Raw genomic sequence first — 72,089 nt, 5'->3', positions numbered from 1 at the left:
CAGGATACGGTGCTGGCCAAAGCTTTCTGAAAGGCAGTGGAGCAGTCTGTGTATATGAAAGCTCAGTCTGAGGAAGACCAGGAGGAGCAGCTGCCGGAGAGCTGGACCCCGTGGAGGGGTGGAAAGATGTGGATGGTTCCCCAACCAGCAGAGGCCGGAGAAAGCGGAAGTTGTTGCTGCCCTGTGGGCTGGGAACTGCTTGCTGAGGCAGCCCGGATGCAGGACTTTTATTCTCAGGAGGAAACGCTTGCTGAGTCCTCCGTGGGAGATGAGGGTGAGGTCAAGGTCATCCCTCACCCCCAGGACAGCCCTGGCGAATGACTATGGACTATAAGGAATTGCTTTCTATCCCTGATTTAATGGACGCTTGACTGTTTGGGAACATACTACCATGTAGTGGGACTAGCAGATGTTTGCTTTTGTGTCTTGACTGGCCGCCATTGATTATATGTAAGCACCTTGATGTGAGCCGCTGTTGTTCCAGCACAGTACCCCGAGAGGCCCAGAGAGAGAGTGGCAGTGCCCTGAGAGGCCCTGGCTGTGTCCAGGAAGTCTGGCTGTGTCCAGAGAGAGTGGCAGTGCCCTGAGAGGCTTTGGCTGTGTCCAGGAAGTCTGGCTGTGTCCAGAGAGAGAGTGGCAGTGCCCTGAGAAGCCCTGCCTGAGTCCAGGAAGTCTGGCTGTGTCCAGAGAGAGTGGCAGTGCCCTGAGAGGCCCTGGCTGAGTGCAGGAAGTCTGGCTGTGTCCAGAGAGAGTGGCAGTGCCCTGAGAGGCTTTGGTTGTGTCCAGGAAGTCTGGCTGTGTCCAGAGAGAGTGGCAGTGCCCTGAGAAACTCTGGCTGTGCCGGGGGAGACAGATGGTACCCTAAGAAGCCCAGGAAGTCTGGCTGTGCCCAGAAGTACTGGTGGTGCCCTGAGAAACCTTGGCTGTGCCCGGAGGGATTGGTGGTACCCTAAGAAGCCCAGGAAGTCTGGCTGTGCCCAGAAGTACTGGGGTGGTGCCCTGAGAAACCCTGCCTGTACTCAGAGCCTGGCTGTGTCCAGGATATTGCATTCACCTCCAGGCTTCTCGCACAGGGACCCTCGCGGAAGACACTTGTCGCGTAGATTGTGAGGCGAGACCCTGTAGGGGTGGAATGTGGGGACAAAGCCCCAAAAAACAGTTTCCAGGCTCTCAGCCTCACATAGAAAGGTGCTGGGTCAGGTAGTAAATGGCCATCAACTGTGATCAGATGGCCAGCAGCTGTGGCTAGTTGGCCGTCAGCTGTAACCTGTAAGCCATTGGCCACTAATATAACGGCTGTGGCTACGCCAGCAGAAAGAGTAGGGGCTAGCAAGAAGATGGTGGCTGGCAAGCGCGGACAGGTGTTAGGCAGATTATGTAGATCTTGCTTCTTGTGTCTCCAGCCCAGCCGCCCGCGAGAATATATTGGATTGACTCCCGTACCTATGCCTCCGTGTGTGTTTCTTTTTGGCCTCACTGTGTCCTGCGTTCTTATGTGGGGAGCGGGAGCAGAGACCCAGCCGGACACCCCGCACGACAACCTCCCAGGGCCAAGTCCATTGCTGTCATTCCCCTGCTTTCAAGCATGTAAGTGCTGGCAGCAAAATGTTTCCATTTCTGCCATAGCCTGGTTTTAACAGTCTCACTGATGGTAACTTGTAATTGAAAATTGAATGGGAGCAGCAGATCGATGTAGCAGAGCTTCTACTGGTGCAGGCCCTACCTTCCGTGGTATCTCATTCGGGACTCTCAGGACGCTCCATAAATGCGAGGCCCAGTCACACATTGTGGTAGGGTGTTTTGACACCTGGAGACCTTGCTTCAAAAGGCTGTTATATAGAGACGAAAAAAAAATGGCGGCGTGAGGTGAGGCTCTGTAACGCTCCCCTGGAATTTACAACGAATCGGACAACAATAACTCCACAAAGGACTCCTTGCACAGCAGACAGGCAAGACGAAGAGGCCGACTACTGAATTCACCTCCAGGTGGGTGAATCGCGCGAGCGGGGGAGGAGGGAGAGGAGAAGTGCGGAGACGGAGCTGCGCGAGCGCAGGACACAGACCTAGCTCAGTGCTCGGAGCCCGCTGCGCCCGGATCTTCCGCAACTGCGGGAGAGGGAAGGACTCGGACTGCTAGGGCTCCGCTTACGGCCCACAGGGCTGAGGGGGCAGCATACAAAACCGCTGAACCCAACGCTCGCTCACGGCAGACCTCGGAGCAAAGACTGAGGGAAGAGGGCTGAAATCGGTGGTTTAAGCCCTCACTGCTGAGCGGAGAACGGAAGCCTTAGGCACGGAGACTAGCCGCCCCCTTCCTACCCTCCCAGAGCTTGCCCCGCCCCCACCTGCCCGGTGCTAGAAGCGATAAATTAGCAGTGTCGGATCAAAGGACAGAATATTTGCTGCTCTGAGAACTGTGGACCGCAGACACAGATTCGCAGCTCAACTAGTTCCGGCAAAGGGGAGGGAGCTGTGGAAGCAGGACTGGCTGTGGTGGTGGTCGCCGCCATTGCTCTGGGCCACCTCTCACAACTCACCCCGCCCCTGGCCCCACCTATCTGGGCGGATCCCTGCAGGAGTAAACAGAACTGCTGAAACAAACGGGCTCTGAATCTGGTGCAGAAAGAGCTTTGGAACTCCAAAAGCTCTTCGCATACCTATTAACCTGTTGCAGAAGACACTCCTGTAGATGTCTAGGAAGAGAAATAGTAAATCAGCGATTGCCATGAATAACCAAGGCAACAAGATAGCTCAGAAAGAAAGTGAAAAGTCTCCAGAAAAGGAACTTAGAGATATGGACTTTTGTGATTTAAATGACAGAGAATTCAAGATCGCAATTCTGAAAAAACTGAACGAGATGCAAGAAAACACAGAAAGGCAGTTTAATGAACTCAGAAACACAATCAAAGAACACCATGAGCATTTTACAAAAGAGATTGAAATCTTGAAAAAGAACCAAATAGAATTTCTGGAGATTAAGAACTCAATAGAAGACATTAACAATAAAATATCCAGCTTAGGTAGTAGAGTTGACCAGATGGAGGAAAGAATCAGTGACATCGAAGATAGGAACCTGGAATTTACACAGAGGGAAGAAGAAAGAGACTTGAGACTTAAAAGAAATGAAAGAACTCTACAAGAACTTTCTGACTCCATCAGAAAGAGCAATATAAGAATAATGGGTATACCAGAAGGAGAAGAAAGAGGGAAGGGAACAGACAATATATTCAAACAAATTGTCGATGAGAACTTCCCAAACTTGTGGACAGAACTGGATCCTCGAATTCAAGAAGCAAATAGAACACCTAATTACCTCAATCCAACAGGCCTTCACCAAGGCACATTGTATTGAAGCTGTCTAAAATCAATGATAAAGAAAGAATCCTCAAGGCAGCCAGGGAAAAGAAGACGGTAACTTACAAAGGAAAGCCCATTAGATTATCATCAGATTTTTCAGCAGAAACTCTACAAGCTAGGAGGGAATGGAACCAAATATTCAAACTATTGAAAGAGAGAAATCATGAGCCAAGAATAATATATCCAGCAAAGATCTCCTTTAGATATGAAGGAGGAATAAAGACCTTTCCAGACATCCAGAAGCTGAGGGAATTTTCTAATATACGACCTGCACTACAAGAAATACTAAAGGAGGCTATTAGACCACCATCAACAGGGACAACTTGTGGCAACCGAAACATAAAAAGGGGGAGCGTAAAGGCCTGAACTGGAATATGGGAATAGAGAAAGTAAGCGTACTGAAGAAACTGGAATACTCTAAATATCAAACTTTCTTTTACATAAACTCAAGGGTAACCACTCAAAAAACATCCAAATCTGAAATATATACTGTCATAAAAGAAGAAACAGAGGGAAACATCATAGAATACTACCACACAGAAATAACAGACAACAACAAAAAGGCAAAGAAACAATGGAGACACAGCCTTACCAGAAAACTAAAGACAGAATGACAGGAAATCCTCACATATCAATAATCACCCTGAATGTAAATGGACTGAACTCACCAATAAAGAGACACAGAGTAGCAGACTGGATCAAAAAACTAAACCCAACCATATGCTGCCTACAAGAGACACATCTCAGCTACAAGGACAAGCATAGACTCAAAGTGAAAGGGTGGAAATTGACACTTCAAGCAAATGGTACCCAGAAAAAATCAGGTGTAGCCATAATGATTTCCGATGAAACAGACTTCAGGGTGAAAAAGATAACAAGAGACAAAGATGGACATTTCATAATGGTAAAGGGGACTATACAACAAGAAGACATAACAGTCATCAATATTTATGCCCCCAATCAGGGAACACCGAAATATACCAAGCAACTACTAACAGAACTAAAGGGAGAAATTGACCAAAACACAATTATACTAGGGGACTTAAATACATCATTGACAGCTATGGATAGATCATCCAAACAGAAGATAAATAACGAAATCGCAGCCCTAAATGACACATTAGATGAATTGGACATAATTGACATATATAGAGCACTTCATCCTAAAACATCAGACTATACATTCTTTTCTAGTGTACATGGAACATTCTCAAGGATAGACCATATATTGGGACACAAAATCAGCCTCAGCAAATTTAATAAGATTGAAATCATACCAAGCATATTCTCTGATCACAAAGCTTTGAAATTGGATATCCACTGCAAAAAGAAAGCAGGAAAAAACACAAATACATGGAGATTAAACAACATACTTTTAAAGAACGACTGGGTCAAAGAAGAAATTAGAGGAGAGCTCAAAAGATACATAGAAACAAATGACAATGAAATTACATCCTACCAAAATTTTTGGGATGCCGCAAAAGCAGTTTTAAGAGGGAAATTTATATCATTACAGGCCCATCTCAAGAAACAAGAAAAATCCCAAATAAATAACCTCATGTTACACCTTAAAAAACTAGAAAAAGAAGAACAAGCGAAACCCAAGGTCAGCAGAAGAAAGGAAATAACAAAAATCAGAGCAGAACTAAATGAAATAGAGAACAAAAAGACAATAGAAAAAATTAATGTGACAAAAAGCTGGTTCTTTGAAAAGATTAACAAAATCTACAAACCCTTGGCTAGACTCACTAAGATAAAAAGAGAGAAGACACTAATTAACAAAATCAGAAATGAAAAAGGGGAAGTTATCACGGACACCACAGAAATACAAAGGATTATCCAAGAATACTATGAAGGACTATATGCCACCAAATTTAATAACTTAGAAGAAATGGACAAGTTCTTAGAAACATATAGCCTTCCAAGGCTGAATCATGAAGAACTGGAAAATCTTAACAGGCCGATCACCAGTAAGGAAATTGAATCAGTCATCAAAAACCTTCCCAAAATCAAAAGTCCTGGACCAGATGGCTTCACCAGTGAATTCTACCAAACCTTCAAAGAGGATCTAATACCAATTCTGCTGAAACTCTTCCAAAAAATTGAAGAACAGTCAGTACTCCCTAACTCATTTTATGAGGCCAACATTACCCTGATACCAAAACCTGGTAAGGACAACACAAAAAAAGAAAACTACAGACCTATATCTCTGATGAATACAGATGCTAAAATCCTAAACAAAATTCTAGCAAATCGAATACAACAATGCATTAAAAAGATTATTCATCACGACCAAGTGGGGTTCATCCCCGGGGCACAAGGATGGTTCAACATTCGCAAATCCATCAATGTGATACATCACGTAAACAAAATAAAGGACAAAAATCATATGATTCTATCAATTGATGCAGAAAAAGCATTTGATAAGATACAACATCCATTTATGATTAAAACACTTACTAAAATTGGTATAGAAGGAAAATACCTCAACATAATAAAGGCCATATACGACAAGCCATCAGCTAACCTCATAATTAATGGTGAAAATCTGAAGCCCTTTGCTCTACGTTCAGGAACACGACAAGGTTGTCCCCTATCACCTCTGCTTTTCAACATAGTGTTGGAAGTCCTCGCCAGAGCTATCAGGCAAGAGAAAGAAATAAAAGGCATCCAAATTGGGAATGAAGAAGTTAAATTGTCACTCTTTGCAGATGACATGATGCTATACATAGAAAACCCTAAAGACTCCACCAAAAAGCTATTAGAAACAATCAATGAATATAGTAAAGTTGCTGGCTACAAAATCAACGTACAAAAGTCCATTGCTTTCCTATATACCAACAATGAAATCTCAGAAAAAGAAATAGAAAAAACAATTCCTTTTGCAATTGCAGCAAAAAGAATAAAATACCTAGGAATAAACTTAACCAAGGATGTGAAGGATTTATATGCTGAAAACTATAAGATATTTTTGAAAGAAATTGAAGAAGACACAAAGAAATGGAAAGACATTCCGTGCTCATGGATTGGAAGAATCAACATAGTTAAAATGGCCATATTACCCAAAGCCATATACAGATTTAATGCAATCCCCATTAAAATCCCAATGGCATTTTTTAAAGAAATAGAACAAAAAATCATCAGATTTGTTTGGAACCACAAAAGACCCCGAATAGCCAAAGCAATATTAAAAAAAAAGAACAATACTGGAGGTATCACACTCCCTGATTTTTCCTTGTACTACAGGGCTACAATAATCAAAACAGCTTGGTATTGGCGGAAAAACAGACACATAGACCAATGGAATAGAATTGAGAACCCAGAAATAAAACCACATAAATATGGACAGATAATTTTTGACAAAGAAGCTAAAAACATACAATGGAGGAAAGACAGCCTCTTCAATAAATGGTGCTGGCAGAATTGGATAGCTACGTGCAAAAGAATGAAACTGGACTGCTATCTGTCACCATGTACCAAAATTAATTCAAAATGGATCAAAGACTTAAGCATAAGACCTGACACAATAAACTGCATTGAAGAAAACATAGGTACTAAACTTATGGACCTTGGGTTCAAAGAGCATTTTATGAATTTGACTCCAAAGGCAATGGAAGTAAAAACTAAAATAAACAAATGGGATTATATGAAACTGAAAAGCTTCTGCACAGCAAAAGAAACTATTGACAAAATAATGAGGCAACCAACTGAATGGGAGAAGATTTTCGCAAACAGTTCCTCTGATAAGGGGCTAATATCCAAAATATACAAGGAACTCATGAAACTCAACAACAAAAAAACAAACAACCCAATTGAAAAATGGACAGAGGACCTGAAGAGACATTTCTCCAAAGAGGATATACAAATGGCAAATAGACATATGAAAAAATGCTCAACATCGCTAATCATCAGAGAAATGCAAATGAAAACCACAATGAGATATCACCTCACCCCAGTCAGAATGGCTTTCATCAACAAAACAAATAGTAACAAGTGTTGGAGAGGCTGTGGAGAAAAAGGAACTCTCATACACTGTTGGTGGGAATGCAGACTGGTGCAGCCGCTATTGAAGGCAGTGTGGAGGTTCCTCAAGAATTTACGAATAGAATTACCATATGACCCAGCAATCGCTCTCCTGGGTATCTACCCCAAAAATATAAAAGCATTCCTCTATAGAGACACATGTACGCCAATGTTCATTGCAGCTTTGTTTACGGTGGCCAAGACATGGAAACAACCAAAATGTCCTTCGATTGATGAATGGATAAAGAAGATGTGGTACATATACACAATGGAATACTATTCGGCGTTAAGGAAAGATGATATAGGAACATTTGTGACAACATGGATGGATCTCGAGAGAATAATGCTAAGTGAAACAAGTCAGACAGAAAAAGCAGAGAACCCTATGATTTCACTGATATGTGGTATATAAACCAAAAAGAACAAGACAAACAAATGAGAAACAAAAACTCATAGACACAGACAATAATTTAGTGGTTACCAGAGGGTAAGGGGGTGGGGGGTGGGTGATGAGGGTAAAGGGGATCAAATATATGGTGATGGAAGGAGAACTGACTCTGGGTGGTGAACACACAATGGGATTTATAGACGATGTAATACAGAATTGGACACCTGAAATCTATGTAAATTTACTAACAATTGTCACCCCAATAAAATTAATTTAAAAAAAAAAAAAAAAGGCTGTTATAGCGTTCAATCATGCCAGCTGCTTCTGGGTTATACGGAGCATGATGAAACAACCATTGCATGTCCATCCTGGCAGCCCAGCGCTGCACTTCTTGCCCCGTAAAATGGATACCCCTGTCACTTTCAATGACTTGGGGGCAACCATAGGGAGCGCACAGCCATGTAAGAGTGACCACTGTATGCCACTGATTCACAGCCGGACACGGCCAAGCAAACATCAACCCTGTAGCAGTGTCCACTGCAATAAATGCATATATCGCATTGCAGGCCTTAGGCAGGGGTCCAACGTAATCCACTTGCCAGTGAGGGGCACCCTCCCTTGAGTAATCTGCTGTATCTCCCAGGGAAGCCTCCGCCTTTGGGGGCTGTCCTGGGCACAGATGGCACAGTCATAGCAGGCATCTGCTATCTCCTGCCATTTCAAAGGCAGACCCCAGCGTCTGCTCACCTGCCACATGGTTCGGTTTTCAGCATGATGCAATTTCCTATGCAGCCAATGGCCCACGTCAGTGGCAGGAGCCCGTTCTAACCATCAGATCCGTGCTAGGGCATCTGCTTCATCATTACCTGAGGACACTAAGGGGGAGTGACCTGTGACATGCATTAGGGTCACCTCCTTTCTCTGCCCTAGGTCCCAGAGGTCCCGCCACATGGCCTGACCCCACAGTGAACGGCGTCCTACCAACCAGTTTTGGTGTTTCCACGTAGGGAGCCACAATGTTAGGACCTGGAACACCGCCCAGCTGTCAGTACAAATAACTAGGGGCCCGGGCTCATGGCTGATTACCATCCACACAGCACGTAATTCAGCCCACTGGCTACTCTAACCCTTCCCAGTATCAAACCAAATGGTGTCTCTTTTGGGCTGCACACCAATAGCCGTCCAAACAGCTGCAGCCCTCAGCTAGAACCATTGGTAAAACATGCATCCTCAGGTACTGGGGACTGTCCTTCTTTGTAGGGCAAGGGCTCCCCTCTAGGCAGAGCACTCGGCTCAGCCTGGGCTACAAGTTCCACAGGGCACAGGACCTGTTGTAGCTCTGTGCTAAAAGGGCTTGAACTAAGGATTTTACGTTGCTCCAAGTAGGCAACCCACTTGGCGAGGGTAGTGATCTGTGCTACCCCCGTTTTTGGTCATTGGGTCCACGTACAGACCCACCCCTGGACAGGATAGGTTGTTTGAACCAACACCCGTGCCATTCCTGTGATGGCTTCTGTGGCAACTAGGGCTGCATACATAGCGGCCAGCTGTTTCTCTATTAGAGAGTCACGGACCTCCGCTCCTTTCTGTAATTGGGACCAAAATCCCACTGGCAACCTGAGATGCTCCTGCCGTTGCCAGAGGCCCCATTCGTACCCCTCTTGGGTTACATGAACATCAAGTTCAAATGGGCAGCCGATGTCTACTACTTGCCGAGCCTGTGCCTGTTGCACTTCCCATTTTGTGTCAACGAAGGCTTGCTCTATAGCCTCTGTCCAATCCCATGAGGCCCCCTTTTTTTTATCATATTGTACAAGGGCCTTGCCATTTGTGCCAAATGGGGTACAAATGCCCACCAATATCCTAGCAGTCCCAAATATGTCTGCAGTTGGGAGACCTTGGTCAGATGGGAAAAGGCTTCTATCTTATCAGTAATTGCCTCAGATATAATCTTTATCTTACCCAACTACACAACACCCTATGCCAGGGCCTTGGACCTTTTCCTCATTCACCACCCAGCCTCGTGACTTTAGGTGTCAGAGAAGAGAGGGAGCTGCTTGCTCTAAATCAAAAAAAGAATCTGATGTTAATAGAATATCATCGACATAATGAAACAAGGCCACAAAGGATCGGCCATCCCACTGTGCCAATTCCTGGGCCACGAGCCCGTGGCAGATAGTGGGGCTGTGCAAGTATCCTTGTGGAAGGACTTGAAAAGTCCACTGCCGCCCATCCCAAGTAAAAGCAAACTGCTCTTGACACTCGGGTGCAATGTGAATGGAGAAAAAAGCATTGGCCAAGTCCACTACATAGTGATACGTTCCCAGGCAGACAGATGATCCATCAAATCGTGCATTGAAGGCACTGCAGCGTGCAATGGCGGTGTCACTTTATTTAACTCCCTATAGTCCACAGTCATTTGCCAGATCCCATCTGGCTTCTTGACAGGCCATACTGGCAAGTTAAAGGGACTGTGCATTGGCCTCACAATATGTGCTTTCTCCAATTCCAATATTGTATGACCTATCTTCTCCTGCCCTCCTGGCAGGCGATACTGTTGCACTGTAACCACGTGCTGGGGCTGTGCAACACTTGAGGAGGGTGGTGAGCATGCCCGCATGTCACCACTTTCACCACCCGGATCCGGAGATGGAACTCTCCTACCGACGTCTGTAAGCTGAGGCCATGTAGCACATCCACCCCTAGAATATACTCCAGAACGGGGGAGACATAAACCTTGTAGGTACGAGGGGGAAGTCTTCCTATACCCAGTGGTAAGGAACCAGCTTTTACAGTCAGTCTTTCCCCCATAGCCATCAATACAGATTGCTGATCTGGGGAATAGTTCTGGGTTCCCATAAACAAGACCGCAGTCTGCGCCAGTGTCAACTAGGGCCAAAACCCTCTGCACATTAGGAGGGGACCAATGTATGGACAGTTACACGTGGGGCTTCCGGTCCCTGCTCGTCCTCTCTGACCGGGTACCTTGGCCCCACCCCTAATCAAGCTGGAAGGAGTCGGCCTCAAACAACTACATGAAGTCCTGTACGGACATGGGTCGCTCTTTCCCAGACTTCTTCTTTAGGCTTCTCTGGAATTGCTGTTCTAGACACAACTGTTTCCAAACTTCCATCAGGAGTGCATTGGGTTGTCGGTCTATTTTCTTCCGATCGACCCCTGCTGCCAGGAGATCACGCCACATCTGTGCGCGTGTTACTCTCTGAGGCCCGCGACCTTGCCCCTTTACTTTTGATTTGGGCTTCCAGGTCTCAACTGTGCGGACCTCCTGTCTTAACTTCCTTTGCCTCCGGCTTTCAACATCCCCTAGGTTCGCCATAGCAGTTGTAACTTCATGGATCCGTCGCCCCCACATAGGGTGTAAGAATGGCAACCAAGGATCCAAAAGCACTTGCAGGTGCAGTATCCAAAACCAGATCTTCATGCTGGCTGTAAAAAGCTCGTCATCCGGCCCCTGCATGTTAAGGTTGAAAATAGCATGTGTCGTACCCATTTCACGGATGATTTGAGTAAGTTCGGTACTGCCATTTGAGTAAGTATGACTGCCATTGACTCAGTGTCTGGCAGCTCGCCAGCCTGTACCAATACTGTGTGTACCGCAGCAGTGAGCCACTCCATTAGAGAATGTTTGCCCTGGTTTTGGGCCAACCTATGGCAGTTCTGTAACCTTTGTCGCAGGGACGGATGCAATGTCATGAAGGCTAGCTTTTCCATCTCGCCTGGGGAGCAGAGAATGTTGTCTGCTCCCTCATCCCATAAACGTAGTAGCCAAGCCGAGACTGGCTCTCCAGGGCGCTGTCGGTACCGCCTCCCCAGCTGCTGCAACTCAGTGGGAGTGTGAGGGGTGTAGGTTGTGAACTCAGTCACAGCTCCGTCTCTGGCAGCAATGCCCCCGGGGCCGAAATGTTGCTCTTGTTTTACCCTTTGCTTCAAGATTGGCTGGGCTTGGGGGTTGGGAGCTACATTGTCTCCACTTGCTTCCTCCACCTCTGCCTCAGATTCTCCATCCTGGGGCCCCCCTTCTAACAGGCGGACCCGAGCTTCCAGCGCTTCCAACCGGGACATCTGGTCTGGCACCTGCGCCATTTCATTAAGTGCATTTTCTGTGTTGAGACTCAAGGCCGTGAGGAATATCCAGCCCACACGGCCGGCTGTAGCCTTCTCCTTCTCAAGCAACCGCTCAGTCAGAGCCTGCAGGGCCTTCTCCATGCTGGCCGGAGAGCTGTCCATGTCCTCCCACCCCTCCTCATCCAACTCCTGAGAACAGTGGCCACTGGACACCACACACTGTGTGAGGGCCACACGTCCTCCTGCCCAAAGTGGGACTCCATTCCTACCTGGTCGGAATCTTGTTCCCTTGCCAAGTGTCTGAGTGGGTGAAGGCCTCCGTGTAAGATGTCCACAATCCTCGAAGTCTAAGGCCGCAGCAGATCACCCAAATGAAGGCAACTCCTTCCATGGTTAAGAGGGTGGTGTGCCAGCTGGAGGCTTGAGTCTCCCAGGCAGACCATGCCTCCCGTTCCCTGTGTCGCTCCTCATGGGCCTCCTGAAGCTGAGCTCTCACATTCACAAACCGCTCCACCATGCTTCGGTAGGTTTTGGCCGGCACCGTACCCTGCTTATGAAACTGAGCTTTTATAAGTATAAACTGCTTCAGTACATTCCAGAGAGTTTCGGCCAACACGACACCCTGCTCGCTGCACCATTTGTCATGCAGGGTGTCCTGCGGGGTCTCTGCTCCCACTCCCCACATAAGAATGCAGGATGTGACTAGGTCAAAAAGGAACACCCACGGAGCCATAGGTAGGGGAGTCATACCACTATAGTCTCACTGGAGGCTGGATTCACATGACGTGCGACCTGCTGTTCACTTTTCTGCCTACCAACCGACTCTCCTTGACTCCACTCCCCAGCCCAGCCACAGCAGTTATATTAGTGGCCAATGGCTCAAGGGCTACAGCTGACGGCCAACCAGTCACAGCTGACAGCCATCTACTACCCGAGCCAGCACCTTTCCACGTGAGGCCGAGAGCCTGGAAACTGCTCTCTGGGGCTCTGTCCCCACAGTTCCTTTTTGGCCTCACCATGTCCTGCATTCTGATGTGGGGAGTGGGACTAGAGACCCCGCGTGAGTCCTTGCATGACACTAATACACAGTAGGTGCTCAGTAAATGCTTACTGAATGAGTGGACAAATGATTCTGAAGACTCATGACAAGTGTGTACCTGCTGTATTATTCCATGAATTTTCTGTCTCCCAACCAATGTTCAGAGTTCAGCTTCAATTAAGTCTGCCAACTCTTCATTCTCTCTCCATGTTGTTGCAGCTCCAAAATATGGATCAGCTGGTCCTTTTATTACAAAAAATTTCAGTTGCTCCTTTTATTCCCCCTTAAGTGATCTCTTAAGATCAAGAGACGGCAATTATAGAGAACCAACACAAGACTTGAGGATAACATACAGGAATTTTAATTTGGAAAAGACAAAATTAAAACTGGCTATCACATTATCACTGAAGATCCCATCCCTTCTCCTTGTAGGGAATCCATAGCGGCTCTCTGTTTTTATAAATGGCTTGCCACAGTATTACTAGGAGGTCAGAATATCCTCCCTCTCCCATCTCCTCACCCACACCTATTTTATTGGCTTCCCCTACCATGCAGAAAAAACAAGCAAACACACAAACAAAACATAATATTATAACAATTTCTTGTCTCAAAGAAGACACTCATACAGTAAGTCCTCACATCATTGACAGATTCCATAACTTTAAGCAAAACCATGTATAACACACCAAATTTTACCCTAAACTAACTGATATAAACAAGAGTTAAAGTTTCTACTACATCTCATCAACGTTATAACAAAACAATGTTGAATGAAATGACATTATTTGAGGACCTTCTGTACTTTATTACAAAAAGCAGCTGAGCTCCTCTGGCCCCAACTCTGGTCTCCGGAATATGCCTAGCCTTTGCATAATTGATAGCCCCGGAACTGTTGCCTTCCAAAAGTGAAGCAACACGTTCTCCAAAGCTGAATTCAGTTGCCAACCTTAGGATATGGAGAGCAAACAGCTCTGCAAAAAGGTAACTTATTTTTATCCCTGCCAGAAGTACTGTTGAGAACGAGGGATGAGAAGTAATTTGCCAGACAAAAAAGAAATATAAAGGCCTTACAAGAAAACACCCTCAGGCATGAAAGGGCCCAGTGTGTTCTGGGAGCGTGAGAAGTTCATTTTGCCTGGACTTTAGATTGATAGGGGTAAAATGCTGGGAGATGAGATGGAAGGACAAGGCAGGGCCAGAGTTTAAAGGGTCTTTTATGCCTCATTAAAAGTCTAGCTTTAGGCAACAGCAGATTTTGGCAATTGGCAAGACATGTGCTGACTTGTTTGCAGATGGTTCACTTGAGCAACAGTAAAGAGAACAAACTGGAATGGAGACTGGTGAGATGGTATAGGCAAGGGTAGTAGGGGAAAAGCAATAGACAATGAAACTGTTGTAACTTCATTGCACAAACTTTCCCTGCCTTGAATGCATTTCCTTTCATCTATGATTCTCAAATTTAGTTTAGAAAATTTCCTGTGGAGCTTGTTAAAAATATGTTTTCCTAGAGCCCAAACTACCAATTCTTGCTCAGTAAGAAGTGAGGAGACAGTTTCAGGAATCTGGATTTTAAACAAGTACCCTTGGAGAGTGGCTTTCATGCAAGTGACAAGTTAAGACATACTGGTACACATTACCCAGATCCTAACCCCCTTTCAAGCACCTCTGTTGTTCTCTATAAAGCCTTTCTTTACAACTCCAGTCTGCAACAACCTCACTCAGAGCTAGCTGGTGCTCACTGTTTAGATGAGAATTTCTTAACCTTTAATGCACAGATCTTGTTAAAATGCAGATTGCATATCTAGCAAATCCTCAAAGAATGCTGATGCTGCTGGTCCACGTTTCCCAATTGGAAGACTAAGGTCACTATATAATGTGTAATGCCACATTACACTGATGATCTCTTGGTTGTTTAATGTACGTGTCTTGCTTCCCAACTTTAGTATAAATTCCCAAATAGAGACCAAGTTTTAAATGCCTTTTGGAACTCTTCACATCACTAAGGAATGGATATACAGCTGGTGCTTTCTAAACATAAGTTGAATTGAATAACTCAAAGTAAAAAAGCAATAAACTTCTAGATTTCAGGTTGAGAATAAAGAATAAATGAAGAACTCCAGAGTTAATTCTTAATTATTATTGTTCCTATCACTCACTTCATAAAGCCACAGAGAGTAGCCAGAAAAAAAGCATGCTCTGTGGAACATTCAAGACCAAAAACCTTAGATGTCTACATTAGGAATGTAGTCTGAAGAAAGTAGAGCTTTAATACCTTAAAGGGAGATGTACTTTCTAAAAAATTTTCTGGAGCATGTTCTCCAAAATTTTATTAGTTCTGTAATTATTGCCTACAATTTTGAGGCCCATTGCAATATAGACAAATTACTGGGTTCAGTGACACAAATCGTGTCCTAGACTCAGAATAAGTTTTTTGTGACTTTTTTTCCTTTTAGAATCAGGGAATTATATAGATTCAAATGGGAATAGCAGAATTTCATGTGTGGCTATGTGCTGATTAAATGATACACATACCTGAACCTGCTTTACAATGCTGTTTTTTAAATATTTTTATTCAGACACAAGTATAGAACTGAATACTAGATCAATGTGAGGTAAATTGGGTAAAGCTGCTGAAGCCAAAGCAACAAAGAACCAGAAGGACTTTATAAACAAGAAAGTATGTGAGACAGCTTCCTGAACAGAAGGAAAATATGTAGACAGGTAAGACAGAGGAGACACATTTTCACCATCCAAGAGTGCTCTGGCATCCTATCCAAACACAGTACATGATTTATTGTCCCAAATTATATTCTGAAACCATAGAGCAGAGAGCATCAGCCAAGGCCATTTTGAGTCGTCTAACTTATACCAAACTTGGGACTCTTGCTAAGACGATATTGTAGACATCACAGAAGAAAATCAGAATATAATAACACGTTCCACCCCCTGAAGACCACATACAAAATGTGACCAAACAATACAATAAATGTTTCAACAAAAAAATTTTTTACAGTAAAAGACACATTGCCATTAATCCCCCTCAAAATACTCCCCCTCACTTTGAACACACTTATCCCACGGTTCTTGCGACTTTCTAAATCAGTTCTGGAAGGCCTCTTTCCCGAGTGTCTTTAGTTGTACTGTCCTGGCTGCCTTGATGTCCTGAATCAATTCATTTACCTTTCATGGTCATTTTGACTTTGGGGAAGAGCCAGAAGTCACATGGTGCCAGATCTGGTGAATAAGGTGGACGAGGACACACCGTAATGTTTTTATTTGACAGAAATTGCCATATACCAGAAGCGATGTGTGACATGGAGCTTTTCATTGTGAGAAGAACAGACAGTGAATGCTGCTGCCGAATGCCATCCAACGGAAAGGCAGGGATCTTCAATATGGGAAGTGGCATGTCAACCCTTAGTACCAGTGTGGACAACTTGTTCAGAACAGTTAGTTGGGTGTGAGCTAAATTTGAAAGATGGTGTGTTTTAAAGTGTGCGGTAAATAATCCTCCATTACGGCAATGTTTTGTGTCATACATTGCTTCTAGTACATGGCAATTTCTGTCAAATAAAAACATTACAATGTGTCCTCATCCACCTTATTCACTGGATCTGGCACCGTGCGACTTCTGGCTCTTTCCCAAAGTTAAAATGATTCAGGACATCGAGGCAACCACGACAGCACAACCAAAGACATTCACAAAAGAGGACTTCCAGAACTGCTTCAGAAAGTGGCAGGAACAATGAGATAAGTGTGTTTAAAGCGAAGGGGAGTATTTTGAGGGGGATTAATGGCAAAGTGTCTTTTGCTGTAATTTTTTTTTTTAGACATTCACTGTATTGTTTGATCACACCTCGTATGTCAAAATTCTGAAAGCAAGGAGAAGAGCTATATTTTGCTGTAATTTTTTTCATTGCTACCTATATATGAAAAAAAATTCAAATATCTAGGAAACTATGACAGACTACATACTCAAATATAACAAAATATTTTAGGCATGATATTTAAAACCATTGTTAATAGTGAAAGGATGATTTCATTTTAGAAACTGTTTATATGATGTGAGGAAATTAATCTATTATTATGTCATAAAATATCTTAGTAACCCTTCCAGCAGAACATTAAAAGATTATAATGTATGTGTGCAATTATATGCTAGTATGTGTGAGTGAAAGAGACTAATTCATTAATGATGCTAAGCCCATTAGGTTAGCTTGAGAAGCTTGGGGGTTAGGTGATTTATCATGAAAGGGCCATGTCTAGCACAGTGGGTAGAGGATAGTAGGGAGGAAAGCAAAACTTGAATGAGCTAGAATCTTTTTTCTGCTTTTTATTTTAGAAATTTGAATGGACAGTATCACAATCAATATGAACTTGTTACTCTAAGAAAGTGGCTTAGTTTGGAAAATCCAGTTATGGTTGTACAACTTGTAGTTTTGCAGATATCTGGCTGCACTTTCATCAGTGTGGCATGCAGAAAGACAATATGATAGAGAATGGAGGGGCGGTCAATTACCAGTCTCTCATAACAACCCCATGCTCATGCCCTGCTGATGGGATGGGAAGCTAATGGCAAACAATGTTTTTTTCACAAATATTGCTAACAAATTCTAACATACTCATAAAAACAAGGTTCAGGGTCTGCCTAGGCAAAGTTACATATCTAAAGTTAACATTTTTTCCATCTAATCCAGAAATCTTGCAATTTTATTATTATTAACATTTGTTTTAAAGGTAGCTATAGAGAGATATTTGTGATGGCTAGTGTTTAGAGAAAGAAGAATTTCTTGGAAGTTCTAGTTATATCAGTTGAGTAAATATAGTCACATACATTGCTAAACAGAAGCCAATCTTGTATATGGCACTTTGAATGAGTGTGGTTTGCCCAGGATTTAATGTTTTTAGGTCATTAGAAGACTCCCATCCATCCTAATCAACTTTGTATAAACATGATTCAACATCCAGTGTTGGCTCTGATCAGCACAAGTGTCAGTCGCTGAGCAAATTCTTGCCCATAGCCCTCTGTCCTCATTTTCTCATGGCAGAACGTATGTGTTTCTTTCAGGACAATTCCATTTCACCTGCATTCCAGTCATGCCTGGCTATGGCACTGACCATATGGCTAGGCTCAACTTCACCCTCTCTCTTAATAATTCCATCTTCCTTGCTGTCCAACTCATCCTGTATTCACAGAGGGCATTTATTTATAGACTTTCCCTCAAACTATCTATTTTTGCAAATATATCCCTGATTCCAGTTACATGAGAAGTCTCTTTTCATTCATATACCTACTGGGATGTATCTTGCTGACCATGGCTTATGTAGTTTATTTCTGAAGAGAATTAATTCAAGACTTACGTAAACACTATTTCCTTTAATGGCCTAGCTTAAATTCCATTAGTTCCTTATATTGTGGAATATAATTGTTTTGCACTGCTAATTGTCTAATGCTATTGATTTTGATTCTGGCATATGTTAAAATAAATTGGGTCTTTTCTCAATATCTTATTTTAAATGAATTTTAAATATTATTTTAAACATTTCCTTTTACTTGATATCTATCCCAATAGAAATATAAATATACATTACAATATTTGAGGAAATCCAAGACTGTGAAAGGCTTCAGGAAACCCTGAAATAAAGTAATTTTTAACATTATACACTAACCACACCTCAAGATTTCCCAAATTTACTTTTTAATAGAACTTTTTTTATCCAAGCTACTATCTTAGTCTGTTTGGATTGCTATAACAAAATACCACAAACTGGGTAGCTTATAAACAACAGATGTATTTCTCACCGTTGGGGAGGCTGGGAAGTCCAAAATCAAGGCATCAGCATGGTCAAGTTCTTCCTGGTTCATTGCTGGTTCCTTCCCCCTGTGTCCTCACATGGAAGATTCTCTGAAGCCTCTTTTACATAAGCACTAATCCCATTCATAAGGGCTCTACCCTTATGACCTAAGTACCTCCCAAAGGCTCCACCTCCTAATACCATCACATTGGGCATTAAGATTTCACATATGAATTTAGGGGAACACAATCATAACTTCTATTAAGAAATGCACTGTTCTAGGAGCACTAATCCATCAACGAAAAGCTAAAAAAACTGTTTTCAAATACTCTACTAGTGGGAAAAAACTTCTCAAACTCTGCCGGACTCTTAACTCACTTCTAGAATGATCTTCTTCTGGAATGATCTGGTCTAATACCAGCAGCCAGTGACATTACTGCAGTTGGAATGAAATAACTACTAGCATGAGAAACCAAACCCCATGAGCCTGTGCTTTATTCTCTGGATCTCCAGTTCTGGAGAGGCAAAGTTTGCTTGAATCACAGCATAGATGACACATGTATGATGTGTTAACATGCAATGCCGTGAGAAGAAAAAGATAGACAGTTCCATTTGTATGTTCCTTACATATCCCATTTCCTGCATGTTCTCCCTGGAAGTTCAAGTATTTTGGCTAGATTATAATTATTTTTTTTGGATTCGCCTCAACATATTACTGAAGTAACAAGCAAATCAATTTTTTGAGAACAGAATATCCCTATGGTCACTGTGCTCCTTCTCGATGGTCTTTTTCATATCTACAGCATGCCAAGCTCTTTCCTACCTCAGAGACTTCACATATGTTGTTCCCACAGCTTAGAACACCCTTCTCTGTGTTTCATTGCTGGTTCCTTCCAGTTTAGATGTCAGCCCCACTAAGAGGCTTTCCTTGATCATCCCACGCTTTCCTATTATTCCCTGTGTCTTGCTCTTTTCTTTCATAACATTTATCTCAAATTACAATTATATGTTGATTTGTCTTCTTGTTCATTGCTTGTCACCAAGCTTAGACTCCAAGCTCCACAGGGCAAGGGCCACATATCTCTGTTATCCACCAGTGTATACCCAGCCTAGTATAATACCTCACCCAAAGGAGGCACTTTAAAAATAACAGTTGGAAAAATCAGGGAGTGTGATACGTCCAGTATTGTTCCTTTTTTTTAATATTGCTTTGGCTATTCGGGGTGGAAGGCAGTGTGGAGGTTCCTCAAGAAATTACAAATAGAATTACCATATGACCCAGCAATCGCTCTCCTGGGTATCTACCCCAAAAATATATAAGCATTTCTCTATAGAGACACGTGTACGCCAATGTTCATTGCAGCTTTGTTTACGGTGGCCAAGACATGGAAACAACCAAAATGTCCTATGATAGATGAATGGATAAAGAAGTTGTGGTACATATACACAATGGAATACTATTCGGCGTTAAGGAAAGATGATATAGGAGCATTTGTGACAACATGGATGGATCTTGAGAGTATAATGCTAAGTGAAATAAGTCAGACAGAAAAAGCAGAGAACCCTATGATTTCACTGATATGTGGTATATAAACCAAAAAGAACAAGACAAACAAATGAGAAACAAAAACTCACAGACACAGACAATAATTTAGTGGTTGCCAGAGGGTATGGGGGTGGGTGGTGGATGATGAGGGTAAAGGGGATCAAATATATGGTGATGGAAGGAGAACTGACTCTGGGTGGTGAACACACAATGGGATTTATAGACGATGTAATACAGAATTGTACACCTGAAATCTATGTAAATTTACTAACAATTGTCACCCCAATAAATTTAATTAAAAAAAAAACTTTTAATGCAAAAAAAAAAAATAAAAAAATAACAGTTGGACAAATGAATGAAAAGCCTGATTCTTTGGGAAGAGCAGGAGTGCCATTTCTCATCTTTGTTTTGGAGCCTCTCAGATCCCTTATGAAATCATCAATTCATCAGAGGAACCCTTTTCCTGCTAATCCTAGTTAGACCCTTCCAGAAACATACTCTCTAGGCTACCTCCCATCAGGGGGGTAATAAATTTGGGGGCTTCACAGCCAGCTTATCACATTGATGTTCATTACACAATGAGTGCTGGCTAAACACGCAGGCTGAGAATTCTCAGCAGTCTACATTTTTTAAAATTCAGGAATGTTCCCTGTAATCCCATGCCATTTCCCTCATGTACAAGTCATTTAGCTCTAATTCATGTAGCACACAGTTTGTTGTGTGAAAGCAAGAAGAAGCAGACAAGACTATATGGAGCTCATTTTCTGTATAAGGAATTAAGCTGTGTGACGAGTCTATGTTGTCTCGTTTAATTCTCATAAAACCCTATGATTTGGGTAGTATCCCATTTTATGGATGGAAAGACTGAGGCTCATTGAGAGAACAAATACATCAATAGAAAGAGCTCATGTTCTTTCTGCTACACCACAGTGTGTGAAACAGAATGGACAACGGCACATCAAATACTTTGTGAGAGAAACAAGGACAAAGTTTTCAGTTAGGCTCAATTCCTTTGGATACTGTTCTGAAAGAACAATGAAGCGTTTTTTAACAGGAACATCTCAGACTTGAAAAATCACATTTACATGATTCTAAGATAGATTTTTTTTTGATTAGTTTCAGATGTACAAAGCAACGTAATAGTTAGACATTTAAACCCCTCATAAAGGGGTTTTAAAAAAAGCTTACTACCCCAGCCTACTACCCCTCTGACATCTTATATAGCTGTTACAATACTATCAACTATCTTCCCTATGTTGTATTCCACATCACGTGACTATATATACCTATATATTTAGTTATACTTGACATTCAATATTATTGTACTTCAGCTCTTCAGGTGTATAGTTCATTGGTCATCTACACAGTCTATGATTTGATCCCCCTGATAAGTCCAGTGCCCATCTGGAACCTTACGTGATCTTTACAACATTGTTGATTATATTCCCCATATTGTATGACTATCAATTTATATTTCTTAATGCTTTCATCTTTTCCACGCTGACCCCAACCCCATTCCCATCTATCATCCTGATAGAGCTAGTACCAATCTGGCACCATACCTAGTTATTACAATATTGTTGACTATATTCCCTATATTATAACCTACATCCCTATGAATACTGTATAACACCCAATTTGTTATTCTTAATCCCTTCCCCTTTCATCCGTCCTTAACCCCCCTCCCATCTTAAAGAAGTCCCTCTAAGAGTCCTTGCAATACTGGTTTGGTGGTGATGAACTCCTTCAGCTTTTTCTTGTCTGGGAAGCTCCTTATCTGTCCTTCAATTCTAAATGACAGCCTTGCCAGGTAGAGCAATCTTGGTGGTATGTCATTGCTTTTCATCACTGTCGTGCGGGGTGGACTGTGGAGTCTCTGCTCCTGCTCCCCACATAAGAATACAGGATGTGGCTAGGCCAAAAAAACACACTCACAGAGCCGTAGGTAGGGGAGTCATACGACTATAGTCTCACTGAAGGCTGGAGTCACCTGACATGTGACCTCTGTCCGCTTTTCTGCCAACCGACAGACTCCCCTTCCCCAGAGCAGCCACAGCAGTTATATCAGTGGCCAATTGGCTAACCAGCTACACCTGACGGCCAACTACCCACAGCTGATGGCCATCTACTACCCAAGCCACCCCTCCAACGTGAGGCCGAGAGCCTGGAAACTGCTCTCTGGGGCTTTGTCCCGACAATCACTTAGAATATTTCCTGCCACTCTCTTCTTGCCTGCAAAGTTTCTGTTGAGAAATCAGCTGACAGTCTTATGGGGGCTCCCTTGTAGGTAACTAACTACTTTTCTATGGCTGATTTTAAGATTCTCTCTTTGTATTTAACCTTTGGTATTTTAATTATGATGTGTCTTGGTGTTGGCCTCTTTGGGTTTATGTTGTTTGGGACTCTCTGTGCTTCCTGGGCTTGTATGTCCATTTCCTTCACCAGGTTAAAGAAGTTTTCTATCATTATTTCTTCAAACAGGTTTTCAATTCCTTGCTCTCTCTCTTCTACTTCTGGTACCACTGCAATGCGAATGTTGGTATGCTTGAGATTGTTCCAGAATCCCCTTAAATTTTCCTCAATTTTTTGGATTCTTTTTTTCTTTTTCATGTTAGGGCTGGGTGTTTTCTGCTACCTTTTCTTCTACATTGCTGGTTGGATCCTCTGCTTCATCTAATCTGCTGTTGATTCCCTGTAATACATTCTTTGTTTCCATTATGGTATTGTTATTTCTGATGAGTTCTTCTTATGGTTTTCATCTCCACTTTTATGAGATCATTGAGTGCTTCATTTATTTATTTATTTATTTATTTATTTATTTATAATTTATTGGGGTGACAATTGTTAGTGAAATTAGATAGATTTCAGGTGTACAATTCTGTATTACATCATCTATAAATCCCATTGTGTGTTCACCACCCAGAGTCAGTGCTCCTTCCATCACCATATATTTGATCAACCTTACACTCATCTCCCTCCCCCCACACCCCTTACCCTCTGGTAACCACTAAACTATTGTCTGTTTCTATGCGTTTTTGTTTCTCATTTGTTTGTCTTGTTCTTTTGTTGTTTTTGGTTTACATACCACATATCAGTGAAATCATATGGTTCTCTGCTTTTTCTGTCTGACTTATTTCGCTTAGCATTATAATCTCAAGAGCCATCCATGTTGTCACAAATGTTCCTATATCATCTTTTCTTACCACCGAATAGTATTCCATTGTGTATACATACCACAACTTCTTTATCCATTCATCTATCGAAGGACATTTTGGTTGTTTCCATGTCTTGGCCACCGTAAACAAAGCTGCAATGAAAATTGGAGCACACGTGACTTTATGGATAAATGTTTTCAAATTTGGGGGGTAGATACACAGGAGAGGGATTCCTGGGTCACATGGTAATTCTATTCGTAATTTTTTGAGGAACCTCCACACTGCCTTCCATAACTGCTGCACTAGTCTGCATTCCCACCAACAGTGTATGAGGGTTCCTTTTTCTCCACAGCCTCTCCAACACTTGTTGCTATTTGTCTTGTTGATGATAGCCATTCTGACTAGGGTGAGGTGATATCTCACTGTGGTTTTTATTTGCATTTCACTGATGATTCGTGATGTTGAGCATTTTTTTATATGTCTATTTGCCATTTTTATGTCCTCTTTGGAGAAATGTCTCTTCAGGTCCTTTGCCCATTTCTCAATTGAGTTGTTTGTTTTTTTGTTGTTGAGTTTCATGAGTTCCTTGTATATTTTGGATATTAGACCCTTATCAGAGGAACTGTTTGCAAAAATCTTCTCCCATTCAGTCGGTTGCCTCTTTATTTTGTCGATAGTTTCTTTTGCTGTGCAGAAGCTTTTAAGTTTCACATAGTCCCATTCGTTTATTTAGCTTTTACTTCAATTGCATTTGGAGTCAAATTCATAAAATGCTCTTTGAACCCAAGGTCCATAATTTTAGTACCTATGTTTTCTTATATGCAGTTTATTGTGTCAGGTCTTATGCTTAAGTCTCTGATCAATTTTGAATTAATTTTGGTACATGGTGAAAGATAGCAGTCCAGTTTCATTCTTTTGCATATGCAATTCTCCCAGCACCATTTATTGAAGAGGCTGTCTTTCCTCCATTGTATGTTTTTAGCTTCTTTGTCAAAAATTATCTGTCCATATTTATGTACCTTTATTTCTGGGTTATCAATTCTATTTAATTGGTCGATGTGTCTGTATTTCTGCCAATACCATGCTGTTTTGATTATTGTAGCCAAGTAGTACAAGCTAAAATCAGGGAGTACAATACCTCCAGTACTGTTCTTTTTTCCTAAGATTGCTTTGGGTATTCGGGGTCTTTTGTGGTTCTAAACAAATCTCATAATTTTTTGTTCTATTTCTTTAAAGAATGCCATTGGGATTTTGAGGGGATTGCATTAAATCTGTATATTGCTTTTAGTAATATGGCCATTTTAACTATCTTGATTCTTCCAATCCATGAGACTGGAATTTCTTTCCATTTCTTTGTGTCATCTGCAAAGACAAGTACCATATGATCTCACTTATATATGGAAACTAAAGAAAAGACTATGTGAATGAACTAATCAGAGTCAGTTTTGGGGACGCAGAGAAAAAACCGAGAGTGGTTAGATGGGTGTGTGGGAGGGGGTTGGGGATAAGGGGAAAGGTGAAGGGATTTGGAAGCAGCTGGTAACCACAAGATGGCCTCAGGGTTTTTCTTTTGAAAATTAATTTGGGGAAGGTATTCTATAATGTTGTAAAGATTTTGTTGGGTATCCGATGGACATGCGTCCTATTTGGGAGACCACCTCAGGGATACTGTGGATACCTGATCATGGCATTGTACATCAGAAGCTAAACATTAATGAATGCCAACTATAATTTTATATATATAATGTGATGGTTCAGTGTGAGGTCGGAGGGATAGTGGATGGGGGGAGGGGGGTTCACAGTATGAGGGATATAAATGATGAACGTCTAAGTATTACCTTGTTTTGTACACCTGAAACTAATAAATAAATTAATTAATAAAAAAAAATGGCTTATAGTTTTCAGCATATAGGTGCTGCACATTTTTGGTTAAGTTGATTTCAAGGTATTTTATTCTTTTTGTTGCTATTGCAAAGGGAATTCTTTTTGTATTTCTTTTTCTGAGAGTCCATTGTTAGTATATAGGAATGCAATGGAGTTTTGTACATTGATTTTGTAGCCAGCAAATTTACTGTATTCGTTGATTGCTTCTAATAGCTTTTTGGTTGAGTCTTGAGGGTTTTCTATATATAGCATCATGTCATCTGCAAAGAGTGATAATTTAACTTCTTCATTTCCAATGTGGATGTGTTTTATTTCTTTCTCTTCCCTGATTGCTCTGGTAAGGACTTCTAACACTATGTTGAAAAGCAGAGGTGATAAGGGACAGCCCTGTCGTGTTCCTGAAGGTAGAGTAAAGGGCTTCAGTTTTTCATCATTAATTATGAGATTAGCTGAGGGTTTGTCATAGATGGCCTTTATTATGTTAAGGTATTTTCCTTCTATACTTATTCTATTGTTTTAATAATAAATGGACGCTGTATCTTGTCAAATGCTTTTTCTGCATGAATTGATATAATCATATGATTTTTGTTCTTTATTTTGTTAATCTGATGTATCAAGTTGATGGATTTGGGGATGTTGAACCACCCTTGTGCCCTGGGGATGAACCCACTTGCTCCTGGGTGAATAATCTTTTGAATGCATTGTTGTATTCAATTTGCTAGAATTTTGTTTAGGATTTTTGCATCTGTATTCATCAGTGATATTGGTCTGTAGTTTTCTTTTTTTGTGTTGTCCTTACCAAGATTTGGTATCAGGGTAATGTTGGCCTCATAAAATGAGTTAAAGAGTACTGTCTCTTCTTCAATTTTTTGGAAGAGTTTGAACAGGATTGGTATTAGATCCTCTTTGAACGTTTGGTAGAATTCACTAGTGAAGCCATCTGGTCCAGGACTTTTGGTTTTGGGAAGGTTTTGGATGTCTGATTCAATTTCTTTACTGGTGATCGTTCTGTTTAGATATTCAAGTTCTTCATGCTTCAGCCTTGGAAGGCTATATGTTTCTAAGAACTTGTCCATTTCTTCTAGGTTATTAAATTTTGTGGCATACAGTCCTTCATAGTATTCTTGCATGATCCTTTGTATTTCTATGGTGTCTGTGATAACCTCCCTCTTTTCATTTCTGATTTTGTTAATTAGTGTCTTCTCTCTTCTTAGTGAGTCTAGCCAAGGGTTTGTCAATTTTGTTAATCTTTTCAAAGAACCAGCTATTTATCACATAAATTTTTTCTATTGTCTTTTTGTTCTCTATTTCATTTAGTTCTGATCTGATTTGTTATTTCCTTTCTTCTGCTGACCTTGGATTTCACTTGTTCTTCTTTTTCTATTTATTTAAGGTGTAACATGAGATTATTTATTTGGGATTTTTCTTGTTTCTTGAGGTAGGCCTGTAATGATATAAATTTCCCTCTTAAAACTGCTTTCGTTGCATCCCAAAAATTTTGATAAGATGTATTTTTATTGTCATTTGTTTCTATGTATCTTTTGATCTGTCCTCTGATTTCTTCTGTGACCCGGTCGTTCTTTAAAAGTATGCTGTTTAATCTCCATGTATTTGTGTTTTTTCCTGCTTTCTTTTTGCAGTTGATATCCAATTTCAAAGCTTTGTGATCAGAGAATATGCTTGGTATTATTTCAATCTTCTTAAATTTGCTGAGGCTGATTTTGTGTCCCAAAATATGGTCTATTTTTGAGAATGTTCCATGTACACTCGAAAAGAATGTATAGTCTGATGTTTTAGGATGAAGTGCTAGATATATGTCAATGATGTCCATTTCATCTAATGTGTCATTTAGGACTCCTGTTTTGTTATTTATTTTCTGTTTGGATGATCTATCCATAGCGGCCAATGAGGTATTTATGTCCCCTAATATAATTGTGTTTCGGTAAATTTCTCCCTTTTGTTCTGTTAGTAGTTGTGTGGTATATTTTGGTACTCCCTGATTGGGGGCATAAATATTGATAAGTATTATGTCTTCTTGTTGTATAGTGCCCTTTACCATTATGAAATGTCCATTTTTGTCTCTCGTTACCTTTTTCAAACTGAAGTCTCTTTCATCTGATAACATTAAGGCTAACCCTGATTTTCTCTGGGTACCATTTGCTTGGAGTGTCAATTTCCACCCTTTCACTTTGAGTCTTTGCTTGTCCTTGTAGGTGAGATGTGTCTTTTGGAGACAGCATATGGTTGGGTTTTGCTTTTTGATCCAATCTTCTACTCTGTGTCTCTTTATTGGTGAGTTCAGTCCCTTTACATTTAGGTGATTATTGATATGTGAGGTTTTCCTGTCATTGTATCTTTAGTTTTATGGTAAGGCTGTGTCTCCATTGTTTCTTTGCCCTTTTATTGTTGTCTATTATTTCTTTGCAGTGGTATTCTATGATGTTTCCCTCTGTTTCTTCTTTTATTACAGTACATATTTTAGTTCTGGTTTTTTTGTTTGTTTGTTTGTTGTTTTTTTTTTGAGTGGTTACCCTTAAGTTTATGTAAAAGAAAGTTTGATATTTAGAGTATTCCATTTTCTTCAGCACGCTTACTTTCTCCATTCCCATATTCCGGTTCAGGCATTTACTCTCCTCCTTTTTATGTTGCCACAAATTGTCCCTGTTGATGGTGGTCAAATAGCCTCCTTTAGTATTTCTCGTAGTGCAGGTCGTGTATTAGAAAATTCCCTCAGCTTCTGTATGTCTGCAAAGGTCTTTATTCCTCCTTCATATATAAAGGATATCTTTGCTGGGTATATTATTCTTGGCTCATAATTTCTGTCTTTCAATAGTTTGAGTATTTGGTTCCACTCCCTCCTGGCTTGTAGAGTTTTTGCTGAAAAATCTTATGATAATCTAATGGGCTTTCCTTTGTAGGTCACTGTCTTCTTTTCCCTGGCTGCCTTGAGGATTCTTTCTTTGGTGTTGATTTTAGACAGCTCCAATGCAATGTGTCTTGGAGAAGGCCTGTTTGGATTGAGGTAATTAGCTGTTCTATTTGCTTCTTGGATTCGAGGATCCAGTTATCTCCACAAGTTTGGGAAGTTCTCATCAACAATTTGTTTGAATGTGTTTTCTGTTCCCTTCTCTCTTTCTTCTCCTTCTAGTATGCCCATTATTCTTATGTTGCTCTTTCTGATAGAGTTAGAAAGTTCTTATAGAGTTCTTTCATTTCTTTTAAGTCTCAAGTCTCTGTTTTCTTCCATCTGTGTAATTTCCAGGTTTCTATCTTCGATGTTTCTGATTCTTTCCTCCATCTTGTCAAGTCTACTACCTAAGTTGTTTATTTCATTCTAAATTTGTTCCATTGAGTTCTTAATCTCCAGAAATTCCATTTGGTTCTTTTTTAAAATTTCAGTCTCTTTCGTAAAATGCTCATGTTGTTCTTTGATTATTTAAACTGTCTTTTTGTGTTTTCTTGCATCTCGTTAAGTTTTTTCAGAACTGTAATTTTGAATTCTCTGTCATTTAAGTCACATATTTTCATATCTTTAAGTTCCTTTTCTGGAGACTTTTCACTTCCTTTCTGAGCTGTCTTGTTGCCTTGGTTATTCATGGCAATTATTGATGTATTATTTCTCTTCCTAGATATTTACAGGAGTGGCTTCTGCAATAGGTTGATAGGAAGAGGTCTTTCTTTTGTTTTCCAGTACTTGCTGGTAGAATATTTTATTTTCTCTCCGACTGTAGCCTTTTTTTTCCTCTGTCACAGAGTAGTGCTATGTTATCTCTGCACTACTCTAGCTTCTCACACAATGGAGTATTCCCTGGGAGACAGGCTTCTCCTCTGTTAACAGTTCGCCTGGGTCATAGGGCGCCATGTCCCTGTGGGGATGCGGAGAGCTTTTGAAGTTCCAAAGCTCTCTCTGCACCAGATTCAGAGCCGGTATGTTTCAGGAGTTCTGTTTACTCTTGCAGGGATCTTCCCCGATAGGTGGGGCCAGGGAAGGGGTGAGGTTTGAGAGGTGGCCCAGCGCAATGGCAGTGACCACCACCACAGCCAGTCCTGCTTCCACAGCTCCCTCCCCTTTGCGGGAACTAGTTGGGCTGCGAATCTGTGTCTGCGGTCCACAGTTCTCAGAACAGCAAATGTTCTGTTCTTTTGATCTGACACTGCTACTGTTCCGCTTCTAGCACCGGGCAGGTGGGGGTGTGGTGAGCTCATGGAGGATAGGGATGGGGTGGCTAGTTTCAGTGCTAAGGCTTCCGTTCTCTGCTCGGCAGTGAAGGCTTAAACCACTGTTTTCAGCCTTCTTCCCTCAGTCTTTTCTCCGAGGTCTCTGCTTTTAGCATTGGATTTAGCAATGTTTTATGCTGCCCCCTCTGCCCTGTGGGCCATAAGCGGAGCCCTAGCAGTCCGAGTTCTTCCCTCTCCCGCAGCTGCGGTAGTTTCGGGATGCAGCGAGCTTGGAGCACTGAGCTAGGTTTTCGTCCTGCACCCGCGCAGCTCCTCTCCACACTTCTCTCTTCCCTCCTCCCCTGCTCACGCGATTCTCCCACCTTTTGGTGAATTCAGTAGTGGGCCTCTTCGTCTTGCCTGTCTGCTGTGCAGGGAGTCCTTCTGGGACTTATTGTTGTTTGATTAGTTGTAAATTCTGGTGGATCTTTACAGAGGTTCACCTCATGCTGCCATTTTGATGATGTCTGAGTGTTCTTATAACCAGTGTTTGGAACTCTGCTTTTGATAGATCGCTTATCTCCGTTTCGCTTAGTACTTTTTCTGGAGCTTTGTTCTGTTCTTTCATTTGGGACATATTTCTTTTTCTCGCTATTTTGACTGCCTTCCTTTGTTTGTTTCTATGTATTCAGTAGGGCTGCTATGTCTTCCAGTCTTAGTAAAGTGGCCTTATGTATTAGGTGTGCTGTGGGGTTCAGTGGCACAGTTTTTCTAGTTACCTGAGCCACACACTGCAGGTGCATCACCCACATGGGTTGTGTATGCCCTCTTGTAGTTGAGTCTTGGTTGATAATTGCACATCAACGTGAGGGACTGACCTTTGGGCTCACTTGATGTGAGGACTGGCCTTGATTACAGTGGAAGAGTTGTTGTGCAGTGGCTGATCCTACAGAGCAGGGTCTGCCTCAGCAATACTCTGGTATTGAGACCTGCCCAATCAGTCTCTTGGGTGTGTCATATTTGGAGATGGCGAGGTGATGCTCCAGCTCATTTTGAAGCTGGCCACTGGGTGCACCAGCCCCAGGATCACCTTGGAGGGGATCCGCTGTAGGTCTATTTCAGCCATAGCCTGTGCCCCACCTGGGGCCACATAGCGGGAGTCAGAAAAAAATCCACAGATGTTTGCCACCTTTGCTGTGCTTGGAAGAGCTTTGAGAGGCCAAGCACAAACTAAGGCCAGCTGCCACTAGTGCCAGCTTAGGTCTGCTTAGACAGAGGTACAGGACACTCTCAAGCCAGATGCTCCTTGTCTGAGTTTTGCGAACCTTTGAGAGACCCTAGGAAAAGTGCAGCTTGAACCAAGGCAGGAGGTCTGCATGGAAAATCCACTGAAAGCAGCCTGGGTGTTCCCCAAAGTTGGGCGGGTCCAGGTCTCAAATTGCCAGGGTGTGGCAAACGAATGGTGGAGACTCTGATCCAGCAGTAGCCTGTGTCCACATGCTGGGAAGTGGGAGGGCTCAACAAAGAAATGATGGCCTCTGCCAGCTCCTCCATCCAGGATAAAGCCACCTCTCTAGCCCTGTCCCAAGCCAGACAACTCAATTCCCCACCATTTGTCGCTGCCACCTTTCCAGCTGCTGCCCTAGCACTGGATCTCAGAGCAAGTGATTCCACTGGTGGGTAAATCCGCATGAAGTCCCTTTAAGAAGAGCACCTGTGAGTGTATCTGCAGTGTCTCACTCAGTCACAATCTCCACTGTTTTTCAAAAATTATGGGGACTTCTCTCCCTGGCACTGGAACCCTGGGCTGGTGTGGGGCTGGTATCTCTCACTCCTTTAGGGGATGGAAGGACCCCCACAGCCAAAATAGACCTCCCGATCTTTAATGGTCACATGTGGGTGTAGGACCAGCCCATTTTGCGTCTCTGCCCTTCCTACCAGTATGGAGGTGGCTTCTTTTGCAAGTCCTCAGTTCAGCTTGATTTTAGGTGATTCTCAATAATGGTTGTTTTGTAGATTAATTGTAAGTTTGATGTGGTTGTGAGAGAAAGTAAACACAGCATTTACTTATTGCTCCATCTTGGTTGTTTAAGATAGAATTTTTTTCATGGCTTTATACTCAGAATCAAAATGTGCTTTATAAGTGTTTCAATGTGTTGGTGTTTCTTTGTCTCCCCAAAAGTTATTATAAATTTGATGATGTTACAATTAAGGGTGACTTGGAATCAAAGAAGTGTGGTTTAACTGCTTCTGTGACATTGCCAGGCAAAAGAGACCCACAATTTTTTTCCCATCTGATGCGAATCATATTTAAAGCAAAATGATTACCAATAGAGTATTTACTACATATCCAGATATTGTACTATTTTTAAAAAATCATCATATTTAATTATCATCACAGTAATACTACAAAGTGGATTATACTAGTCCTTATTTTATAAATGGGGACATTCAAAGAGATTAATTAACAAACTCAAAGTCACACAGGTGAGATTCAAATACAGGTCTACTTAATGGTGAGATCATGTTCTTAATCACAATGATACACTGGTTCCTAGTCTAGCAATACAGTGTTTGAGGCCTTCCACATTTACAGCAAGACACGAAGCAATGGTGGTTAAGTTTTTGTCTAGCAAGGTATCCATTAACATGACGACCACTATGGCTCGAAGCAAAAAAAAAATGCATGAAGAGGTAGCACACCCTTGAATGTAGCAGAATTACTCTCTAATCAGCAGTGCCAGGGTCAGTGCCAGCACCAGCATTACCAGCAAACTTCATGGTGGAGATGGTCAAATTGTCACTCCACAAAACACCAACAGCCACTGATAATACACTATTAGAGCCCCACAAGGACTGCTTCAATTTTCCCCATTGTTTAATTGTAGATGGCTATGAAGAAAGCAGCTGGAGACTCAGCTAATGTCTTTGTTTATTTGTTGCCAAAGTCCTCAGGGCTTATGCAGAATCTAATTTACTAAAGGAGGCATATCTACTGATATTTTTCACATTTAACATAGGATTCTCTAATAGTTATTATTCTTAATATTCATTTCACTCTTCACAAATTCCCCTCCTTAGGAGATTGCCTGATATGTCATGGAGCTACTACTACTGATTCCTCCTTCCTGACCAACAGGAGGACAGCGCAGGTGGTACTTAAGAAAGTGGACTTTTTACTCAGACTTCTGGTTTTGAATTCGTAGGTATGCTACTTGCCAGCCGTGTGATGTGGGCAACTACTAATGCCATCAGTTCCTCAGTTTCTTTATCTATGAAATGTTGGTTAATATTGGATCCTGTCCAATATTAATATTATCAGTTATCACAATATCACAGGGCTATTATGAAGAATTAATGAGATAATGATGTGTGTGCTTAGTACAATATCAGGCATAGAGCAATGTTAGCTATTATTGATAAATAAATATTCAAGTGAACTATCTACCTATTCCATTCTATGTTTACCATTCTCCATTTACATTCAAGAATACAGCTGTCCTTACGAAGTCCTAAATTAAAAGAACCCTCTCAGATGTTTAGGAGAGATAGATGAACTGGATAGACCTAAATAGCATTTAGTTACTTTTCTGGAACCCAGATTGGGTAGACCAAGTAAGTAACCCTCCTCCTAGAATCTTCTTCCAATTCTAAAATTTTGAATGATATTTATTTGGTATTTATCTAGAGTAGAGGTCACAAAATAATAAAGCTACAGTAATGCAAATGAGTCAAGTAAAATAAAAACATAAGAAAGATAATATAGTGTAAGAAAAAACAAAACAATATAAAACAAATAATAAAGTGAATGCCAAGAACAGTGGAAAATACACTAATCCTCAGATCTGAAGGACAATAGAAAGTATGCCATCCAGGACTAGATGGAACTGGGGAGCCCTGTCTCTGTCTAAGGGGCTAGTGTTAGGAATTGCAGGTCCAGAATTTCCTATTATTTAAGTGAAAGCAGAAATCTTGATATTCATATGAAATCTACTGATTTATAAATATCAGCAATAAAATTCAAATTATTTTTAAAATATCTCTAGGCTAAACAAAATAAGATCAAGGAATACCTATATGCTTCTGGTTTGCAAATCCCACACGTGACCCAATGAACTTCTGATCTGCCCACAATTTTTTTATTGACTCTGAATGTTGACTTCTTTGTTCACAAAGACTGTACTTGAGGCACTCTTTACTTCTATTATTCTTTGATTGTCTCATTGGTTTGCACATTCCTTCTATGGCTCTGCACAATCTAGAAAAGAAAGTGATTTTGAATTTGGGAATTCCTCATGTTTTTAAGACAAAACTGAGGGCAAAAGCAACTTGCCCAAAGGAACCCGTGACATCATGATGCCCACACTGCACATGAAAACAAACCAAGGATGTCATCATACCCCTGGAGCAGTCACTTCAGATGTGTACTAAGGGGGGAAATTTTTCTTTCTTTTCTCCAAATAACCAAGAAGGTATGGGGAAGACATGAAACTTCTAGAAGGCTTCCTATGGTAAAAGTGTAGTATTGCCTCTGGAATGAAGGTAGGAAGAACATGGGAAGGGTAGAGATGGGTTTCTAGACTCTGGTAGATATCTTTATGGTGTGGTTTCTCCAATTAGTTAGTGTTAAACATCTCCACCTGAACCAATATGGGTATCAAATAGGTTCTAAATCTGAGGCAGAATAGAACCTAGGAAATTGACAACTCCCTCCAGAGTACAACTTGAGGTGCCTCACTGGTTACACAGTAACAAGTGACTATATTCAGTACCTACAGCTGGAGAAAAACAAAAACTAGTTTCTTCCAGCTATGCTGATCCTTATGACTGGGACCTGACCTTTAGCTAATTATAATTTCATTATAATCTCATTTACATTGCGGTTATTACTATTCCCATCATTCATCTGATGCCCTAACAGTTCCAGAGGAACCAAATAAGGAACAAAGAGTGGGAAACAGAGGGTCCCGCCCAAGGGGAAGGGATTGATGAACCATTGGTGGTCAATGGGATGCCATCAATTCTCACCTGAGAAGAATAAGTACCCCTGATCATGACTTCTTGGTGCAACTCATTCTCTGAGTTCTCAAGTGTGTAACTACATTTTCAATAAATCACTGCATCTGTCTTGCTCTTAATTTCTTTCTTGTGCAGAGACAAGAACCCAGTCACTGCTGCTCCAGATTGAGTCTTCTCTGGATATCCCTGTGAGCCTCCGGTGACAAATCTAAATCTAAATGACTATTTATCCACGTGTTGAACTAATTACGACATTGCTCCATTCCATTAGCAGTGAGTTTTGATCTTCCAAAGTATAGCTTGCTTTCAACTTTACTACCAGCATCCATTGGATTTAAGAGCCTGTTTTGTTGACATCTGGGAGAGTCGCTATTGACAGCAGATAATCTACCTAATTATTCCCGTGTTTATTAACTCTATCCCTTTGTATGGGTAAATCATTTGAAACATAAACTCTTCATCAGCTCTTGGCCAAAATGATTAAAAGAGAGAGAAAAAAATCATTCATCATTTTAAGAGAACCTGGAGGCAGGTTCTGGATTCAGACATATAGTCAAAATTCTCTCACTAGATGTATGAGTTACTTAACCCCTCTTGTGCAAAGGAGATAAAAATGGTACTCACCTAGTAGGGAGGTTAAGTGGATAGAATAATCTAATATTCAAAGAAACATCAGTGGCAGTAGCGTAGTACTAAATCACACATGTATGTTAATTATTGAGAGCTTCCTAAGTAACAATCAGCTTGTAAACATTTTACATGTGTTATATCATTTAATCTTCACAACAACCCTATAAATTAGGGATTACTGATTCCTAACTTAAGGAAAAGAGTTGAGGCTTGGAGAAATTTTCATTTTAAGTAGGGGAACCTGAGCCTTAGCAAATTCAAGTGATTTGCATTGATATTACACACCTAATAAATAGGAAAGTCAGCATTTGAACCCAGACAGCCTGATTCCAGAGTTCATGCATGTCCATATGGCAGGTACATTCAATGAAGGTCATGGTAGACAGAAAGATGTAATTTTAGTTGGGAGGGGCAGTGCAAAAGGACCAGTTTTTTTGTTTTGTTTTGTTTTTATCTTTTTTTTTTTTTTAAAGATTTTATTGGGGAAGGGGAACAGCACTTTATTGGGGAACAGTGTGTACTTCCAGGACTTTTTTCCAAGTCAAGTTGTTGTCCTTTCAATTTTAGTTGTGGAGGGTGCCATTCAGCTTCAAGTTGTTGTCCTTTCAGTCTTAGTTGTGGAGCGTGCAGCTCAGCCCCAATTCCAGTTGCCATTGCTAGTTGCAGGGGGCACAGCCCACCATCCCTTGAGGGAGTCGAAACCGGCAACCTTGTGGTTGAGAGGACGTGCTCCAACCAACTGAGCCATCTGGGAGCTCAGCAGCAGCTCAGCTCAAGGTGCCCTGTTTAATTTTAGTTGCAGGGGGTGCTGCCCACAATCTCTTGCAGGACTTGAGGAATTGAACTGGCAACCTTGTGGTGGAGAGCCCACTTGCCCCTGTGGGAATCGAACCGGCAGCCTTCAGAGTTAGGAGCACAGAGCTCTAACAACCTGAACCACCGGACTGGCCCCAGGAGCACTTTTAAATATTGAACTATGCAGTGTGTTGGAAGTGAAAAGACCAGCACTCAGATGGAGAACAGGTAGTGAGAAATCAGGGCAAAATGGGACTGATGCATAGGAGGATGGCCAGTGTTGATCAAATAGGATCAAAGGGAAGGATGAGGCCACAAAGCGGGAGCATGATGAACCGAGAAACACTTGCCAAGAAAGGGAATTCTGCAGCTGAGGTTCAAAACCTGAAGGACAGTGAGCAGTCCAACATGATGACAGCAACTGTGCACCAACTGTGGCTGATTATAAAAAAATAAAGTCTGTCACGTCATCAAAATGGCAGCATGAGATGAACCTCTGTAAGCTCCCCTGGAATTTACAACTAATGGAACAACAATAACTCCACAAAGGACACCCTGAGGAGCAGACAGGCAAGATGAAGAGGTCCACTACTGAATTCACATAAAGGTGGGAGAATCCCACGAGTGGGCGATAGGGGGTGAGGGAAGGAGGAGGTAGGAGGGAAGGGAGAAGTGTGGAGACGGAGCCGCGTGGGTGCAGGACGCAGACCTAGCTCAGAGGGAAGAACTCGGACTGCCAGGGCTCCGCTTATAGCCCACAGGGCTGAAGGGGCAGCATGTAACACGACTGAACCCAACGCTCACGGCAGAGACCTCGGAGAAGACTGAGGGAAGAATGCTGAAAACAGTAGTTTAAGCCCTCACTGCCTAGCAGAGAATGGAAGCCTTAGGCACTGAGACTAGCCACCCCATCCATACCCTTCCAGAGCTCGCCCCGCCCCACCAGCAAGGTGCTAAAAGCGAAACAGTAGCAGTGTCAGATAAAAAGAACAGAATACTTGCTTTTCTGAGAACTGTGGACTGCAGACACAGATTCTCAGCCCAACTAGTTCCGGCAAAGTGGAGGGAGTTGTGGAAGCAGGACTGACTGTAGTGGTGGTCAACACCATTGCTCTAGGCTACCTGTCACAACCCACCACGCCCCTGGCCCCACATATCTGGGCGGATCCATGCAGAAGTAAGCAGAACTGCTGAAACATACCGGCTCTGAATCTGGTGCAGAAAGAGATTTGGAAGTTCAAAACCTCTCTGCATCCCCACAGGGACCTGGCGCCCTATGACCCAGGCGATCTGTTAACAGAGGAGAAGCCCATTTCCCAAGGTATCCCCCATAGTATGAGAAACTGGAATAGTGCAGAGAAACAGCATTACTGTGTGACAGAGGAAAAAAAAAAGGCTGCAGTCAGAGACAAAATAAAACATTCTACCAGCAAGTACTAGAAAACAAAAGAAAGACCTCTTCCTATCAACCTGTTGCAGAAGCCACTCCTGTAGATGTCTAGGAAGAGAAATAATAAATCAGTAATTGCCATGAATAACCAAGGCAACAAGATAGCTCTGAAAGAAAGTGAAAAATTTCCAAAAAAGGAACTTAAAGATATGGAAATATATGACTTAAATGACAGACAACTCAAGATTGCAGTTCTGAAAATACTCAACGAGATGCAACAAAACACAGAAAGGCAATTTAATGAACTCAGAAACGAAATCAAAGAACAACATGAGCATTTTACGAAAGAGACTGAAATTTTTAAATAGAACCAAATGGAATTTCTGGAGATTAAGAACTCAATAGAAGAAATTAAGAACGAAATAACCAGCTTAGATAGTAGAGTTGACCAGATAGAGGAAAGAATAAGTGACATTGAAGATAGAAATCTGGAAATTACACAGATGGAAAAAGAAAGAGACTTGAGACTTAAAAGAAATGAAAGAACTCTACAAGAACTTTCTGACTCTATCAGAAAGAGCAACATAAGAATAATGGGCATACCAGAAAGAGAAGAAAGAGAAAAGAGAACAGAGAACACATTCAAACAAATTGTTGATGAGAACTTCTAAAACTTGAGGACAGAACTGGATCCTCGAATCCAAGAAGCAAATAGAACACGCAATTACTTCAATCCCAACAGGCCTTCTCCAAGGCACATTATATTGAAGCTGTCTAAATTCAATGACAAAGATAGAATCCTCAAGGCAGCCAAGGAAAAGAAGACGGTAACCTACAAAGGAAAGCCCATTAGATTATCATCAGATTTTTCAGCAGAAACTCTACAAGCCAGGAGAGAGTGGAACCAAATATTCAAACTATTGAAAGACAGAAATTATGAGCCAAGAATAATATATCCAGCAAAGATATCCTTTAGACATAAAGGAAGAATAAAAACCTTTCCAGACATCCAGAAGCTGAGGGAATTTTCTAATACACGACCTGCACTACAAGAAATACTAAAGAAGGCTATTCGACCGCCATCAACAGGGACAATTTGTGGCAACATATAAAGGAGGAGAGTAAATGCCTGAACCAGAATATGGGAAAGGAAAAAGTAAGCGTGCTGAAAAAAACGGAATACCGTAAGTATCAAACTTTCTTTTACATAAACTTAAGGGTAACCACACACACACACACACAAAAAAAAATCCAGAACTAAAATATGTACTGTAGTAAAAGAAGAAACAGAGGGTAACATCACAGGATACCACCACACAGAAATAATAGAAAACAACAAAAAGGCAAAGAAACAATGGAGACACAGCCTTACCATAAAACTAAAGATACAATGACAGGAAAATCTCACATATCAATAATCACCCTAAATGTAAATGAACTGAGCACACCAATAAAAAAGCACAGAGTAGCAGATTGGATCAAAAAACTAAACTGAACCACATGCTGTCTCCTAGAGACATATCTTAGATACAAGGACAAGCATAGACTCAAAGTGAAAAGGTGGAAATTGACACTCCAAGCAAATGGTACCCAGAGAAAAGCAGGTGTAGCCACAATGATATCAGGTGAAACAGACTTAAAGTTGAAAAAGATAATAAGAGACAAAGATGGACATTTAATAATTGTAAAGTGGACTATACAACAAGAAGACATAACAGTCATGAATATGTATGCCCCCAATCAGGGAGCCCCAAAATATGCCAACAACTACTAATAGAACTAAAGGGAAAAATTGACCAAAACACAATTATACTGGGGAACATAAATACAACATTGACAGCTGTGCATAGATCATCCAAACAGAAAATAAATAACGAAATAGCAGCCCTAAATGACACATTAGATGAAATGGACATCATTGACATACATAGAGCACTTCATCCTAAAACATCAGACTATACATTCTTTTCGATGTACATGGAACATTCTCAAAAATAGACCATATATTGGGACATAAAATCAGCTTCAGCAAATTTAAGAAGACTGAAATCATGCCACGCATATTCTCTGATCACAAGGTTTTGAAATTGGATATCAACTGCAAAAAAAAAGCAGGAAAAAACACAAATACATGGAGATTAAACAACATACTTTTAAAGAACAACTGGTTCAAAGAAGAAATTAGAAAAGAGATCAAAAGATACATAGAAACAAATGACAATGAAAATACATCCTATGAAAATTTTTGGGATGCAGAGAAAGCAGTTTTAAGAGGGAAATTTATATCATTACAGGCCTATCTCAAGAAACAAGAAAAATCCCAAATAAATAATCTCATGTTACACATGAAGAAATAGAAAAAGAAGAACAAGTGAAACCCAAGGTCAGCAGAAGAAAGGAAATAACAAAAATCAGAGCAGAACTAAATGAAATAGAGAACCAAAAGTCAATAGAAAGAATTAATGTGATAAAGAGCTGGTTCTTTGAAAAGATTAACAAAATTGACAAACCCTTGGCTAGACTCACTAAGAAGAGAGTAGACAGTAATTAACAAAATCAGAAATGAAAAGAGGGAGGTTATCATGGACACCATAAAAATACAAAGGATCATGCAAGAATACTATGAAGGACTATATGCCACCAAATTCAATAACCTAGAAGAAATGGACAAGTTCTTAGAAACACGTAGCCTTCCAAGGCTGAACCATGAGGAACTGGAAAATCTAAACAGACCGATCACCAGTAACGAAACTGAATCACTCATCCAAAACCTTCCCAAAGCAAAAGTCCAGATGGCTTCACTAGTGAATTCTACCAAACCTTCAAACAGGATCTAATACAAATCCTGCTCCAGCTCTTCCAAAAAACTGAACAAGAGACAGTACTCCCTAACTCATTTTATGAGGCTAACATCACCCTGATACCAAAAGCTGGTAAGGACAACACCAAAAAAGAAAACTACAGACCAATAATTCTGATGAATACTGAAGCAAAAATTCTAAACAAAATTCTAGCAAATCACATACAACAAGGCATTAAAAAGATTATTCATCACGACCAAGTTGGATTCATCCCCGGGGCACAAAGATGGTTCAACATCCGCAAATCCATCAATGTGCTACATCGCATTAACAAAATAAAGGATAAAAATCATATGATTATATCAATTGATGCAAAAAAAGCATTTGACAAGATATAACATCCATTTATGATTAAAACACTTAATAGAATAGGTATAGAAGGAAAATACTTTAACATAATAAAGGCCATATATGACAAACCCTCAGCTAATCTCATAATTAATGGTGAAAAATTGAAGCCCTTTGCTCTACATTCAGGAACACGACAGGGCTATCCACTATCACCTCTGCTTTTCAACATAGTGTTGGAAGTCCTTGCCAGAGCAATCAGGCAAGAGAAAGAAACAAAAGGCATCCAAATTGAGAATGAAGAAATTAAATTATCATTCTTTGCAGATGACATGATGCTATATATAGAAAACCCTAAAGACTCTATCAAAAAAAAAAAAAAAATTCTACCAAAAAGCTGTTAGAAACAATCAATGAATACAGTAAAGTTGCTGGCTACAAAATCAACGTACAAAAGTCCATTGCATTTCTATATACTAACAATGAAATATCAGAAAATGAAATATAGAAAACAATTTCCTTTGCAATTGCAGCAAAAAGAATAAAATACCTAAGTATAAACTTAACCAAGGATGTGAAGGATTTATATGCTGTAAATTATAAGACATTTTGAAAGAAATTGAAGAAGACACAAAGAAATGGAAAGACATTTCGTGCTCATGGATTGGAAGAATCAACATAGTTAAAATGGCCATATTACCGAAAGCAATATACAGATTTAATGCAATCCCCATCAAAATCCCAATGGCATTTTTTAAAGAAATACAACAAAAAATCATCAGATTTGTTTGGAACCACAAAGGACCCCAAATAGCCAAAGCAATCTTAAGAAAAAAGAACAATACTGGAGGTATTGTACTCCCTAAGTTTAACTTGTACTACAAGGTACATTAATCAAAACAGCAAGGCATTGGCAGAAAAACAGACAGATTGTCCAATGGAATAGAATTGCGAACCCAGAAATAAAACCCCATAAATATGGACAGATAATTTTTGACAAAGAAACCAAATACATACAATGGAGGAAAGACAGCCTCGTCAATAAATGGTGCTGGGAGAATTGGATAGCCACTTGCAAAAGAATTAAACTGGACTGCTATCTGTCACCAAGTACCAAAATTAATTCAAAATGGATCAAAGACTTAAGCATAAGACCTGACACAATAAACTGCATTGAAGAAAACATAGGTACTAAACTTATGGACCTTGGGTTTAAAGAGCATTTTATGAATTTGTCTCCACAGGCAATTGAAGTAAAAGGTAAAATAAATGAATGGGACTATGTGAAACTTAAAAGCTTCTGCACAGCAAAAGAAACCATGGACAAAATAAAGAGGCAAACAACTGAATGGGAGAAGATTTTTGCAAACATTTTCTCTGATAAGGGGCTAATATCCAAAATATGCAAGGAACTCATGATGCTCAAGAACAAAAAAACAAACAAACAACCCAATTGAAAAATGGGCAGAGGACCTGAAGAGACATTTCTCCAAACAGGACATACAAATGGCAAATAGACATGTGAAGTATGCACAACATTACTAATCATCAGAGAAATGCAAATAAAAACCACAATGAGATATCACCTCACCCCACTCAGAATGGCTATCATCAACAAGACAATTAGTAACAAGTGTTGAAGAGGCTGTGGAGAAAAAGGAACACTCATACACTGTTGGTGGGAATGCAGACTGGTGCAGCCTCTATGGAAGGCAATGTGGAGGTTCCTCAAAAAATTACGCATAGAATTACCATGTGACTCAAGAATCCCTCTCCTGGGTGTCTAACCCAAAAATTTGAAATCATTTATACATAAAGAGACGTGTGCTCCAATGTTCATTGCAGCTTTGTTTACAGTGGCCAAGACATGGAAACAACCAAAACGTCCTTCAATAGATGAATGGATAAAGAATGGTATATATACACAATGGAATACTATTCGGTGGTAAGAAAAGATGATATAGGAACATTGTGACAACATGAATGGATCTTGAGAGCATAACGCTAAGCGATATAAGTCAGACAGAAAAAGCAGAGAACCCTATGATTTCACTGATATGTGGTATATAAACCAAAATCAACAAAAGAACAAGACAAACAAATGAGAAACAAAAACTCATAGACACAGACAATAGTTTAGTGGTTACCACAGGGTAAGAGGGGTGGGGGAAGAGAGACGAGGGGAAGGGGGATCAAATATATAGTGATGAAAGGAGCACTGACTCTGGGTGGTGAACACACAATGGGATTTATAGATGATGTAATACAGAATTGTACACCTGAAATCTGTGTAATTTCGCTAAGAATTGTCACCCCAATAAATTAAAAAATAAAAATAAATAAATAAATAAATAAAGTCTTACCATGAGTACTTCCACTGCTTTTTCTATGCTGTATCCAGACATCAGGTAGCCAAAGTTTGAGATATCCCTGGGAATAGTCAACCAATTTGGAAGGAGTCCCAGGAGACACTGCATCTCTCTTCCTTTCCCAGCACATGTGTTGTTTTTTCCTATGTGTTAGTTTCCTTGAATAGAACACAAACTCTGCACTTTTCTTCCACACCTAAACTTAAAACCAACCCCTGACACGGGGTACCTGAATCTGTCAAACACTTGTAAACATTATATATATATGTGTTTGTGTGTGTGTGTGTGTGTGTGTGTGTATGTATATGTATATTATATATACATATACATATATACATATATATATATATTTATAGTTGTAGTTGACATTCAATATTATTTTATATTAGTTTCAGGTGTACAAAATAGTAGTTAGACATTTATATAATTTACACAGTAATTTCCCCATTAGTGTAGTACCCACCTTACACTATACATGGTTGTTACAACATTATTAACTATATTCTCTATGCTGTACTTTACATCCCTGTGACTATTTTGTAGCTCCAATTTGTATTTTTTAATCCCTTCACCTTTTTCACTCATCTCCTGAAACCTCCTTCCCTCTGGCAACCATCAGTTTGTTCTCTGTATCTGTCTGTTTCTGTTTGGGACTACATCAATCTAAAAAGTTTTTTTCCACAACAAAGGAAACCATCAATGAAATGAAAAGATAGCCAACTGAATGGGAGAAGATATTCACCAATAATACATCCAATAAGGGGTTAATATCCAAAATTTATAAGGAATTCATATAACTCAGCACTAAAATAACAAGAAAATCCAATTAAGAAATGGGCAGAGGACGTGAAGAGACATTTCTCTAGAGGACATGGAGATGGCCATTAGACATATGAAAAGATGCTCAATGCCACTAATCATTAGAGAAATGCAAATAAAAATCACAATGAGATAGCAGGTCACTCCTGTCAGAATGGCTATCATCAATAAATCAACAAACAAGTGTTGGCGAAGACGTGGAGGAAAAGGAACCCTTTTGCACTATTGGTGGAATTGCAGATTGGTGCAGCCACCAAGGAAAACAATATGGAGTTTCCTCAAAAAACTGAAACTAGAACTACTTTATGACCCAGCAATTTCACTCCTGGGTATTTATCTAGAGGAATCCAAAATTTTAATTTGAAAAAATATATGCACCCCAATGTTTACTGCAGCACTATTCGCAATAGTGAAGATATAGAAACAATTGAATTGCCCATCAAAGATGATTGGATAAAGAAATCGTGGTACATTTATACAATAGACTATTACTCTCCATAAAAATGAATGAAACCTTAACATTTGTGACAACATGATCAGACCTAGAGGATATTATGCTAAGTGAAATAACTCAGACTGAGAAAGAAAAATACCTTATGATCTCACTTATATGTAGAATCTAAAGAACAGAATAAATGAACAAACAAAACAGAAATAGACTCATCTATACAGATGAACAAATTGATGGTTGCTAGATGGAAGTGGGTTTGATGGATGGATGAGAAAATTGAATTGATTAGGAAGCACAAATTGGAAGTCACAAAATAGTCCTAGGGATGTAAAATACAATATGAAGAATGTGATCAATAATGTTGTAAAAACTATGGATGGCGTCAGATGGGTTGTAACTTGGGGTTATCACTTTGTGAGGTGTGTAAATGTCTAATTATGTTGATCTGTACACCTGAAACTAATAAAAATGTTTAAAGACTAGAAAAAGACAGCCTACTGAATGGGAGAAGATATTCCCCAATGATACATCTGATAAAGAGTTAATATCCAAAATTTATAAAGAACTCACACTACTCAACATCAAAAAAATAATCCAATTAAAAAATGGGCAGAGGATCTGCACAGACATTTTTCCAAAGAGGAGATACACATTGCAAGCACTTTAAACACTGGCACACTTCTTAGGTAGGGAGAGAGTCCCTAGTTATAGGATAAATAAAGAATAATTTTTAATAATTATTTTTGAAAGTATCCCCTTTCACAGAAAGGAAAATGTGCCAGATCCTGCTAACATAGGAAGTGGTCCCAAATCCTGTTCTTTTAAGAAAAGAAAAAGAAGACTAATTGTAGGATTGTGCTTCAAAACTCCTGATTTACCTGTTTTTAACCTAACACTTGAGTTAAGCATGAGGCTGCAGGAGAGCGTGTTATTACTAAATTATGCTTTTATTTTTCCTTGATGTGCCTGATGTTGAAAAGTCCTGACTTTGCCCAGGCTCCTGCATACTGTAGAATTACATTTACTAAAGCATGAAAACTGAAGAAAGGAGGTCAGAGCAAACCTGGGCTTCCAGCTGCGGGAGGATATGTTCTCTAAACCTTTGGGTTATAATAGACTACTTACAGATAAACAAATGGGAAGGTCAGCTGATTGTAGCCATATGGAGCCTTGGAACCATGACCCATGTAAGTCAGAGAGAAAAACAAAAAAGTATTCCCACCTCCCCACTCCTCCCGCCTACCCAGGGTCTGTGCCTTCTGATTCAGATGGTACTACCTGAAATGAGCTCCTCTGAACTGGCCCAGGGCTGATAATCCAGGAGGGAGGCACTAGTGGACATGCTGATGGTTAAAAGATGGACATATTCATCCTGGTTGATAATTAGTCTCTTCCCTGAGCCCCATTGGCATCTCTATGTTGTCCCACCCCTTCTCCCAGAACCACCTGGAGCCCTCCATAATTCAACAACTATAGGGCAGCTTGACCCTGGTATCACTGCATGCCTCTAACACCCTGGTCAGTGACAAGTCTACTTTCTTTTTGGTCGGCGTCTGTGCCATCCAGATTCATTAAATATTTTATCATTACTTCTTCATTGACCTCATTTAGTATTCCTTACAGGATTCTAAAAACAAATGTACCTTTTCTACAAATTCCTCTCTATAGGAAGCAGAATTATAGAAAGTTTCCTATGTATTTAAATTTTCCATGCTGTATTAGTAATCAATGGCTATAAAACAAAATGCCCCAAAATATGGCTTAAAACAACAACACTTATTACCTCACAGTTTTTGTGAGTTGGGAATCTGGGTATGGCTTAGCTAGATGTTCTGGCTAAGGGTCTCTCACAGCACTGCAATTATGGTGCCAGCTGGGGCTAGAGTCATCTCAAATCTCAACTGGAGAAGGGTCTGTTCCCAAGTTCACATTGTTGGCAGGATTCAGTTTCTCACAGGCTTTTAGTCAGAGGGGCTCAGCTCCTTCCTGGTTATTGGCCACAAGCTACCCTCAGTTCCTTGCCATGTGGGACTTTCCACAGGGCAGCTCACAAGACAACAGCTGGCTTCATAAGAGACAGAGAAAGAGGGGGAGAGCGAGAGGAGTCATTGAGATCAAACGTCACCCCAACTCACACCACTATGAAACAAATGATTTATTGTTCATAACAGGGAGAGCAAATGGTGTTTCCTACAAATTATACCCAACTTGTAAATGAATCAGGTCCTAGATATTATAGTAGCAAAGAAGCTTTTTAATTCCATTAACCTTTCCTGAACATTTTCACTTTCCCACCAGGCTGGGGACATAAGCATATTGGGCCTTTTAAACTAAGAGCAGAAAAGATGCTGCCATCAGAGCTGGCAGTGGGAAAACAATGGGCCAGTTTTAGGAACACATTTGTTTCTGCTATCATGGAATTTTCTTCTCCTCTTTTATTCCACCCCCATCCCTTCTTTCTCCCTTACTAGCAAAACCCAAGCACACATTACCCCACTTTGTGCACTGCCCCCTGCCATCCCAGGGAGCCAGAAAATGGAAACGAAACAGACATATGCAGATTCATTTTAATCACCTGGAACAGATGGTGCAGAAAATGGCAGGTAAGTGCAATTTTGAATTTCCTTTGGCTGTTTCTTAAAATGCAGAAACAACAAAAAAATTAAATGGACTGTCAAATGTCAGTGTCAGTTCTGTCTTTAAATAGCCAGGTTTTACGATGTCTACACATAACACTAATATTATCTAAATCTATTTTTCCACTTGAACATTTAACATTAATTAAATGTTAGTTAATTAACTAACATTTTATGGGCTAAATGCAAGGAGATATACCAAGAAACAAAGCAGACATGTTTTAATCCTTGGCTGTGGGAGAATGGAAGGGAGCCCAGTAAATGCATGTGAACCCAACTCACCTGAGCTCTCTCTACACTATAACAGGTAATTGCAATAAATCATTCTTTGCCCTGTGATCCCAGCCTAGTGAAGATTAATGGTAGCAGACACTCAAGCTGCCAACTTGGAAGATTTCTGTGGTGGTGGAGAGGAGGCTATGCATAAGGAATGTGTGATAAAATGCTTCTCTGGGACCATAATAAATGGGTTGGAAGGGAGCCGAGGTCTTCCTCTATAATGCAGAGACATTAAAAACTGTCTGATTGTGATGACAGACAGGATTTGACTGAGCACACTGGCAACTATAAAAAAAATGGCTAAAAGCTAATGTCAAGACGTGATGTAGACCTGCCACCTGCCATCAGGAGTAATTATGACTCTGACCACTGGCTCATAGAGAGGACAGAGGAAACAATATTGTATCTGACTGCAAGGAATCAGCTACATTTGATTTGTGGCCCTGATGGCATGACTGGCCCCACTGTCAGCCTCCATGATGAAGCAGCAGAGCCAGACACTGGTAACTGTCCTTGTTGGAGGGCATTTAAGGTTGACTTGTTTTCACTCACTCTAGTTAGGAGGAAGCCAGTGAAGGAAGGAAAAGATGGTCTGGATACATGAACTAAATACTTTATATTTAAAGAAAAGACCAGGTTGTAAACATAACTAGAGAAGTGGACGTCAGTCCAAAAGCCCCTTCAGAAATGTGGGTTTCCTATGATTTCACTGATATGTGGTATATAAACCAAAAACAACAAAGGAACAAGACAAACAAATGAGAAAGAAAAACTCATAGACACAGACAATAGTTTAGTGGTTACCAGAGGGTAAGGGGGTGGGGGGTGGGTGATAAGGGTAAGGGGGATCAAATATATGGTGATGGAAGGAGAACTGACTCTGGGTGGTGAACACACAATGGGATTTATAGATGATGTAATACAGAATTGTACACCTGAAATCTATGTAAATTTACTAACAAGTGTCACCTCAATAAATTTAATAAAAAAAAAAAAAAGAAAAAAAATGTGGGTTTCAAGAAAGCAAAGAAACCTGGAGGCACAGGCCAAAGATTTCAAAAAGCTGTGCTCTGTGGACATGGAAATAAATCTTCCCACATGGAAGTTGGCTCTTGGACTGATGAGCCTCTCTCAAGCATAAAGAGACCGATTGTCGCTACTCAGGTTTTGAACCTTTAAATACTAGAAGAGCCAAGGAAAGGGGCTGAGAGCTATGTTGGAAGGGACCCTCTTTTTTGTTTGCTAGGGCTGGCATAACAAAGTACCACAAACTGGATGGCGTAAGCAATAGAAATGTGTTCTCTCATAGTTCTGGAGGCTAGTATTCTGAAATCAAGGAGTTTACAGGGTTGGTTTTTCTAAAAGCTGTGAGAGAAGGACCAGTTCCAGACCTCTCTCCTCAGCTTATAGAATGACCGTCTTCATGTACATATGGCATTCTCTTTGTATATGAGTCCATCTCCAAATTTCCCCCCTTTTTAAGACTATTAGTCATATTGGATGGGTCCACCCTGTGAATTCTTCTTATTTGATTATCTCTACAAAGACCCTATCTCCAAATAAGGTCACATTCTAAGTCACCAGGGATGAGGACTTGAGCATATGAGTTTGGGGGGAACACAGTCAAACCCATAACAGGCTCCTCAAGGAATCCACCTGGCCAAGTATATATGGGGATAAAAAATTTCACTAGTCTGAGGGGTCATGACTAAGTGTTGCTGCAGTGAAGGGAGGTCAGGTGAATAGGATCTGGCATGAGGCAAAGATTGCCAGATATGTGGGGAAGATGTGAGTATGATGTCCAGAGGTATGATGTCCACATGCAAAGCCAGGCAGAAGAGGGTGCAAACCACTGACAGCACTCAAGTAAAAACAGGCAAGAGAATCAGGGGTCACCAACTGGGAAGACAGAATTTGGGGTCTCAGAAAGCATCAGTTGACAACCTGGAGCTAGGCTCTGGAGTGATACAGAAAGACACAGGAATCTTTTTAATAAAGATCATGCATTTTAATGCACTTTAGTTTTCCCTGGATGAGATCATCTTTAGTCAACCCCTTAAATGGTAGGGTTGGTCCTATAGGACTGACCACGCATGCGGGCAGCTCATCCTTACAAACCCAGAGTCTATAGGGTTTGTGGCTCTGGCAGTTGGACATTTTACTAGGAGTATTTGATCCTCCTTGAACTAGGTAGGAAGTTCCTTCAAAATCCTCAAGATTCACTTCAAGGAGATATTTGTCCTCTCCAGGAAGTATTTGGCCCCTCCAGGGCCTCCCTAGGCAGAAGGCAGAAGACTGATATATGAATTCTTGACCAGTTTTTGACAGTACCATTATGAATTAGGGGTGATATCACCATAGAAATAATTGACACTCTTACTCTGGAGATAATTTAACAACCCTAAATTATGAGGACGGGTGTGAGAGAAGAGAAGGGGATAGAGAGAGCAACTTTTCAATGAAAGGAAAGAAAATATGCAAGTAGTCACCTCATAAGGTTTATCCTCTTCCATCCCTAGGAACTAAATTTGAATAAAATAGTAGATTTCAGTTATTTTATCTGAAACATTGTCTTGATAAGTTACTAAGAAAATGGAGACATAACAGATATCTCACCTTCAAACTATGATTTCTCAATAACTGTTTTCCAGGTAAGGAAAATATGTTAAAGGAATTGTTTTCAGAAAATGAATGGCCCTGTTTTCATTAACTCATAATTTTTTAAAATGTCCTTTAGGAGTTAAATTTTTTATTGTTGCCTCTTGCCAAAGGTGTTTAGGGAATTGGAAGATTAAATGTGAGTTAAAATCATTCCAGTTGTTAAATTCAAAGAGAAATATACAATTGCTGCATTTGGTATAAAGCATTATTTTTACTAGCTCAAGTAACTGAAGTACCTAAATTTGAAGCCTACAACTTTGCTTATCTATGGTACTCAGTGAAAAAAAAAATTCTACTCAAGTTTGAAGTATCAGAGAAGACATTTTTATGATTGCAAAAATTATGCAGTGAATGACTGAGCATGTAAGTCAAACATATCTCTAAATTTCATATATTTTCACCCAGGGATAGATTCATAGCACACGTTGGCCTGCAACTAAGCCCTTATTCCTTTCAACAGGAAATTAATAGAGGCCTATTAATTTGAAAAGAAAAATAAAAAGTAAAAGTAAGTTTACTTAGCAAACTAGTCCCCCCAGAAAAAAAAAAAACCTTGATATAGTAAGTCACCTAAATAAATTCTCATTTATGTATTACTTGAACTTACTACTTACTACCTTTTAATATTGTTATTTATTAAGCTCCTAATGTGGACTTAATAAGCTTGGTAAGCATATCCATAAGTTTAATAAACACTGCCATATAACATCATTTCAAGTTTTCTTTATAAGCACCCTACATGGCATATACACATGGTGTTACTCCCAGTTTGAAGATATGGTTGAGGTTCAGGGGGAGCTATGCGCCCTGACCAGGAGTACCTCATTGTATGCAACCTGTGCAGTCACACAGGGCCCTGTACTTAAAAGACCCCATGCTTGATTTCATGATCTGATGGTACCATCTAAAAATTTTTACTAAGTGTTGAAAAAGAGCTCATTTTGCTCTGGGCCACACAAATTTTAGCAGGTTTTGACCAATGTCCAACTAGTCTTAGGGGAGTGAAATCAGGAATTCAAAACCAAACAGCAAGATGACAGAGTACACTACCATTCTGCTTTTATCTTGCTGGATTATATCTTCTTACTATTATGCCTTTCAAGCAGATCTTCACATTAACAGTGTGATTTCCTGGGAATGAAGACTTCATTCATATACATAAAACAGTTTGAGTACCAGGTTATAAGTGTTATGACAAGTTGTTTTTCCACAGATGCCCACAACAATATCGCCCATTCCACATTTTCTTCTACAGCATGACTTTGCCACTCCATCATGAAGGCTAATGTCCCTTCCCTTACACGTAGACTGGCCTTATTGACTTGCTTTTGACCAGCAAAAGTGATGATGTAGCAAAAGTGACATCCTGCAAGATCAAAAGGGACTCGCAGCTACTGTGTCTTGGAAGGCTGGCTCCTGGGATGCTTCTTTGGGTAGCGCAAATTTCATGGCTGTGAGAGGATAAAGACACATGAAGCAACTACTAGAATAGGAGTAGGTACTCCAGTGCACATTCCAAGCTACACTTCCAGCCAGTTACCACCATCAACATGGGTGAGTCAGCCTGGTCAAATCCAAATGGGAGAAACTCAAGAGTAAACCATCCAGCTGAGCCAAGCCAATTCACAGAACCATTAAATGGAATTATCCTAAACTAGTACATTTATGGATGGTTAATACATAACATTAGATAACCAGAACAAGTATGAAGACAAACAATTGATTTGATTACTACTTTGTTATTGTTTTTTTTTTTAATTTTTTAAACTTATTGAGGTGACAATTGTTACTGAAATTACATAGATTTCAGGTGTACAATTCTGCATTACATCATCTATAAATCCCATTGTGTGTTCACCATCCAGAGTCAGTGCTCCTTCCATCACCATATATTTGATCCCCTTTACCCTCATCTCCATCCCGCCACCCCCCTTACCCTCTGGTAACCATTAAACTATTGTCTGTGACTATAAGTTTTTGTTTCTCATTTGTTTGTCTTGTTCTTTTGTTGTTTTTGGTTTATATACCACATATCAGTGAAATCATAGGGTTCTCTGCTTTTTCTGTCTGACTTATTTCGCTTAGCATTATACTCTCAAGATCCATCCATGTTGTCACAAATGTTCCTATATCATCTTCCTTAACGCCGAATAGTACTCCATTGTGTATATATACCACAACTTCTTTATTCATTCATCTATCGAAGGACATTTTGGTTGTTTCCATGTCTTGGCCACCGTAAACAAAGCTGCAATGAACATTGGAACACACGTGTCTTTATGAATAAATGTTTTCAGATTTTTTGGATACATACCCAGGAGAGCGATTGCTGGGTCATATGGTAATTCTATTCGTAATTTTTTGAGGAACCTCCACACTGCCTTCCATAACGGCTGCACTAGTCTGCATTCCCACCAACAGTGTATGAGGGTTCCTTTTTCTCCACAGCCTCTCCAACACTTGTTGCTATTTGTCTTGTTGATGATAGCCATTCTGACTGGGGTGAGGTGATATCTCACTGTGGTTTGTATTTGCATTTCTCTGATGATTAGTGAGGTTGAGCATTTATTCATATGGCTATTTGCGATTTGTAAGTCCTCTTTGAAGAAATGTCTCTTCAGGTCTTTTGCCCTTTTTTCAATTGGGTTCTTTGTTTTTTTGTTGTTGAGTTTCATGAGTTCCTTGTATATTTTGGATATTAGACCTTTATCGGAGGAACTGTTTGCAAAAATCTTCTCCCATTCAGTCGGTTGCCTCTTTATTTTGTCGATGGTTTCTTTTGCTGTGCAGAATATTTTAAGTTTCATATAGTCCCATTTGTTTATTTTAGCTATTATTTCCATTGCGTTTGGAGTCAAATTCATAAAATGCTCTTTGAACCCAAGGTCCATAAGTTTAGTACCTATGTTTTCTTCTATGCAGTTTATTGTGTCAGGTCTTATGCTTAAATCTTTGATCCATTTTGAATTAATTTTGGTACATGGTGACAGATAACGGTCCAGTTTCATTCTTTAGCACCTGGCTATCCAATTCTCCCAGCACCATTTATTGAAGAGGCTGTCTTTCTTCCATTGTATGTTTTTAGCTTCTTTGTCAAAAATTATCTGCCCATATTTATGTGGTTTTATTTCTGGGTTCTCAATTCTATTCCATTGGTCTATGTGTCTGTTTTTCTGTTAATACCATGCTGTTTTGATTATTGTAGCCCTGTAGTACAAGCTAAAGTCAGGCAGTGTGATACCTCCAGCATTGTTCTATTTTCTTAAGATTGCTTTGGCTATTCGGGGTCTTTTGTGGTTTCAAACAAATCTGATGATTTTTTGTTCTATTTCTTTAAAAATTGCCATTGGGATTTTGATGGGGATTGCATTAAATCTGTATATTGCTTTGGGTAATATGGCCGTTTTAACTGTGTTGATTCTTCTAACCCATGAGCATGGAATGTCTTTCCATTTCTTTGTGTCATCTTCAATTTCTTTCAAAAATGTCTTATAGTTTTCAGCATATAAATCCTTCACATCCTTGGTTAAGTTTATTCCTAGGTATTTTATTATTTTTGCTGCAATTGCAAAGGGAATTGTTTTTTGTGTTTCTTTTTCTGAGATTTCATTGTTGGTAGATAGGAATGCAATGGATGTTGTACGTTGATTTTTGTAGCCAGCAACTTTGCTGTATTCGTTGATTGTTTCTAACAGCTGTTTGGTGGAGTCTTTAGGGTTCTCTATGTATAACAGCATGTCATCGGCAAAGAGTGATAATTTACCTTCTTCATTCCCAATGTTCATGCCTTTTATTTCTTTCTCTTGCCTGATTGCTCTGGTAAGGACTTCTAACACTATGTTGAAAAGCAGAGGTGATAGGGGACAGCCCTGCCGTGTTCCTGAATGTAGAGCAAAGGGGCTTCAGTTTTTCATCATTAATTATGAGGTTAGCTGGGCTTGGCATATATGGGCCTTTATTGTGTTAAGGAATTTTCCTTCTATACCTATTTTATTAAGTGTTTTATACATAAAAGAATGTTGTGTCTTGCCAAATGCTTTTTCTGCATCAACTGATATAAGCATATGACGTTTGTCCTTTATTTTGTTTACGTGATGTATCTCATTGATGGATTTGCGGATGTTGAACCATCCTTGTGACCCAGATATGAACCGCACTTCGTCATGATGAATAATCTTTTTAATGCATTGTTATATTCAATTTGCGAAAATTTTGTTTAGTATTTTTGCATCAGTATTCATCAGAGATATAGGTCTGTAGTTTTCTTTTTTTGTGTTGTCCTTACCAGGTTTTGGTATCAGGGTAATGTTGGCCTCATAAATTGAGTTAGGGAGTAGTGACCCTTCTTCCATTTTTTGGAAGAGTTTGAGCAGGATTTGTATTAGATCCTGTTTGAAGGTTTGATAGAATACACTAGTGAAGCCATCTGGTCCCGGACTTTTGCTTTTGGGAAGATTTTGGATGACTGATTCAATTTCTTTACTGGTGATCGGTCTGTTTAGATTTTCCAGTTCTTCATGGTTCAGCCTTGGAAGGTTATATGTTTCTAAGAACTTGTCCATTTCTTCTAGGTTATTGAATTTGGTGGCATATAGTCCTTCAAAGTATTCTTGCATGATCCTTTGTATTTCTGTGGTGTCCGTGGTAACTTCCCCTTTTTCATTTCTGTTTTTGTTAATTAGTGTCTTCTCTCTTTTTGTCTTAGTGAGTCTAGCCAAGGGTTTGTCGATTTTATTAATTTTTTCAAAGAACCAGCTTTTTGTCACATTTATTTTTTTCTATTGTATTTTTGTTCTCTATTTCATTGAGCTCTGCTCTGATTTTTGTTATTTCCTTTCTTCTGCTAACCTTGGGTTTCACTTCTTCTTTTTTTTTCTAGTTCTTTAAGGTGTAATATGAGGTGATTTATTTGGGATTTTTCTTGTTTCTTGAGATAGGCTTATAATGATATAAATTTCCCTCTTAAAACTGCTTTCTCTGCATCCCAAAGAATTTTGTAGGATGTATTTTCATTCTCATTTGTTTTTATATATCTTTTGATCTCTTCTCTAATTTCTTCTTTGAACCAGTTGTTCTTTAAAAGTATGTTGTTTAATCTCCATGTATTTGTGTTTTTTCCTGCTTTCTTGTTGCAGTTAATATCCAATTTCAAAGGCTTGTTATCAGAGAATATGCGTGGTATGATTTCAATCTTCTTAAATTTGCTGAGGCAGCTTTTATGTGCCAATATATGGTCTATTTTTGAGAATGTTCTATGTACACTAGAAAAGAATGTATAGTCTGATGTTTTAGGATGAAGTGCTCTATATATGTAAATGATGTCCATTTCATCTAATGTGTCATTTAGGGCTGCTATTCCGTTATTTATCTTCTGTTTGGATGATCTATCCATAGCTGTCAATGATGTATTTAAGTACCTTAGTATAATTGTGTTTTGGTCAATTTCTCCCTTTACTTCTGTTAGTAGTTGCTTGGTATATTTTGGTACGCCCTGATTGGGGTTATAAATATTGATGAGTATTATGTCTTCTTGTTGTACAGTCCCTTTACCATTATGAAATGTTTATCTTTGTCTCTTGTTATCTTTTTCACCCTAAAGTCTGTTTCATCTGATATCATTATGGCTACACCTGGTTTACTCTGGATATCATTTGCTCTGAGTGTCAATTTCCACCCGTTCACTTTGAGTCTATGCTTGTCCTTGTAGCTGAGATGTGTCTCTTGGAGACAGCATATGGTTGGGTTTAGTTTTTTGATCCAATCTTCAGTTCTGTGCCTTTTTATTGGTGAGTTCAGTCCATTTACATTTAGGGTGATTATTGATACGTGAGGATTTCCTGTCATTCTATCTGTAGTTTTCTGGTAAGTCTGTGTCTCCATTGTTTCTTTGCCTATTTGTTGTTGTCTATTATTTTTATGTGGTGGTATTCTATGATGTTTCCCTCTGTTTCTCTTTTATTACTGTATATATTTCAGTTCTGTAGTTTTTTTGAGTAGTTACCCTTAAGATTATGTAAAAGAAAGTTTGATATTTAGAGTATTCCATTTTCTTTAGCATGCTTACTTTCTCCATTCCCATATTCCGTTTCAGGCCTTTAGTCTGCCTCTTTTTATGTTTCGGTTTCCACAAATTAACCCTGTTGATGGTGTTCGAATAGCCTCCTTTAGTATTTCTCATAGTGCATGTCATGTATTAGAAAATTCCCTCAGCTTCTGTATTTCTGGAAAGGTCTTTATTCCTCCTTCATATCTAAAGGATATCTTTGCAGGATATATTATTCTTGGCTCATGATTTCTCTCTTTCAATTGTTTGAATATTTGGTTCCACTCCGTACTGGCTTGTAGAGTTTCTGCTGAAAAATCTGATGATAATCTAATGGGCTTTCTTTTGTAGTTTACCGTCTTCTTTTCCCTGGCTGCCTTGAGGATTCTTTCTTTGGTGTTAATTTTAGACAGCTCCAATGCAATGTGCCTTGGAGAAGGCCTGTTGGGATTAAGGTAATTAGGTGTTCTATTTGCTTCTTGGATTCGAGGATCCAGTTGTTCTCCTTCTGGTATGCCCATTATTCCTATATTGCTCTTTCTGATAGAGTCAGACAGTTCTTGTAGAGTTCTTTTATTTCTTTTAAGTCTCAAGTCTCTTTCTTCTTCCATCTGTGTAATTTCCAGGTTTCTATCTTCGATGTCACTGATTCTTTCCTCCATCTGGTCAACTCTACTACCTAAGCTAGTTATTTCATTCTTAATTTCTTCTATTGAGTTCTTAATCTACAGAAATTCCATTTGGTTCTTTATTAAAATTTCAGTCTCTTTCGTAAAATGCTCATGTTGTTCTTTTATTGCGTTTCTGAATTCATTACAGTGCCTTTCTGTGTTTTCTTACATCTCTTTGAGTTTTTTCAGAACTGCAATCTTGAATCTCTGTCATTTAAGTCACATATTTCCATATCTTTAAGTTCCTTTTCTGGATACTTTTCACTTTCTTTCTGAGCTGTCTTGTTGCCTTGGTTATTCATGGCAATTACTGATTTATTATTTCTCTTCTTAGACATCTACAGGAGTGGTTTCTGCAACAGTTTGATAGGAAGAGATCTTTCTTTTGTTTACCAATACTTGTTGATAGACTGTTTTATTTTCTCTCCGACTGCAGCCTTTTTTTTCTCTCTGACACAGTAGTGCTATGTTTTCTCTGCACTATTCCAGCTTCTCACACTCTGGGGGATTCCCTGGGAGACGGGCCTCTCCTCTGTTAATAGTTCACCTGGTCATAGGGTGCCACGTCTCTGTGGGGATGCAGAGAGCTTTTGAAATTTCAAAGCTCTTTCTTTACCCGATTCAGAGCCCATATGTTTCAGCAGTTCTGTTTACTTCTGCAGGAATCCACCCAAATAGGTGGGTCCCAAATAGCGGGGTGAGTTGTGAAAGGTGGCACAGAGCAAGGGTGGAGACCACCACCTCAGCTGGTCCTGCTTCCACAGCCCCTCCCCTTTGCCGGAACTAGTTAGGCTGTGAATCTGTGTCTGCATCCACCGTTCTCAGAACAGCAAATGTCCTGTCCTTTTGATCTAACACTGCTACTTTATCGCTTCTAGCACCAGGCAGTTGGGGGTGGGCGAACTCTGGGAGGGTAAAGAGGGGGCGGCTAGTCTCAGTGCCTGAGGCTTCCGTTTTTGCTCGGCAGTGAGGGCTTAAACCACCGTTTTCAGCCTTCTTCCCTCAGTCTTTGCTCCGTGGTCTCTGCCGTGAGCGTTGTGTTCAGCCGTGTTATATGCTGCCCCCTCAGCCCTGTGGACCGTAAGTGGAGCCCTAGCAGTCGAGTTCTTCCCACTCCTGCAGCTGCGGTAGTTCCGGGATGGTGATAATTTTAGACAGCTTCAATACAATGTGCCTTGGAGAAGGCCTGTTGGGATTGAGGTAATTAGATGTTCTATTTGCTTCTTGGATTCGAGGATCCCGTTCTGTCCACAAATTTGGGAAGTTCTCATTAACAATTTCTTTGAATATATTCTCTGTTCCCTTCTCTTTCTTCTCTTTCTGGTATGCCCATTATTTTTATATTGCTCTTTCTTATAGAGTTAGAAAGTTCTTGTACAATTCTCTCATTTATTTCTGATAGATTCAGAAAGTTCTTGTAGAGTTCTTTCATTTCTTTTACGTCTTAGACGTAGCTCGGAGCACTGAGCTAGGTCTGTGTCCTGCACTCGTGCGGCTACGTCTCTGCACTTTTCCCCTTCCTTTTCCCCCACTCGTGCAATTCGCCCACCTGGAGGTGAATTCAATAGTTGGCCTCTTTGTCTTGCCTGTCTGCTGTGCACTGAGTCCTTTGTGGAGTATTGTTGCCTGATTAGTTGTAAATTCCAGGGGAGCTTTACAGAGGCTCACCTCATGCCGCCATTTTGATGACGTCTCATAGTTGTTTTTATTTACTGGAACTTTTTTCTACTGACTCAAGAGTAGTCAGTCTGTGTATAACAGGTCAGTTGATTAAACAATAAGAGGAGTTATTTTAACTCTTTCAGGACATTAAATTTCCATTTAGATGTTATTAACTTAATCTACATAAATGTGTTCACTGCTTACCTAGCATATGAAAGTGATAACACACTTCTAAATGCTCCTGACACAATCTTCAAGTAAAACAATCTAAGAAGAGGTTGTTCTTGACCAGTAAACTCTACCAGTAAACTCTATCAGTTAAGTTCTAGTTCTCCAAAATGAACTTATCAACATCACCCATCTAAGAATTGACCCTCACAATTTCATTTCTCTAGACTCATACTAATTAGGATGTCTCTTCAAGCTCTATTTAGTCTTCAAAGAAGCAATGACGTATTTGTGGCCACAACTATATTCATGGGTCTGTCCACGCTGAGTTGTTTCTGCCAACAGCAGAAAACTGGATGGATGATGAGGCACACAGTCAATTATTAGGTGTTAATATCATTTTTTCTCTGCTCTTTTGGAATTGTCACTTAGCAAAAAAGTAGCAAAACTGGAAAAGATATTAAAATAATCTGTCCCCATCTACTATCCTAACTCCACAAATTACCCTCTCTGCACACGTGCACAAACTAGTACACCTAAAAGTAGTGGATGAATGGAATCTGGGTTAGAGTCAGGCTCTATGAAATATGTATTGAGCAAATTAAAAACACAAAAACTATTGGTGCTTCAACAAGGAAAATATCCTTAGAAAATAATCGTTACAAAAAAAAGTTTACCCTATGTTCTATAACACAAAATAAATGAAATCAAACTGTGAATTCTAGGATACACTAGCCCTTTGATAGAGACTGCTATGTTTTGGTTATGTCTTGTGAGGTTATGTTCTGTGTTGAGAAAATTATTAGACCTCATCATTCTCGTCTAACTTCCTCCCCAACATAGCTATCTTAACAAAATATTTTATTTAGAAATTGTTCGTATTCTACCAACCTAAATTATTTTCATCTCCCTCCCCCCTTTCTCTCTCACACACATGCACACACACTTCACAAATAAGCTGTAGTTGATGTCATCCAAACCTGCAGAGAAGTTTTTATAAGACTTTATTTGAGCCAAGCTGACAACATGTGCTGGGCAGCAAGATCTCAAATGCTCTGGAAAATAACAGTTTTGCAGCTCCTTTTATGCTTTTGAAATTAAGGGGGAATGTAAAGAAGATTATACATGTAGGTGGGAAAAAGCAGGCAGAGATTGGATTAAAATCTTATGTGATCTCTTGAGGGTGGTTATTACAAAGGTGTGTTAACCTAGATGCACAGAAATCACGGACAAGACTATCTTAAAGAAAAGATAAACCTTTTACTAAAGAAGTTATATGCCTGGGGTGTGATTACCCACCATGACCTGTCCTGTTAAGAATTTATGATCAGTTTACCCTGTGAGGTTACCTTCCATAGAATCCCCCCTTTTTGTTGCCCACATTTTCATTGCATTTTTTGTAAAATTCTAATTTCTTACTGTCAATGAGAATCTGTGTCTGGAATTAGGACCATTTACCACAAACTCACAAACAGCTTACAAGTTCTCCAAGTCAGCAGCTATCAGATTTGTTGCAGGAATCCTAACAAACATGATTTCTGGAGGACAGCCAAGAGGACTAAGAATCTGTTGTAAGTTAGCCAGACTATTTCCATTGAGCACATCTAACTCTGCTAACATCTAAGATGTTACTCCTTAACCCAGAGCTTTTGACTTGCCAGCAGGAAAAAGTAGGACAGCACAGGTCCTGAGCCTGGTTTCTAAACAGATTCAAATCATGAGCTTGGACTTTCCTTCCTCCTGAGGGATAAAGATGATTCATAATGAAGCAGCTGAGAAATATGGATATCATTAGCAAGCTAAGCTGTACACAACCACCAAAGTATTAAGAATTCTCAGTAAACAAAATGACCAGCATTTCTCATCCCCCAAGGTCCTCAAACTGAGAAACGCTGCTAAGAAAGCCCAGCCATTTATCCGCTGATCCAATTCTTTCATTCTGTGGGTCAGGAAGAGAGTGCTCAAGATTACAGTTACTTGTGACCTAGCAAAGACTAGATCCAGACCTCCTTCCCCATGCCTAATGATTTCCCCACCACTAAATGCTGGTTTCTCTCTTCCTGCTGTTTCCCAAAGTACCATTTCCTGGCCTTGCTTTCCCTCTTGACTTGGATTCTACCCACAGCCTAATGCCACGGCTGAGAATGACCTTGTAATCTCGGCCTTCCACGAGATCTGTTAAATGAGGGAGAGAGGAGAACTGCTGTTTTCCTACTGTCTTGTCTTCTTCCCTGACCAACTGGCTTTTAGCGTTTTAGCATTAGTAGGGAATGCTGTGTTCATACCAGCCTTCTAATTAGTTGATTAGTGAGGAAATGAAGATTTATCAGCCCATTGATTTCTAGGGATTATCAGCTCATCTTCCATGGGTACCCCTCCCCAATGGTGACCTTCAAATGTGCCTAGGGACATTTCATTGTTTGCAACAATGACTGGAGCACACTTCCAGAATTTGTGGGTGGGACCAGGTATGCCAGACAACCTGTAATGCCCAGGACAGTTTCCTACAGCAAATCACCCCACCCAAAATGTCAATAGCACTCCATTGAAAAACACTGACAGAGCTGGCCAGCTAAGGAGGAATTCCTTCTTCCTCTCTGCTGCATTTCTTGTCAGACTGGGGAGGCAGGATGGAGTGAAAAATTCATCAGAGTCTCGGTAGACGGTGAAGTTTCCCTACACAGCTCCCCAGTGACAATTAGACTTGGACAAATCACATGTTTCTGAGACTTTTTTTTCATCATAAAATGAGGACAAAACATCTAATTCACAGAGTGATTGTTAGGATTAAATGACAATGAATATAAAATTGTTAAACACCTATCATGTAAAAATATAGAAGTTTTTTTTTCACCAGATTTTCAAAGAAAGAAAAACAGAGAAGGAGAATAGATGCCACTCCATGAGGAAGCTGCAAGAAAAGAGGACCCCAGTAGGGACTCAAACTTGGACTTTTAGAAGACTCAGGAAGTGTGTGCCGATTTTGCGTGTCTGGTGCTAAGGCGCAGTGGAACGGGAAAGTGAGTTTGGGGGCCAACTGACATCAGGATACCAGGAAAAATATTGTCACCTGTGAAATGTGACCCCCAAACCTTCAGGAAACGTACTAGAAAACCATGATGTTGTGAGGTTAGATGTGGAAACTTGTGGAAACTTGCAGGGGGTAAATTTTGCATCATCAGCTCGGAAACAGAACCTAGGAGGAGGCAGGAGACGAAAAGTTGGGATCAGAAGGGATATTAACCAGGACATAGAGCTGGTGATTTCAATCTAGTTTATCTGAATTTCAAAGGTATGGAGAAATGGCAGGTCATAGCAAGATCAAGAAGGTACAGAAATTTTTTTTTTTTTTTTAATTTGAACTACAGCTCAACTTTCCCAGCCCTCACCCCACTCTGCCACAGAGCCTCAAACTTAAAATTGACAAGTATTTATTGAAAACTTAACTATGGACAAAACATTGAAGGGACAATAAAGAAGTTGAAAATGTTATCATGCCCTCAAGTATAGTGGTTAAAAGAATGGGTTTTGAGGTCAAATATGCCCACGTGCAATCCAGCTCTATTATTTCCTTGCAGCCTTATCTTGGGCATATCATTTTAACTCTTGACTGCCAATAGTCTCATCTATAAAATGACAACAAATATAGTACCTACCTATATAGAAAGCAATGTTGTGAGAAGAACATAAGATAATCCATGTAAATGTGCATACACTATTGTTAATGGCACTTCATGGGGCATGTGATTCAATAAATGTCTGCTAAAGTAAAAGCAACTGAGGTCAATAAAGAGTTCTGTGTGTTTGTCCCCATTGAGTTATTGCAATTGCATACTACAGTCCCCTATAATGAATTAAGTCAGAACAGCAGCCTGGATTTGTAAGCCTATTGATTTCTTGATGTTTTACTGCAATCTCAACACAGAATTTTTTGGAAATGCAGAACAGGATCCCATGGAAGAATTTTTGGGGGATTGTGTAAATCCACAGAACAGTATTGCTTTCAAGCTACTGAAAACAACCTCTTTCTAGAGAATTGAGCAGACTCAATGCTTCCAAAATCCTTCTAGTGTCTGGCCTAACATGGGTACTACATTAATATTTGTACAATGAATAGTTTAAATGGCTACCCTAGCTATTGAGATACTTGATGCTGATGAACCTGCTTCCCTATGTTTCTATACTGAAATGCTTTCATTCTATTTTAAAGCAAGTACAGCAGACAAGTCTGGATATAATTAGCTGATAGTTTGTGTGACCCAAATATGTGATAATATGACCTTATAAGGCTCCTCTTTCCTCTAATGGATGGAATTACACATGAAATCAGCCACTAAATTATTTTACATGGACATAGAAAATTTCCTTTTGCATGATGAGAATAGAAAACTAAAAGAGAAGCTTCAGCATCTAATCAAATAATGTTCTCTCAACCCATTTATGCATGCCTGTAGGCCTCATCAGTGGTGCTGTCGTAGAGAGAAAATGATTTCTGGGAGATGACTGGTGTTCTGTAAAAGAAGGCACTAAAGCATACTCAGGCTCAGTCACCAGGCATCATCTTTAGAGTTTAAAGCTCCATGAGGGTAGCTGTAGACTATTTTTTTCATTACCAATTCCCAGTGCCCAGCACAGTGTCTAGAAAGTGGGAGCTGTGCAATATTTTTTTTTTTAGCATAAATGCTTCCTGAATTCCAATCTAATTAGTTTCAACAGTACCTAGACAGGCAGCTTGGGCAGGGAACATGGTCTCTTCACCTGGATTTTAGGGGACCTGCTGTGTAATATAACTGCTAATGTGTTTAGTGCTTCAGCCGCCAGGAAAGGAAGAGCAAGGCAAAAACCCTTGAAATATTTGAAAGATGAAAAGGAAGTTGCCAAGCAGTGACAAGCAGTAATAACACTGAGCAGACACTCCTCTTTCTGACCCAGGATCTTCATTTAATTTACTTCATTTAAGACTGAGTAATTTGTAGAAAGAAACTTCATTCAAACTTTCAACTAAATTTAAGACTGAAAAGATGCTGCAGGCTAGTAAAGAGCTCTAATATGGCAAGTTCTTAAAGAATCAACCTGTTTTGTGCTCTTTATTACTTAATACATTATTACTCCAGGGATATCAATAATAGTATGAAACGATGTTGACAGTGTACATTTGTAGAACACTTTACTACATCTTTCACGTGTACTGTCTCACTTAATACTCATTAATACACCATGAGATAAATGCTATTGTCCCCATTTTTTCTGTTGCAAAAACTTATTTAAAGAGCATAAATGGCTCGATGGTGGTTTCAAATGTGCTAGGTGATAGAGTCAGGATTTAAGTCCAGCCTGCTTGATTCCAGAAGTTCTGACGATTTGATGAATTTCTAGTTAAGTAATATCTTTAAATTTGTCTTTATCTTCTCTCTGCAAATTTAGATGGAGACTTAGGAGACAAATAAGAGCAACCGCATATTGCTGTGTCTATTTTTCTTTATTCATCTCTACCACAAGTGTTAGCACAGATCTAGGCCATGGGAAGGTCCAGCTACAATGATGTCCTAGGGCCTGTCTCACACCAGGCCGTAGGGTAGATAGACTTGAATGGAGTAGACATGTTCAAAATATAAAAGAGTTTTCCTTTATCTGCCATTGCACAAACAGAGCTGATACAGCATTTGTTATTAGAAGACTTAGGCAAGTTATTCCTTTCTCTGAGCCTCCTACATGGAAAAGAACATCAGCTTTGGATTCACACAGATGGAGGGACTCCTGGAAACTAACCAGAAATAGAGCCAGTAAGGTTTAACTCTTTGGCCATTCCACCGACTACAATGGAATTGCTGTTGTTTCTATATTCATCATTCATGTAGTACAAAGATGGTCTAGATCATTATTGCCTGATATGATAGCCACTAGCCATGTGAGGATACTTAAATTTAAATTAAAAGTAAATAAAATTTAAAAATTCAGTTTCTCAGTTATACTAACTATTTTTCAAATGCTCAGTAGGTACAAGGGGCTAAATGGTTACTATATTGGACAGTGTAGATCTCGACCATTTCTAGAACACTCCAATCAGCACAGAAAAGAAAATTGGACAGCATTAATCTGGATTTTAAACAGAGAGCAAACCCTTGCTGGTCAAATGACTGTTATTTAGAGGAAAAGTGGCCATGTGATTTGACTAGTGTTAGTTTAATGTGAGGTTTTTTCCTAATGGGTATTAGTCAGAACTCATACAATTATAAGGTGGGAGAGTGGGAAATCCAACTCAAAAATAACTTACACAAAAATAGAGAATCTATCTGTTTTTACAACTGAAAAAAAATCTAGAAATAAAGCTCAGCTAGATCCAGGGGTTCAAATTTCTCATTAAAACTATATCTCTGCATCTCTCAACTCTACACTTTTCTATGTTGGCTTTCTTCTTAGGCTGGTTGTAATCATATGGGAGCAAAGATAGCCCCAGGTAGACTCAGGCTCTTATAATTCTTAGTATCCACAATCTCGAATTGAACTTTCTATTTCAGTCTCTGATTGGCTCGACCTTGATCAATCCCTATGTCCAGTAGTAGTATGGAATATTCTAATTGGTAAGGACTGGGTGCCAAGTGTCAAGTGAAGGGACAAAGGGAATGTCACACCAACCCCAATCACATGGACTAAGAATGGAAGCAGGATGTTTCCTCCAAAGATATCTGAAGCAAGCAAACACACAGACACACACACACACACACACACACACACACAAACACACATATTCACTGTAGCTACCTAATGATCTGGGTTCTCTATAATTTCTGGCAATAGCAGTAGTATTAGGTAGTAGTTTTAAGATGTAAGTGTCTTCAGAGTACTTTTTGCTGAAACTCAGGGATGTTTATTGCTTATTAAGGACTGCTTTCATCACAATTTACTGACTACTGCCCCACGTAATAGAAGTGGCATTATTGTTACGTATTTAAAAGATAGGAAGTGTCTGAACACTCTTGGTTCTAGTCCGGACTCTAACTTAAGAGCTGTATGAGCTTAGGCAAACTCTGATCTTAATTTCTTTCTTTATGCCTTAATTTTCTCATTTTAAAATGAGGATAATAATGCCAACATTATAAGGTCCGTTTTGAGGAAAAAGGGACAGTCCATATAAAGTGCTTAGCACAGTATGAAGCAAATAGTAACCGCACTCTACAGGTTAGCTATTGTTATCATTAACCATCCAGGGCAATACAGGATAAACATCCAAATGAATAGTGAAAACCCTTTGTGTCCTAGGAATTAGAAAGTGATCTATCCCTGTGAACTGATGTGTCCCAGGAGGATTTCACAGAGAACAGAGGACATGAGCTAAGTCTGTAAGGATGGGCACACAGACAGAGGGAAAGGAGTAGAGCGCTTCTCAGCATGGAGACCAAGAAACTCATGTCTGAAGCCCTGTTTCTCCTAAGGATTAGGAAGCAGGAGACAGTGCAAGTGGGAGTTTTCCTTTAACCATCATATGCAGAAAAAGTTGACAGGCAGCATAATTTTAACATTAATAAAAAGAGCACAACAAAACTGAATCAGAGGAACTAGGCGTGCCTCCTGTGCTATTTCCCCCATACTGAGCTTCCGCACTGCGGAAAGCTGATGTGATGCGGTCTCCACGAGTGGCGGCCTAAGCAGACTGTCTGGCAGGCGCAATGCGTCTTCCAAATGTTTGTCTGTCCAAGGGGGTGCGGGCCCCTAAACAGCTGCTGCACTACTTTGTAAACAAGTGAGGGACACACTTCTTTAACCTGGAATCCTGCAGCTAAAAAATATGTTTACCTCTCCAAGGATTTGGTTGGAAATGCTTCAAAGATTTCTGCTTGTCCCAGCAAGCAGGAACTCAGCATGTGCTTCGTCTCTGAGAACGGTGCTCTCCTTGGGTGAGAAAAACAGTATTTCCCAGCTTGACAGTATTTTCTGACTTGGGCAAAAACACAGGACCAGATTACCTCAGAGGTAGACGAAATGCGGTTCAGCTCATGTTAAAATAAATGGGAAGAAAATGTTCCCATCTGAGGTGGAGGCCAGCATTGCCCAGGAGAAAGGCTCAGGGCAAGACATTTCCAGGGCATGTTGTGATGATTGGATTCTTTCCAGAGACCACTGCCAAGGCAGGCCTCTGGGCAGCTGCAGGTTTAGTGAAGCTTTTTGTCATCCCCCTTCCCCTTCAGCCTTGTGTGTGTGTGTGTGTGTGTGTGTGTGTGTACCAGCCAAAAACATTAATTAGCGTGCTTTTATGTATTAAAGCTTAAAAGCCATCAAGGCAGCTGTTGTCTACAAGCCAGGGAACTAAATTCAAGTCACAGCTCCATCATTCGGCCACAGGACCTCTGCCAGATCATCTTACCCTTGAGCTTCGATTTCTTGATTTGTAAATGAAGATGATACTATCTGAACCAATTAACTGAGGATTTTGATGAAGAGCCAAATTGAAATAAGATGACTATAGAAAAGTGTTGCACAAACTCTAAAGCCCTGTTTTTCAAGGTCTGGACCATAGAGTAGCAGCATCAACTTCACCTGTGAACTTGCTAGAAATGCCACTTCATGGACTCCACCTTGGACCAGCTGAATCCAAACCTGCATTTTAACACAGTCCCCAAGATAATTAATATGCACATTCAAGTTTAAGAAACACAGTCCCAAAGCGCTATAAAAATGGATTTACAGACTAGTTAAGTTGAATGAAACCCATCCGACTCCTGGCTACCAAAATTTCAGCCACACAACTGACTTCGGGAGCCAGTCCTTTTTCCTGAGTGGATCAGACATTCCCAGAGAGCAGCAACACTGTCATTTATTACAATGTTTCCCTGAAAATAAAACCTAGCCAGACCATCCGCTCTAATGCATCTTTTGGAGCAAAAGTAATATAAGACCCGGTCTTATTTTAATGTAACGTATAAGACCGGGTCTTATATAATATAAAAACCGATCTTATATTAATTTTTGCTGCAAAAGACTCATTAGAGCTGATGGTCTGGCTAGGTCTTATTTTCGGGGAAACACGGTAATTCTTGAGGACACCCAGTGCAATATGGATAAGGCTTACCTCATAACAGTGTGAAAAATAGCATTCTAACACAAGATTTGTGATTGTATAGCTTATACAGTAAAAAAAAACAAAAACAAACAAACAAACAAACAAAAACCCTTTCCCTTGCTTGAAAAGCTTTATAGGACCATCTAGCCTTCCATCACTGACTGCATCTACTGCCCACCCAACTCTTTCCACGGCCCCACACTGCTAGTCCTTAAGTATGCCAGCAACTCCTAAAAGAGAGACCTTGTATTGCTATCCACTCTGCTTGGAATGCACTTCCCCTCAGTAGCCACAGAGGTCAGCCTTAGTCTCCTTGAAGTCTTCACTCAAATGTTACCTTATGGATGATGACTTCCTATTTAAATTTGCAACACCTCCTTTTACTTGGATATATTTTTCTCCATAGCACTTAGCACCTTCTACCACACTATGTACTTTACTTACTTACTAGGCTTTATCATCGTACCCTTCTCTACCCCTAAATAGAATGTAAGTTCATGAAAGCAGAGATTTTGTCTACTTTGTTCAGTGCTATATTCCCAGCTACTGGAAGAGTCCTGGCATAAAGCTGCTTGACATTTATTGAATGGATGAATGAATGTACAGGAGAGTGGCTTTGAACATGGGCTCTGTAATCAGATAGAATGGGCTTGAATTTCAGCTCTGTCACCATCAGCTGTCTGACTCTAGGCAAATAGGTGCATGTTAAAAGTTCTGGTCCAGTGTCCATCATATAGAAATGGCTCTGTATGTATTAGCTATCATTAAAACATAATAATAATAATAATAATTATTATTATTATTATTATTATTATTATTATTAAATATAGGCCTCATTCTTGCAAGAGAATGATTTAAAATTATCACTTATTTCAACAAATACTCATATACTTTTAATGAATATTTCACATCAACAAAAACAGAGCTAAGGACTGTGATTCATTTCTCAGCAGCCAATTCTTTTTGCCTCAGTAAAAAGAAACAAAAAAATAAAAATTTACATACATGAACATACTTCACTTAAAGAATAAAGCTCCCTATCTTTTTCTTAGGTGAAGGTCAGGAAATACTGATTTTTATTATATTTCCAAATAAAATATAATGTATAACATCAATCAAGTAAAAACTTGGGCTCAATATCAGGGAATCATTGTACTGTGTCATTAGATTGTGAAACTGACCAGATGAGGAGGTGGCTGCCCCAACTGATGAGTCACTTATGCATACAGGAAAAGGAACCAGAAATTTTTTCCTACATGTTCAGACCCATTGCAAATATTTATAAAATAAATGGCAAATTTCTCATAAGTTATTCAAGGTATTTTTCTTAGAGGTAAAAATTAAATATAATAAACTGTCTAATTCTATTGACTTATCCTTTCAGTCTTGAACAATACTCATTTCTCTATCTGTAGTAAAATAATTATTTGTGTGGGTAAATCACCTCATCTCTCCAAACCTCAATTCTAGTTTCTCTAAAATGAGTTGAATTAGGTAGCCTCTACGGTTCCTTCTGGCTCTAACAGTTAAAGATGCAATGACTGACAATCTCATTCTCCTACTTCCATCACCCTGGCTTCATCCTATCTATCACTAAGTCGTATTGATCTGACTCTAAAATATATTTTAAACCTGTCCACCTTTACAATGACCACCCTGATATGTGCTCACTTGGATTAACTCAAGGGCTTTCTAATTGGTCCTTCTCTCACACCTCTCCAACTTACGCTCCCACCAAAAAAAGTCAGAGTGGTTCTTTCAAAATGAAAGTTTGCTTCTACTTATTCTTCTGCTTAAAACCCTCAATAGGGATTATATCACAGAAATGATCGTGTCAGGAGTGCCTCCTGAAATCTCCCCTGGAATTTACAACAAATTAAACAGCTATTTTTCCACAAAGGATTCCCAGCACAGCACACAGGCAAACCCAAGAGACACGGAATTGGAATCATCTAAAGGTGGGCAAATTGGGTGAGTGGGGAGAGGGTGTAGTATGGAGATGCAGGCCCCAGGCTGCAGGATGCAGACCAGAGCTCAGGCTCTCTACATTCCAGAACTACTGCAGTCATGGGAGAGGGAAGAATTCTGGGCTCTAGTGCTCCCCTACAGCCCATTGTCCTGCTGGAAGACCAGCATATAACATGGCTGAACATAACACTCATGGCAGAGACATTGGAGCAGAGACTGAGGGAAGAAGGGTAAGAATGGTGATTTAAGCCCTCACTGCCAAGCAGAGAATGGAAGACATAGACACGGAGCCTAGCCAACCCTTCCCCAACCTCCCAGATCTCACCCCACCCCCCACCTTCCCAGTGCTAGAAGCAGAATGGTAGCAGTGTCTGATAAAAAGAACAGAATATTTGCAGTTCTGAGAACTGCAGCTTCACAGTCACAACTTGCGGCCCAACAAGTTCTGGTGAAAGGGAAGGAAATGTAGGATCAAGATAACTGTGTGTTGGTAGTTGCCAGTGCTCAGAGCCACCTCTCACAACCCACTCAGCCTCCCCCCCCACTGATCTGAGCAGATCCTTGCAGGGGTAAACAGAACCATTGAACCACACTGGCTCTGAATCTGGAGCAGGAATAGCTTTAGACCTTCAGAAACTCTCCACATCCCTCCGCGGAGGTGAAGCCCTGAGAACAGGAGACCTGCTCACCGAGGAGACACCCTCATTCCAGGGAATTCCTCTATCATGTGAGAAGCTGGAACAGTGCAAGAGAAAATATAATGCTACAGTATGAGAGAGAATAAAAGGCCGCAGTGGGAGAGAAAATAAAACAGTCCACCAACACCTACTGGAAAGCAAAAGAAACACCACTTCCTGTCAACCTGTTGTAGAATCCACTACTATAGATGCCTAGGAAGAAAAATAATAATTCACAAATGTTCCTATATCATCTTTTATTACCACTGAATAGTACTCCATTGTGTCTTGAGAGTATAACGCTAAGCGAAATAAGTCAGACAGAAAAAGCAGAGAACCATGTGATTTCACTGATATGTGGTATATAAACCAAAAACAACAAAAGAACAAGATAAACAAATGAGAAACAAAAACTCATAGACACAGACAATAGTTTAATGGTTACCAGAGGGTAAGGGGGGGTGGAGTTTGGGAGATGAGGGTAAAGGGGATCAAATATATGGTGATGGAAGGAGAATTGACTCTGGGTGGTGAACACACAACAGGATTTATAGATGATATCATACAGAGTTGTATACCTGAAATCTATGTAATTTCACTAACAATTGTCACCCCAATAAATTTAAAAAAAGAAAAAAAATAATAATAATTCACTAATCACCATGAATAACCAAGGTAACACAGTAGCTCAGAAAGAACATGAAAAGCCTCCAGAAAATGAACTTAAAGACATGGAAAATGTGGCTTAAATGACAGAGAATTCAAGATTGTAGTTATGAAAAAACTCAATGAGATGCAAGAAAACACAGATAGGCAGTTTAATAAACTCAAACACAATCAAAGAACAAAATGAACATTTCACGAAAGAGGTTAAAATTTAAAAACAGAACCAAATAGAATTTCTGGAGATTAAGAACTCAATAAAAGAAATGAAGAAAAAAATAGCCAACTTAGGTAATAGAGCTGACCAGAGGGAGGAAAGAATCAGTGACATCAAATATAGAAATCTGGAAACAACAAAGAGGGAAGAACAGAGGACTTGAGAGTTAAGAGAAATGAGAGAACTCTACAAGAACTTTCTGACTCCATCAGAAAAGAGCAATATAACAATAATGGGTAAACCAGAAGGAGAAGAAAGGGGAAGTGAACAGAGAGTATATTCAAACAAATAGATGACGAGAACTTCCCAAACTTGTGGAAAGAACTGGATCCTCGAATCCAAGAAGTAAGTAGAATACCTAATTACCTCAATGTTAACTGGTGTTCTCCAAAGCATGTTATATTGAAGCCGTCAAAAATGAATGGCAAAGAAAGAATCCTCAAGGCAACCGGGGAAAAGAAGACGTAAACTACAATGGAAAACTCATTGGATTATCATCAGATTTTTTTTAGCAGAGACTCTAAAAACTAGAAGGGAGTGGAATCAAATATTCAAACTATAGAAAGAGAGAAACTATGAGCCAAGGAAATATATCCAGCAAAGATATCCTTTAGATCTGAAAGAGGAATAAAGACCTTTCCAGATATACAGAAGCTAAGGGAATTTTCTAACACATCTGCATTACAAGAAATACTTAAGGAGGCTATTTGACCTGAAACAACAAAGCAAAATAATACAACACCATCAGTAGTATTATGAGCAGACAAACAAAAGCAGGAAATGGCAACCCCTACACCAAATAGGACACCATACACTTAAACATAACATACAGAGTAAAAGAACAAAAAAAAAAAAAATTTTAAAGAGGAAAAATACAACTCTCTACTGCAATACAGAAATCAACCCACAGCATAAATAGGGAAAATTTGGAACCAAAAAAATAACATAAAAGGGGACAAAGTAAAGGTGTGAACCAGCAAAGAGGAATGGAGAAAGGAAGCATGCTGGAAAAAAAAAAAACCCGGAAAACTCTAAATAGACAACTTTACATAAACTTAATGATAACGATGCAAAAAGAAAAGAAAAGAAAAAAAAATTCAGAATGGAAATATATAACAACAGAAACAAATAGAGGGAAAAATCATAGAACACCACCACACTGAAATAATAGACAGCAAGAAAGAGGCAAAGGAACAATGGAGACACCATCCTACCAGAAAACAAAAATAGAATGAGAGGAAATCATCATATATCAATAATCACCCTAAATGTAAATGGAATAAACTCACCAATAAAAAGGCACAAAATAGCAGATTGGATCAAAAAGCTAAA

The sequence above is a fragment of the Rhinolophus hipposideros genome, assembly GCF_964194185.1.
Source record: "Rhinolophus hipposideros genome assembly, chromosome: 13".
Taxonomy (NCBI): Eukaryota; Metazoa; Chordata; class Mammalia; order Chiroptera; family Rhinolophidae; genus Rhinolophus; species Rhinolophus hipposideros.
The sequence above is the reverse complement of the archived record's forward strand: the minus strand, read 5'-3'. Positions refer to the sequence as shown.